A 70,525-nucleotide genomic window follows, 5' to 3' on the forward strand; every position below is an offset into this window, starting at 1 on the left:
TTGATGCTTTACAACAACAGGGCATCCGAATACAGTACTCCAGTACTCTGCCCCTTTTGAGGAGGGGTCTTAAAATTTGTCTCTTGGAACCTTTGAACAAGCAACCCTATTGGAGGACAGGCTATTTCCCACATTTTAGGCTTTCACCTCCACGGTCTGGTTCATTTAGCAACAGGTTCATTCCCCAGCAAACGTATCCTGCAAAGCCAGAACCAGGCCTGCCTCAAATTAAGCTTGTGACCTTCGACAACGAAAAGGTGCTTTGCCTTGCTGAGTGATGGAAGGCCGGCCGGCTTTTGCTTGGAAGCTGGAGGCCCGCGTGGGAAGGCAGTGGTGAAGGTTGTCATCGCTTTGCAGTACCCACAGAGAGGAATAAAGAGACTCATTCATTCTCATTTAGGTTGGATGACGCTAGGTGGGCGTCTCTGAATGCAACGGCTACAGCTGTACCATTCATCACTTTGCATTGCCCATGACAGCTGCAGACAGAAAAGCATCAGCCCCGACACGAGCCACGCTCACCTGTAGCCCAACTGTAGACCTGCTGGCGGCACACACTCACACCCCACGTCCTTGGCAGGACAAGGGCTTGGCCCAGGAGGCATTGGAAAAGATGCTCAGCCCTTAATTCCTGGTCTTAGATAACTCATCTGCTCCGGATGTTTTTCACTCTGGCTTCAAGCTGGACTATGGAAGAGGAAAAGCCCTGGTAGATTTAGTTGACAATTCCTATCTGGATATAGACAAAGGTCATGTCTTTTTGTCGCTCCTACAGGATTTATCTGCAGCCTTTGAAACTATGGATGATGCGATTTTGCTGAGGCAGAAGTCGGTATTGGGGTTCTTGGTAATGGCTCAAATTATGCTTCACGGGACAGATTTGGAGACCAGCTATCACTAGGGGATCTGCAGCATTCCACAGGATACAGTTTTACCCCCATGCTTTTCAATCCCTATGCAAAGCCTCTTAGGACAAATAATTGGTATTTTGGAGCTTGGCTGTCATCAATATGCTGATAATACCCAGCTCTATATATCTTTACCCCAAAACCTCTGGCGATGCAGTCGAGGCCCTGAATTGCTGTCTGTCTGCTGTGATTAAATGGCTAAGAGCAAACTGAAGCTGAGTCCCCACAAGACAGAGGCAACGCTGGTTAGCAAGGCAGAGATTTCGATGGACGCTGCGCCACCCACCTTCGATGGGGTTCAGCAGGCCATTCCAGACAGGGGTTTATATTAGATCCAACATTACCACTGGAGAAGCAAGTTAGTGCAGCTGCAAAACTGCTTTCTTCCCGCTCTGAAAGACAGACCCCCCCTTACCATCAATCGGGCCACCTGGATCCATGCTACGGGAACGTGGAGACTGCATTACTGCAATACCGTCTAACAGAGGTTTCCCCTCAAAGGCAACTCAGAGACTCCAGTTGGCCCCACACCCCACAGCTTGGCTCTCATCCCTCCATTGGATACCCATCAGTTGCCAGGTTCAGGTCATGGTACTGATTCTCACATACAAAGTCCTTCCTGGCCTTGGCCCCTGCTCGCATCTCCGGACTGCCTCACCCTCTGTGCTGTACCAAAGAAACTTCTGTCACCTTGAATGAATGGAAATGGACTGCGGACTATACTACTTTCTCTTGCTGCGCGTATTATCCTACCATCTAATTTCTGCATCGTTTATCATGTCATGTTTATGCTCACAGTTTGTTTCCAATAGCTGCAATTCTAATCCTATCGCATTGCTTAATGAATGTTCCTCCCTGCTGACAGCAGTGACTAGCATTGTGTCATCTGCCCTGGAGTCTGAGAAAAGTGGACTATAAATAACATAAAGGCGTGGCTAGGTGTTAACTTCCCAATTCGGATTCATAAAGCAAACCACCTCCATGCAGGTCAACAACAAATAAGTTATCTACATTAAAAGGTAGGCACCAGTTTTTCAGTGATGTTATCTTTAATGCCAGAATGCATGTTGCTGTGAAAGATTCCTTCTAATTTTAGGCTCCAGCCTCTTTGATGAAAGACTAGCATAACCCAGGAAAAACAGTATCCAGAATAAGTACCAAATCTAAAGCAAAGTTCTCAAATGCCATTTGGACGTCCTACAGTGGACACTACAGTAGACATTGCCTTGACTTTTGCTGAGGAAGTCCTACTGAACGGTGAAATCCAACATAGCTTCATAGATCTTGTGTGGAAAGAATGTCCCTGCAGTTTTCCATGTGGTTTTTCAAGTTAGAGACATAAAGGCATTCTGCCATTGCAGATGAACCACGCCCTCATAACTAGAGACCTAGGAAAGCCAGCACTCTTTCCAGAAATGCATCTTAAGAAGCCCTTTTCAGTGCGAGGGCGTTGCAGGAACAGGATTAAGCAGCAAGGGCAGAGTTGGTACTTGAGAACGCACTCTAATTTGGTTTGCAAAGAAAACCAAACTTGTGCATCTAAGAAAGTGTTGCCAACATACACATCAGTCTAAAAGACTCTTCACAACAGTTCCAGTAGCGTGCATCAAGCCCACCATATAAGCGTGCATCAAGCCCAGAGGCACTTAAATACAGACCTCTAACAAATACAGAGAGATGGTTGCTCCTCTTTAGGGCTAAGACAGCTTCTGGTCTTGGGCACAAGTGGCGTTCCTTTTGGCAAATACCACCTCAATTTTTTTCGGAATAAGATAATTTTTTTTATTTGTCTCTTTTAAAAAATAACACTTTCAGACAACAGAAATCAAGGACCGAGACCATCATAAAGGCGAAAACCTCTCGACTTCTGCCAGTGGGGACTGTGTGGAGATGGGGGTAAAGTGCTGGAGGGTAAAGAGAAACATGAAGTGAGAACACAGAATTAAATGGTTCAAATACACATCTAAAGAGAGGCTGGCCCACAACAGACTGAAGTACCACAACAAGAGTAAAACCAATGCTCTGGCCCTCTCGTTTTCACTCACTGCTGTTTCACCCAAGCCACGGACTACAGTCCTCAAAGCCCCACCCTCAGACCCCCTTCCCTTTTCAATTGCCCCACCATGTCAACAGCCACTCGGTTAACCTGCAACAGCCACTATAACGCTAACTAGTTCATGGTGGCATAAGGTAATCGAGGTAAGTTTTTGCGGTCAAAAGGGTAGTTTCAAACACAATTTTACCATGCTAAAAAGATGTGTAGTTTGAGTGTGCACATTAGCAAAAATAAAAGAGGCTTACTGGCACGTGTCCAGATGTGCAGTCCATGAACACGCACACAAAAACCACGGGCTTCTGGCACGAAAGGGGAGTGTTCAAAGCTGTTGCCCCTCCCCATTAATAAAAAGAAATTTGAAACTCACCGCAAGGCTAAAGAAAGAGTCTAATTCTCGTCTGCTAGTGGAGTTCCACACCACCTCCTACCCCAGTTTACAGAAAGGCAAGGCACACCATGTACTGCTATTTTCATTGCAGGATATACACATAGTGTTTTCCAGTGAGAGAACATTTTTATCTTCCAGGACATTCTATTGTCGATCTAAGGGTGGCCATTCGTCTACCAAGAAGTTTCAAAGGGAGATCATAACAATGTGAGATAGAATCCATTAACAAATTCAGGGCAATGGACACTCCATCCGGCTGAATACAGACACGGGATTCCTTTCTCATGACACACTGATTTTCTGCATTCCCCACATCTGTGCTCATCTCCTAGCTCTAATCAAGCTGATTTTCTTTTGCATTGTCTCCCTGCCTCCTGTCTTCACCTGGCCCTTCTCCGTAACACCCCAACCCACCTACCAAACACGAAGGGCTAATGGATCGTCCTATTTGTACCTCGTGATGCAAGCACTGGCTTGGGAAAGGTTGCATCCTGCAAACATCTTGCCTGTCTTTAAGGAGCTACTGGACTCAAATTCTGTTTGACTACGGCAGACTATCGTGACTGCCCACCTGAAATGATATTTCCACCTGTAACTTTTCCAGTGAAAGGAAGAAACTGACAAGTCCCCGCAACAAACATGCAACTGCATTAGGGCTCTTAAATCTAGCCTAGTACACCAGGTGTCCATACCCTAGTTTTCTTTCCACACTTCCCGTTGCTCTGAGTGAACACAGAGGACCCCATTTATCAAGTGGCCAGGATTACCCAGTCGTGCCGACTTTGATAAGCCACTCAAAACAGCTCAGATGGCCCATCACAAGCAGCTGCTGTTTGGAAGCTGATGGCTGGCATCCCACCTTTTCCCCTCCGCAGGTTGGAGCAGCACAGCCCCGTTGTTGCACAGGACTGGAGCCCATCAAGACGCTTCCAGCTTACCGTGGTATCTTCAGCATCCAGCGCTTTTGCTACAGGCTCTTTACAACGTGGCACTGGAGACTGAGCGAAGGTGGGGACGCGGGATGTATAGAAGGCACACTCATCATCCAGGAGGCCCTCATAGAAATGCCGACGTGCGTCTATAAAAGCTGCCACGCGTTGCTGGATATGGGCCACGGACGAAGAGGTGGCTGAAACTCCTAGAGGTAGAAGAAGGCAACACATGCGCTCCGTGCGATGCAGAGCCAAGCCACACCAATGCCCGTGGCACAAACACTCTGCCCCAAGTGCGCCCCACCCATCCTTGGCAGTCCTTACTAGAGATGTGATGACCTAGGGAAAGGCCTCCTCACCCCCAGAACTTGCTCCACCTAACAGGAAAAAATTGACCACAGGAACTGTGAGAACCCATGGCATCTGATCTTTCAGCCACATGAGATCTGCACGACAGTTTGTAGCTACAGGGGATCACTCCCAAACTGGGAGAATAAGTTTCAGACGACTCAGTGAATTACTGAAGATCAACCCTTCTGTAATGGATCTCATTGCAGTAGAGCCTCTCAGCCACCGGAACCAGGCAGAGAGAATTCTACTATCATTTTCTTCATCTAAGGTCCCCTCATTGCTCCACAGGCAAAAAATGAACTTGAGCCTAAAAGGGGTTTTTTCTGCACAGGTATTTAAAAACACTATAATACGGATTCTATACCCTTAGAGGACTTGTGTTAAAATGCCAATAAACAGTGACAATTGTGAGGATCAGAATATCTCCATTTCCTCACATGTGGACTTGATAAGCCGGAAGGAACCTGTGGAAATTCCGAGGTCAGATCCTCAACTCTCGGACTCTAAAAGGGCCTATGCAGAACAAAATCCTATTAGCCCAATGCATAATCATCTAGAAAACCCTGTAGAGACTGAACTTTTGCGCTCCATTTTGGAGAACACTGGGGAAAAAAACACCCACCTGTGAAATCCACTCTTCTGGAATTAGTGAAATGCATACTCAAAGGGCTAAGAACGATGATGAAGAATTTTATGGAAGACAAGCTACCCTATTAGATAACAGTAGCTCCTACAGATACTGTACAACCATATGAGGATACATTTAGTTTATTCCCACTGTGACAAAGGCATACATGGTGTATGACAACAGTTGGAGGTTGGTCTTTTCATTGTTTCCAGAGTTTTGTGGATACCATGGACAGACAAAAAGACAAATGAGTGGGTACTAGATCTAATCCAGCCTGAAGTCTCCCTAGGAGCTACATTGACAAAACTGAGGCTATCGTACTTTGGTCACATCATGAGAAGACAAGACTCTCTGGAAAAGTCAATAATGCTAGGAAAAGTGGAAGGCAGCAGGAAAAGAGGAAGAAGACCTAAAACGAGATGGCTGGACTCAGTCAAAGAAGCCACGCCCTCCAGTTTGCAGGATCCGAGCAAGTCTGTTAATGATAGGATGTTTTGGAGGTCTTTCATTCATAGGGTCACCATAGGTCAGAGGTGACTTGACAGCACATCACACACACACACACACACACACACACACACACACACAATCTTCAGTATCCAATCCTTTATGCTGTGACCAAATAATCTACTGTTTGCTACAAAGCTTCTGCTTTCAACGTTTATTCTTCCTTGCTTCTCAGAGGGCAAAAACGACGATACACATATGCTGAGGCACCTTCGGGCGTAGCCGTTTGCAGCTCATGCTCTTTCTCACCAGCCCTGGAAATACTTGCAGGTTTTAAATAAAACGAGGGCTTCTAAATTTCATGAATATGCCAACAGGGCAGTGTTATATGTCGCGTTGCAAATGGTGCATTTTAAGTTCAATAAATGGCACACTTATTGGATGCTATTGATGGATATTGTTTCAGCCGGCATAGGAGTTAACTGCTTGCTTAGGTCAACCACTCAGTGAACGTCATGATGGAACGGAATCCTAATCTAGTACCTCCTAGATTGAAGGTGAACGCCACATAAGGTGGGGAAGTCACCTCATGCCCTCCAAGATTGTGGATCATTTGTATCCCTGGAGTCGTGCTCGTGCGTGTCGAATACTGGCCTGCGAGTAAGGCCCAGTGCTCCTACTGAAGCCTTATGGAGGAAGTCTTGCAATACGTGCAGCCCCTTTCTCTACCATCGTGAAGAAAGACCAGCAAAGATTCTGGGGCAGAAAAGTCCTGGGCTACCTTGCACACACAGTTTGTGAGCAGAATATTCTAGCCTCCCTTACACCCTACTGTGACCTCCTCCAGGACACAGGGAAGCCAAGCAGCACGACCGGTCTTACCTCTACTGTCTGCACCGGATGGAGAAGGCCCAAGAGAGGGCAAGGAGGGAGCAGAACAGACAGGCTGCGAGTCGGTCGTGTTGGGCGTGGTGCTGGGTACGGGTGCCACGGAGGCAGCAGGGACAACGGGTTGCTCGCCAAGCTGCCGTGTAGGATCCTGTAGAGGCGTGGTGATGACGAGATCGGGTTCGGGGGCCTCCGATGCAGGTGAGCAGCGAACAGACAACAGTTTGTGTAGTTCTTCCAGCGAGGGGGCAACTTCATCAACGCTGCTGTTGATTTCCTGCTGCAGGAGCCGAGCAAGGAACTCGACACGCTGGAAGCGAGACGACAAAGGGCGCGGCTGTTAACGCTGACCCCAGTCCTTTTTTAGGCTTACAAGGCATCTTGCAATTGAGTGTCGCCTGTATACCACAACCCCCAAGCCTTTACAAAGTCTTTCGGAGCATCCCAAAAATCTCTCCACATTCCTGTAACTAGGAATATTCACTTGATTTATTCCTATTTCCTATCGTTTACGGATTGGGAAGCTTTTAGCAAGGAGGAGGCAAGTCCCAGGAGGGAACAGAACCCAAAGGAGAGGATACTGCGAAGTTTTCCCTCTGCAACCCAGAAGGCTAAATAATAATAATAACAACAACATTCAATTTATATACCGCCCTTCAGGACAACTTAACGCCCTCTCAGAGTGGTTTACAAAGTATGTTGTTATTATCCTCACAACAATAATCACCCTGTGAGGTGGGTGGGGCTGAGAGAGCTCTGAGAGAGCTGAGACTGACCCAGGGTCACCCAGCTGGCTTCAAGTGGAGGAGTGGGGAATCAAACCTGGTTTCTCCAGATCAGAGTCCCGTCACTCTTAACCACTACACCAAACGGGCTCTTGCTTGCTTAAATAAGTTCTCTCTTCTACAGCAGAATTTAATCCCTTAAGACATGGGACAGCCATATGGTCTCTCTCAAAGTTACTTCTGGGCCCCCAGAACAGATTTAGCCAAATCAAATTTTACAATTCAGGTTCAAGGTATTTTCACTCTATGCAATATGGCCTGTGTTACCATTCACAGTTGGGCTAGTTTGCCATGCTGAAATGATAAGAGTCTTCCATACCATCTTGTCTGACCTGCTTATCTTCCTTATTCATTACTTGTGACAAGCAGTTGCCTTGGTGGGAAGGTTTAGTCATTGTTCTTTATGATGCCCACTGGTCACAGGGGACTAGGAAGTGTGAACAGCCGAAGCACAAGCCAAGCAGAGTGACCCCTGGACTGCCTGCCCGCCAGCACATTGCAGGCTATTCAGGTCATACCTGGACAGCAGCGCCCACAACGGGCAATGGGTCACCAAGTGCCTCCGGCGGCACTGAAGAAGGCAGCAGTGGGTGAACGGACACCCAGCGTTATCACGGCTGAACGGCTTGAGCCAAGCCACTCCCCGCAATGCTCTCAGGTCGTTCCTGGCCGAAGCCCTGAAGGAGCTTTCCCGGTGAGCGTAAATGGCTGGTTCATCCTGGCCTGGCTGTTCGCTCCCATTCTTAAGGGGCAGAGGAGAAACGGAAGTTCTCGCACGTCTTAAAACACCCCATTCTTAAAAGAGTTGGTTAGAAACGAATGTCTTCCTCAGCGTCTGAAGGGCAAAGAAAAATGGCTCCGAAGAACTGCCATTTTTACCGGTGTGTGTGTGTTAACAAATGTCACTCAGTTCAGCAACCTAACCTCCGGCGTTATATAAAACCTGTGTAGACTTTATGAACTGTGAAGAGTCACAACTGTTCTAAATCAACAATTTTGGGGTGTTCTACTTTCTTCCCCGCAGCAAGATTAAGAAAACACCCTGTAAAGTTACTTTGCCAGGAGTTCCATTATGGCCAAAGGATAGTACAGAAAAAAAAGAGTTAAAAGCAGAAGAGATGGGGCTGTTTTCTGACAAACTACATGCAGACAAATCACGTGGTCTGGTGCCATCCACTGTCCAGCTGGGGGGCTTGCTTTACAGCCAGCCGTTCTCCTCCAGTAACTTCATCCCACCACAAGTCTCTCCGCTTCGCTGTCTAGACCCATCTTTCTGCTCCCGCCTCCATTCAGAATCAAGAACTTTCACCAGCCCAAGTCACTTGCCCCTGCCTAGCAGAGGTTCCTTCATATGGGGATTTAGGCTATCCAAGAAAGTTTGCAGGGGGAGGGGGAGGGGGAGGGGGAGGGGGAGAGGGAGAGGGTATCTCACACCTTTCAGCGGGCAAAGTTCAGCAGTCACCACTCTCACACAGATTGTGCCCCACGCTGCTACTTCGTTTTTGTGCTGGAGGCCACTGACAGACCAGGAGCAAGCAATTATTCCCTGCTACCCACTCAAGCCTTCGTTTCATACCTGGAGTTTTCCCATGTCCGAGGGGATGACACGACCTGCAGGCACCCTCTTGGCCGATGCTTCTAGACCGTCGTTAAAGAGCCGCACTGCAATCTTCCCCTGTTGCGGGGAGGAAAGAAGTCAGATGGGGTGCCCTGGTGGTACCCCACCCCATTAAGCTGTCCTCACGAACAGGACCCGAACAAGGAAAAGGGGGGGGGGTGAAAGCAACAAACGCCACCCGTGGAGGCCGCAAGGGGCGAAAGCAGATCCTTGGCTAGGAACGGCTTGCTGAGCGCACCAAGGCTCAGGACGGACAGTACACACTTTGGGAGGGCTAATTAGACAGCCAGAGTGAGATACGGGGGTTGGTTCAGTTTGGGATCACAGCTGAGAGCAGCGGAGAAAGATCTTCAGCCTTCGACCACCAACTCTGCACCGCTTTCCTAACCCAAGAGGACTCTGGGGAGGCTGGTGTGGGTCCTCCTGGGGAGAGCGGCACGTGTACTGATGAGCTGCACATGCACACACACACACCCCTGCCATGGGGCCACTAATCCGTGCACCGGGGCCACTTGGGGGTCAGGAGAACATCCCGGCGCAGGCTGAAACCCCTTCCTCCTGCCCACACGGAAGTCCCCGTTGGCGTTTGGCTGTCACCGACATGTTGCAACTGCTCTTCTCCCCCTCCCAAGCACAAACCAAAGATGGTGGGTGTGCCACAGGGACCCTCCTGGCTTCACTAGTCAGCAAACAATCCCTCATAGAGCATCTGTTGCTGGGAGTGACGGCAAGGTGGGCTCTGGAAACCCCCGACTCCTTGAGACCTGCAAGTTGAGAAAGAGGGGAAATCCTAGCAAGCAGCAGTTCCCCTTTGACCCCAGGGCAGCCCCGTACAGCTCCGAGCGACAAGCCCGCCCACCGAAATTCACACGGCAAATCCTCTCTCAGCTGTACCTTTAAGGCCCTTGGTGGAACGGCAGGACACCCGGCCAAACTTGGGTGTTGCAGGAGAAACATTTTCAGCCTAGAAAAGGAGGGGAAACAGATCAGTGCCCCAGCAAGTTCCCCCAAAGGCTTCCCAAAGCAGGTTTCTGGGGCTACGTTCATGAAAAGCACCGTTATTTCCTTTCTGCTGTTCTGTCTTATTCATTCTCATGCTTTATGAAGTAACATCTTATGAGCCAGTCTGGTGTAGCGGTTAAGAGCAGTGAGACTCTAATCCAGAGAACCGCGTTTGATTCCCCACCCCTCCACTGGAAGCCAGCTGGGTGACCTTGGGCCAGTCACAGCTCTCTCAGAGCTCTCTCAGCCCCACCCACCTCACAGGGTGATTGTTGTGGGGATAATAACACACTTTGTAAACTCATATGAATGGGTGTTAAGTTGTCCTGAAGGGTGGTATATAAATCGAAAGGTATTAGTATATAAATCAAATGTTATTATCTGCTCTGAGAAGTGTTGCATTACGGCTTTTCAGTAAGCAGCAGTTGCTTAGGGAGCAGTGAAGAGAGGGTGACATGCACAAAAAACAAGTGTTGGGGTCTGTGCGCTCGTGTGCATCAAGCACAGCAGCCACATCTGCCCCCGTGCCACATCATGAAAGCAGCAAGACTCGGGAGCCCAGAGGCAAGAAAGGGGGTTCCTGCATATTTAGGGTGGGGCTCCCCCAGTCAGCAAGGAAAACAAGCTGAAGTTAAAAAAGCCAAACTACCTCCCGATAAAGACTGAGCAGGAAATACGAAAGTCATTTAAAGGAAGATGAGGGGGAAGATAGAGAAAATGACCTGCATAAACATATATCATACTGAGGAGGGCAATTTGGGTGCGCGGAGAGGGTCCTGACTGTTGTCTCCTCGCCCCCCACCCCAGTGATTCTCACGGGCTCCAATATTCACCGAAGATGTTTCTAGAGACTCCTAAAGGTTTACCATGGATGCTCCTAAAGCAAAGCAGCTGTCTTTGTGAGCTGGCTACGGGAAAACACCTGGGGATTTTCTAGACAAGATTTCTTAATCCTCCATACGCTAACAACAGTGCAATCCTAAAAAGAGTTACTCCAGTCTAAGCTCATTGAATTTGATGGGCGTAAACTGGAGTAACTCCTCTTAGGATTGCTCTGTAAAAGCTCCATTTCACTGTCGTGTATCAAGTGCTACAGCCGCTAAGGGAAAAACCACGCTCCGTTTCTGTGCTCCCAGTTCCAACGGCGAGGGCGTTTTAGGAGTGCTCCAGCCCAGAAAGCTAGCAAGTCGCTTGGCTCGTGTCAGGCTAGCCACCACCCACAAGCCGTTTCCTGTTCCCAGCTGCCATGGACCATAAAGCTTATAGCTGCCCCGGTTGCCAACCTACTCAGTAGTCCATCGGCCCCCTAGGAAGCAGGCAAGGGATATAAGTGTGGGAAATCTAAGACAGGTCCTGCACTCGTTCATCCGATCATCCCCTTGTTATGGCGACCACCAGAAAACACCCAAGAGTGAGAGAATGTACAGATATCCAGACCTCCGCCATGGAGTTCCGCTCACCATGACGCTGCCAGGTGGCTTCCGAACGTCTCTCACCGGCACCCGCCTGGCCAGACTCATCTTGCCGCCAGGCCCGAGGGCTGAATGGCTCACTCCTACGTTCGACAGGATGCTGGCTTTGGCCGCTGGATCGGGAACAAACTCTTCTTCTGGAACACCAAGGGCTGAAGTTAGCAAGGCGGCCTAATTAATCAAGCTGCTCACTCTGGGCTAAGGAGGATTAAGAGTTACATCCCAAAGCAGCATTTGAACGACTGCTGAACGTTATTCCCTTGGACTGCTTTCATTCTAAAGCGGGGGGGCTCAAGATTTTTCTAAAATAGCAATTAGATCAGAATTAATTTAATTTATTAGATTTGTATCCTGCCCTCCCCACGCCAGCAGGCTCAGGGCGGATCACAATTTGCAAGAATATCTTGGGAGAAGCTTCATCATCTCCATGAAATGCACACAAGCGCCACTTACCCATTTGGGGAATGTTTTTCTAATAGATACGAGCCAGCTGATACCGGCTAGGCAGTCTTTGTGCCAAGAGTCTGTATCCAGCAAATACGATGAGACGTGAATCTAGTCAGCAGAGAAAAGCGTTGCCACTCACCTGTCCATGAGGCTCCTGTCGTTCCCTTACTGCCAGATGGGGTGCTATTTAGGAGCAGAAAGCAACACACAATTACAAAACAGGTTGGGGGCGGAAGAGAAAGAAGTGTGGGTCTCTTTCCCATGATGCAGCAAGAACTAGCCTGCAGTATGCATTTATGCTGCAAGACACTATCGGAAGCAGAGGCAAGCTCTGGAGGCACTTTGGAATGCAATGAAGTCACGCTCTGCAGGTAGAAATCGGTACATCTGGAAATGCTCCACTCGACTGTCGCCAGTCATTAACCATCCTAAGTGTGCCGGCTGAGGCTGACCAAGCTTGTGCAAAATAGGAAAGCAAGGAAAAAAGCAGGCCAGAAATCAGATGGGGGTCCCCTCCCCCCAAAAGAGTTTGGAAGTCCAGCATAACAGACCTTAATAGGAATCTGACCTCAACAGAAGCTGCAAGCCCTTGCTCCTAAACGATGTCTGGTTCATTAGTCAGGTTTTCTTCTTACCTTTGCTTTGCATTACCAGCCTCGGTGACGCTGTTCAAACGTTCCGTCTTGGGTCTGGCCGATGAATCTTTACAGTTGCCTGCTTCCAGGCTCTCAGTTGGTTGGCTGTGCTTCGCCTCCACCTAATGCAGGTGTCAGAAAGTCAGGGAGGCGAGGCACTGCAGTGACAAGCATTATTCTAGGGGGAAAGAGGCCCCATCCGAGGCGGGTCATTGCAAAGCAGCCCCAGAGAGGTGCATGACGCACAGGGGGACCAAACGGACTTGGGGCCATCCGTATAGGTGGGGCCATCAGCACAGGCACAGCTGCCCCCCAAATTTCAAGAAATGGTGGTGGTGGGGGGCGGGGGAATCTTTACAGAAAGCTCACATTTTGGGAAAGACTGAAAGGTACACAGTGCCTCCTTAACAAACCTAAATTTAATTTACTGCTTTAACAGCATAAAAACATGCTCTATAACCTTGATATCATGTAAAATGTTTTTAGCACATTTAGCAGTATAGATGCGCCTTGGTTTTCTACAAGCCAAATTGAAAATACTCCCAAGAGTAAAGAGATCTACATACTGCTTATACCGTATGCTGTCTTAGGACATCTATCTTAGTTTCCGCCAATGGCGAGAAAAGGATTTTATAAGAAAAGTGCTTATTTGGACAGGAACTTTTATACTACTGAATAATTCGGTAGTTCACTGCTATCCTCCACAGCCAGAGGGTTAAAGCAAAAAGAGACTGCAGCGTTTATTCACCTGCCCCTCCAGAACATGGGGCGTAGCGGAGTAAAGTAGTAGCATGGATGCAGAACCACCACAGAGTTCTATCTTGGAGTCATAATCCACATACACACACCCCTTCCTAACAGCAAGAATGGGAGAAACTGTACCGTAACGTGCAAACACTTTTATTACACTGAAAAAGGCCAGTATCTGCTCTGCAGAGGCACTGCTACAGGCAAGGAAGTTTGGACCACAATTCTAAGGACAGAGCAGCAGCCCCAAGGGAAATGTTTTCAAAAGGCATGCATCTCTCATTCCGCCCCTGCATTTCTCTTCAACGTGGCCACCTGCTGGGTGGCAAACTCACCCCGGGCCCAAGGTCCCCAAGCCTCGTAGAAAGTGCCTTCAGTTGCTGGGCGTTCAGGGCCAGAATACAAGATCGTGGCTGCTCCATATCTGTTGCAAGGAGGGGGAGATGGAGGGAGAGAAGATGAAGCATCCGTTAGTTCAATTGCCGCACCCCTCAAAAACATAACAACATTCGATTTATATACCACCCTTCAGGACGACCTAATGCCCACTCAGAGCGGTTTGCAAAGTATGTTATTATTATCCCCACAACAAAACACCCTGTGAGGTGGGTGGGGCTGAGAGAGCTCTGAGAGAGCTGTGATTAGCCCAAGGCCACCCAGCTGGCTTCAAGCGGAGGAGAGGGGCATCAAACCCGGCTCTCCAGATTAGAGTCCCGCACTCTTAACCGCTACACCAAACTGGCAAACATAAGGGGAGTTCTACCAAGTTGCAACACGAAAGCTGCAGGAGTCCTAGGGCACTCTTGAACCCAACCGAGCCACCAGACACCATTGAGAAATCCCGGGTTGAGTACCTTTTGAGGCTGGTCTGGAGAGATGGGACATGCGGGCGGCAGCTCCTCCACAGCGGGAGCCTTGGCCAGTCTGCAGGGGAATTGAGAGGTGTTAAATGCAATCCCTGTCTCTCGAAAAGAGCCCCCTCCAGCCTCTTTGCTCCTAGCTACCAAGAGCAAAAGAGAGAATCAATTCCTATGAAGACACGGTTTCAGACCTCCTTTACTACCCCTCCTCTGTGAGCTACCACCCAGTCGTGCGCAGGGTGCTCCAGCCAAGGTTAGCACGCTGGCCATTCTTACCATGGTGTGAAACGAGGCAACTGTTTGTAGTTTCTTATACTATGGGAGACAACCTTGGCTCAAGGGGAGCAGAAGCTAGGTACAAGAACAGCATCACCCGCCCATCTCACACCTACATTCCTTAAGGCAATAGAGAATCACGGAAGACGGAAGACGCCAGTAATCTCCAACATTTCCAGTCCCCGGACCCCAGCCTGCCCAGGAGCTACTGAGCTGCAAGCATGTGACAGGAAGTCAGGTGACATCAGAGCCATGTGACTAGGAGTCAGAACTATGACTTCATCGGGGTCAAAGCCAGAACCATGGGTGGTAGGGCCAAGAGGGCTGGGGACAGGAGACACTCCAAAAAGAGGTACTGTAGTAAGAGGCAAGTCAAAAAGCCATGGAGGAATCCGCTCTTCCTCGCTGCTTCTTTCAGCAACAGCCAAAAAGAGACAGTATCGCAGTGATGATTAGCCAGCAACCAAGTTTACCCCGCAAAATCTTACTAAGTATCGTTTATAGTGTTCACAATAAATTACAGCATGGAAAAAGTTGAATCGGTGCCTTATGTTTTCTTGTAACAATAAAGTGTATACTTCTATATTAGCACATCTATTCGAATTCCACTATAAGGTTGATACTCGGTACCAACATGGAGAAAGACTCTTAAAGTGCTATGTACATAAATAAACCGTTCGTACAGAGGTATCATATACTCAAATAGTAAAGTGCTAGTGCTCCAATATTTGCTCCAATGAAAGGTCCTCAATTCATCTACAACATATCACATAAATGTCCATAAAGTCCAAATGCATAGAAAACCTCTATATAGTGCATGTTTCAAATAGTCAGAATATCATACAATTCATTCTCTATAAGGAGCCCCGTGGTGCAGAGTGGTAAGCGGCAGTACTGCAGCCCAAGCTCTGCTCAGGACCTGAGTTCGATCCTGGCGGAAGCCGGGTTCAGATAGCCGGCTCAAGGTTGACTCAGCCTTCCAAGGTTGGTAAAATGAGTACCCTGTTTCTTGGAGGTAAAGTGTAGATGAGGGGGAAGGCAATGGCAAAGCACCCTGTAACAAAAGTCTGCCAAGAAAACGTTGTGATGCGACGTCCCCCCATGGGTCAGTAATGACTCGGTGCTTGCACACCTTTACCTTTTTTTCCCATTCTCGATATGGACTAGCACTTTACTATAAACACTATAAACAATACTTAGTAAGATTTTGCGGAGTAAATTCGTCGCTGGCTTCTTTCAGCAAGGCAAGAGGTGTGGTACCCTTTGTCTCTAGACAGATACTAGCAGCAGGGCCTTCCCAAAAGCCACAACGAAAGAGCGGCTCTACAGGGGCTTGTAAGTCGCCTGAGGTCCCTAACCTATAGGCTGAAGACCCCTGTCTTCTCCAGGTCAGCTTCACACACAGGTGCATATCACACAAAATAAAAATAAATATTGTTTTATTCATGTGCAGTGGCGACTTACCCCAGTGCTGGCTGAGCATGCTCGGTTCCCCCTCAGCGGCACCCGTCGGGCCAGGCTGGGCTTCTGGTTCGCGCTCCCCGTGTGATTCGACAGGCCTGTGTTGGACAGGATGCTGGCAAGAGCTGCTGCATCGGGCACGAATTCCACTGCTCTGGCTTCTAGAAGAGAAATCAGGGCCTCACATTAACAGCACACGGAAGTACGGCTGTAAGAAAAAAACCAACAATGGGATCGCCTTAGATGCTGGCACCCAGGAATCTGGAATTTAATCCCAACCCTGCCTGGAGAGGACCTTAAACCCGGAAGGCGAGAAGGAACGGAAGCTCTCCCGCTCAGCACCCTGAAGCCAAACAGGAGCCTCTGAGACCCAACAAGCCCTAACAGGGCCCACAGAATGTTGAAGCCACGAGAAGAGGGGAAAACAAAATCTTGAGAGTTCGGGGAAATAAATGCACGCAATAATTTTTTTTGTTATCAAATCTCAGTTTGCTTTACTGCTTCAAATGCATAAAGTGATCAGTACCTTTGTCATTTGCATTTCCAACTTCCAGCATGTTCCTATGACCCGATACACTCAGCTGCACCGGCCCTAGGGGCTCCCTGGCAGAGCTCATGGAGAGTAACCCAGCTGTAGGTTCCGGGACTGGAACACCCACAGAAGACAACTTGGCTGTCTTGCACCCTTGGCTCTTCACAGCGGACGGCCCTGCCTGCAGGAGACAACAGAGGCACCTAACTCAGACCAGCTGCATCTTCCGAGAGGCCGTCCTCACTCCCTAAGCGGCAGCCAAGATACGGGAGGAGAAAAGTCTAAAACAGGCAAATGTCCAAGTTCCCAGACGGAGAGAACGCTGCTCTCAGCAAAATAGTAAAGAGTCCAGTAGCACCTTTAAGACTAACCAACCTTATTGTAGCATAAGCTTTCGAGAGCCACAGCTCTCTTCATCAGATGCACGTAATCTGAGCACAGCTGGTAGCCCCCCGTGTTCAAATTACACGGCAGAACAACCCAATTTGTGCACGTCCAACAAGGAACCAACTGCAAATGGGGCAAAGTTTAAGAGCTTAACTGCATGTTCAGCTTTCCACATGTCCCCTCCCCAGATCCAATGGGAGGATTTCAGCTAGGAAGTGAGTCCCAAAGAAAATGCTCCTCCCTGCCGGGCTCAGATGGGGACTGTAGCGCATGGGAGAAAAGGGCTTAATCCTCACCCCCCCAGACCATGTTCCTGACCTGACAAGGGTCCCAGAAGGCAGCCATTTGCCCCGCTGCAAGTTGCATGTGTGCGGATGGGGTGCACACAGGTTTCCCCGGGAGCATTTCGGATGGGGGATACAGCTCAGGGGAAAGATGAAACTTATCCACCCCCTGCAAGTCAGAACCCCAGTCTGGACTGGGCCCCCCAATACTTGGGAATCGAGATCCTAGGAGACATTTGCAGTCATTTGACTGACTGTCAGAGCGGGGAACTCAGACGCAACCCATGGCAGTACAGACGGCATAATTAGATTCTAGAAGACACAGATGCTAGTAGGCAGTCAAATTTTAAGCTTTTAACAGCCACCACGAAAGACAGAAAATCTTATTTTTAAAAATGTGAGGGACTCAGACACTGCAGCAATCAGCGTCCAACACAGGTGCCGCTGTACAACCGTGCCAAGATGGAACAGCCGAACCCGCCAGAAGTTCACCATCCCACTCACCTGCTGCTCTGCTGGGGGCCTGCTCTTCACTAGAACGGGGATCTTGCTGCCGGCGGTACTCTCTTTCTGCCCCAACTCCATCTTTTTCCCTCGAAGGGGCAAGCCCCCTTGCGCATTTTCCTTTCCAGACTGGGCCATTTAGAACAGCTGCTGTGACCTGGCCGTTAAATCTTCTGCTGATATCTGTACACAAGAGAAAAGTGGATTTTATGGCCAAACAATACATGCACATTTTTTAAAAAGAAGAGCTACTGGCAGTTCACAGTAAGCACGGATAGCACAACCTGTTCCTCACAAGGATTTGGTACCCTTTCATCAAAAGTACGTCGAATCATAAAGCAACGGGTTATCCTAATCACACAAACACACCACAGACTTCACCAATCAGTTTCTAGAGCAAATAAGCAGCTATTGTTCAGTCTGACAGCTCCAGCTCTGAAGCGAGCCTCCATTATATGGGGGGGGGGGAGTTAGCAGCGGGGGGGGGGGGGCAGGTCTCATTTTGCCTTTAAGGCACGGTAGGGGAAGCAAAGAAACATCAGTAACAGCCTCCCAGTTCTATTAGAGAGGTGGAAGAAATCCAAGGGGGAATGGAAACACTCAAAAGCATTTTTCTCTCCCCCCCGCCCCCCGAATTTCCCTCAATTTTTCCAATAGGAAATTCAGGACTAACAAAGGGGGAAAAGATCCAGAGGTGTTAGCCGTGTTAGTCTGTAGCTGCAAGAGTCCAGTAGCACCTTTAAGACTAACCAACTTTATAGTACCATAAGCTTTTGAGAACCACAGTTCTCTTCATCAGATGCATCTGACGAAGAGAGCTGTGGTTCTCGAAAGCTTATGCTACAATAAAGTTGGTTAGTCTTAAAGGTGCTACTGGACTCTTTACTACTTTGAGGAGGAAAATACTCCTGTGAAGTATTTTCTTTTTTAGAATGAGTGAAATGCTTTTAAGGCAAGGCTTTTTCATTCAGCATGTGTAGTATGAAAAAATCTGAGGATTGAGATATTTTGGGAACACTTAAAAAAACTGATCTCCACCCCACCTCACCCCACACACACACTGGAATCAACAGGATACTTTTAAAGGGAAAGTAGTACTGAAAATATGTAGTATGAAAATTTTAACGCAAGACATAATAATTTGTAAAAGAATATTACTATGCTTACTGTAAACCTTTACAATGTATTTTCAAATATAGTTATATTTGAATAATTTTGGCAACAATTAATGTGCTATAATGTATTTAATAATATATTAAAGAGTTCAGTGTTTTCAATGTTATAATGATTCTGACATGCACATGAACAGAGCAGCTCAATGTTCCTTTAGTATCTGGATTTGCATGACTATGCTAAGAAACTTAATGTTTTCGCTTTTGCCTTGTACAAGCTTTAAGAAACTTCATGCATGAGAGGCCCAATGCTGCCGCCTAGTGGCTATGGCTACGAATGATCAAAGCCCTGTATTGTAGTGCCCCAAACATACCTTGCTCCTTTCAATGCTCCTACATCCGAGAGCAAGGCGCTATTTTATTTCATTTAATTAGCTCGTTTTTAGAGGGCACTCTCAAGCTGAAGGCTTTCAAGGCGGATCACAAAAAAACCATTAAACACAATTTTAAAAATTACTAGCGCTAAAATAGAACGTCTAACAGCAACAGCATCTGTACAGATAAACGTGTAAGGGCAGACTCTTGCTGTTTTCTATCGGAAGAAGTGAGCTGTGTCTCACGAAAGCTCACACCCTACCGCGAATTTTGTTAGTCTTAGAGGTGCTCCTGGACTCTTGTTCTTTTCAACTGCTACAGACAGATTAAAACGGCTTACCCATCTTGACCTGATTAAAAATGGTGGCTGGGGGTGGACTAAGCGGCATTTATACCCAGCTGAAGTTCCCTGCTCCCCCAAAACCCCGCCTTCTGCGGACTCCTCCCCCAAATGCCCAGGAATGTCCCTGCCTGGAGCTGGCAACCGTAGCCTTCCACCCCAACCAGCCACTGTAAAGCCGGTGCAGCGTCATTTCCTTGCAACGCTTCCACACTTTCACCGCCCCACCCCTGAAAATCCCTATCGGGGACCGCCTGCAGACCTCCAAGGCCCCCTTCCCGCCCTACCTGCGCTCGCGCTTCGCCTCCCCAACGCCCCACAGCGAGGGACTGTCAGCCATCCAGCCGGCGCTGCCCTCCCGGTTCATAAAGCAGCGGGAGGCGCTGATTGGTCTGCTCGCTATCCCACGTGGCCCAGCGAGGGGGCGGGGCTGGAACGTTAGGAAGTGGTGGGCGGGCCAGTCCTGGTTCTTCCTCCCCCCCCCCCGCCCCCGGTTGCACAGCCAGCCTTGGAAAAACTTGCTATTTTGTGTCAATGACAACAAACCCAGAGCCAGAGGAGATTGCTGTTTTAGTCTGGAGCTGCAAAATACTGAGAGTCCAGCAGCACCCTGAAGACTAAACCACTTTAGTGTTGCCTAAGCTTTCGAGAGCCACAGCTCTCTTCGACTGATGCAAGGAGGGTATGAAAAAACTGCTTTGCATTTCCATGGCCCTGCACCCTCTCCCCCTCCCCTCCCCACCTATCTATCTCTGGCCATTTTCTACATACTTTTCCATGTATCTGAAGAAGAGAGCTGTGGTTCTCAAAAGCTTATGCTACAATAAACCCAGAGAGAGTGCTTTTTTGAAGCAAAAAGAGCCTTGTGGCGCTTGGAAGACTAGCAACATTCAGCAATAAGCTTTTATCTTCATCCCTTAGAATACTAATTGGGAGATGTGTTCTGGAATAGATGCGTTCCGGAGCTGGCATAAGACACTCCACTGACAAAACCCGTGTGCATGAATCGTAACTACTTAAAAGAAAAATCGAGGATGAAGTTGATTATGCTCAGCTACATAGTTGGTAAACCAGGCACAACATCTCCTTTCAGTCCACAAAAGTTGCCGCTTAAAAGACAACAAACCCCAAGCGGCCCTGCTCCCAGGCTTTTTAGCTGTGCAGAAATTAGGCAGGTGAAGTTTTCTTCTTCCATCATCTCCATTAAAGAAAGCTAAATGGGGAGGGGGGGTAAGTGGTGACTTCTTAGCATGTCACTTGACCAAACTATGTACTGTGTTGAATACAAGCTGGATGTAGGAAACAAACACACAAAAACCCACAGGAGGCCGATGATTCTTCAGTAAGGTGTTTATTGGCAGGTCGGAAGCAATAGGTGACCCATTCCACACAACGGCCAAGTGCCATCAAGGAACCGGCACTATTCAGGGGAGATCATGAAGCACCGGAAACTCTTCTCCTGCAACCACTGAGTCTCCGTGGGCCCTGATTCTTCATGAGTGTGTGGGGCAGACCAGTTTGTCACCTGGGCATATGACCTCGTAGTTCCCCAAGCAAAACATTAGCAAAGCTGTCCAAAGGAAGGACACAGTGGAAAACCAGCAGGTGTGCCTGTGTTGAGTGACACATGAACAGGGGGAATGGTGTAGGATTGGCGTAGTGGCAAAGATCTGGTCTTGGCATTAATGCCGAGAAACATCAGCACACAGAAATTAGCACCAAGAATTCTTATCAAGTACAACCGAATAGGGGAAATTGGCAACACGGCTACGAAAAGCAGGGGAAATCAGCACCAAAGCCCAGAAAGGGGATCTCCATTTCCCAAGACCTAGACTCAAAATGAGGTAAGAGGGATCTTGCGTCTCAGCTATGATCCACAGTGGTGCCCCTGTAAGTGAAAAGCAAAACTTTGGGACCGTCCCAATAGTGTGTGTGTGTGTGCAACACTTCTGCCTGCAACTCACAGGGACAGCACATCAAAGTGAAAAGGAACAGGGCGGGTCAGACCGGTGCAATTCTGCTCCCATAGCAGGAAGGACCAATGGCATGGAAGAGAGCCAGTGTGCTGTAGTGGACAGTGTTTGGCTGGGACAGAAGAGTGTCAGGCCTTGTTCCACCTAATACAGAGCAAAATTTTGGTTCAGGCTCCACGTCTTGCAAGAAATCTCACTAAGCCTGTTTACTGGGAAAGGCACAGGCTCCGTTAACTGGCTGCGCCTGGGCTGCTTTCGTCTCCTGGGAAGGCCAGTGCTTGGTGATGATCTCAGCTCCAGCTATACTCCTTAAACTTTCACAGGGCTGTGAAACCTAATTGAGAAACGAGCCCTGACCGGTTCCTTGAGTGGGCTGATGCCCTTGCAGATTTGAAGAAGCCTCTCTGTTTCTAGGCAAAATAGTCCAGTAGCGCCTTTAAGACTAACCCACTTTATTGTAGCATAAGCTTTCGAGAGCCACAGCTCTCTTCGTCAGATGCTAGCTTTTGAGAGCCAAAGCTCTCTTCGTCTGATGCCTGATGTGGTCCATGAGGCTTAAGCTGGAAGGCAGGCGCTGCTGCATCTTTCCCTGTTCCAGCAGCTTCCCAAGATGTGCCATGACTATGCCTGGAAAACGGTGGGTGCCACAGGTCCAGCCATCAACACCCAAAGGCTAGTGAAGGAGCCCAAACCAAGGCTGCATGAAACACAGTATGGAGAAGGAAAAGGAGACAGTCGGAGCGGCAAGAGCTAAAAGAACATCCAAGCACTTTGCTCAGTTGTGGTCAAGTCGGACACGAGAGTGTTGACCAACGGATAAGAATGTCTTTCATGCAGAGCCTTTGGCAACTATGAGAAGCCACTTCTTCATGGAGTAACTTTTGATGCAGTTCTGTTTACTGTTTCTATGGATAAATATTAACTACTCCCAACTGAATACTGTCAGGGAATCCAAACGGTTGTCTTATATATGTTCTCCTCTCTTTATAGTTATGAATGGCTTTAACAGCATTAACCCAATTATATAGCGTCCATGCATTTCCCTATCCAGAGATGCAGTTCATCTGCCTTCCCTTGTGCCCTGTGTGTGCGCCTTCCCAGAGGCCTGTATGCATTTCAGATGAAGGGTCCCATCTGGCGCAAATAACACACACCTAGAATGAAGTCCCAACAATCTAATAGGGCTTGCTTCTGAATGAACAGCTCTAGGACGGGGATGCAATGGTATAATTAAGAATGCATGGAACTGCACTGGAACCTTCTGGAGAAACGTCTTCCCAAATCAGACTCGTCAAGAGTCCAGTAGCACCTTTAAGACTAACCAACTTTATTGTAGCATAAGCTTTCGAGAGCCACAGCTGTCTTCGTCAGATGCGTTGTCAGCTTTCAAGAACAACAGCTCTCTTTGTCAGATGCATCTGAGGAGAGCTGTGGTTCTCAAAAGCTGACAATGCATCTGAAGAAGAGAGCTGTGGCTCTCAAAAGCTTATGCTACAATAAAGTTGGTTAGTCTTAAAGGTGCTACTGGACTCTCTACTATTTTGCTACTGCAGACTAATATGGCTAACTCCTCTCAACCAAATCAGATTTTAAAGTCTCATAACAAGAAAAGTTTTTAAAAAACTAAAAGTATTTAGTAATTTGTTTTGTAAGTGTTTATTTTGGGCACACTTGGGAAGATTTCAGCAATTATAATCTTCGATCCAGATTCTCACACTGAGAACTTCTGAGACTCCCTCTCTGGAATGGTTGTTCTTAATGGGTCCAGCAAATGGTTGGGGCAGTGAACACAGATTGTGATTTTCTTTGGTGTTTCTGTGTTGGTGTGTCTAACTAGACTTACCACGTATCAGAGTTGGCTCTGAAGGAGGGAAACTCTCTCCTTTGGCCGGAAGAGGGCCTTATGGGGCAAGATGAGGAGGAGGCAAGTGGAAGAAGAGGTAAGAGGTAGGAGGCAGAGGAAGAAGAGAGCAGAAGAAGAGATCTCCACTCCCCAGACCATGTGTGGTTATTGCTGGAATCACAACCAGACTACCCCTAGGGAAACCAGAGGCACACGTAAAGGGGGAGCTGGAAGCCTGGTAGACTGTGGGAAGGCTGTCGGAGGTAGGAGGTATTATCAGCAGTACAAGTAAGGCTAGTGTGACTTTGTGGGGAGGGGGTGGGGGTGGGGGTTTCTGCTGCTAGAACTTCTGCATGTTGGCTAACTTGAGTGCCCTTCTCTGTGGCAAGGGTAGGAGTCTGGTGCGGTTGACGTCACTTTTCTAGCTCCGATCTCTGCTCTTTCCTGGACTCGGTCACCACCTGTAGGGAGCAAACAAGACAAGCCACAGGGTTAGACTTAGACGTTTGGAAACGGAACGAGCAATGCTAACCAATTCACAAAATGGTAGTAAGACTATGTAATCCATGATTCTGTGAGAGTGCCACTCTGAATTTTGTAGCAGGGGCAAAACGCAACATCCCGAGATTCTTCCTTTTTTTAAAGAAAGAAGCAAGTTTCGTGTTCTGCAGACCGAAAGTGTTAATTTGATACATGTGGGTAATGCCACCTAATGGTTGGAGATACCGTTTCCCATTATTGGCAGAAGAAGAACAGATTGTGTAAAACAAGCTAATATATGCAAGTTCAATTAACTTACATAATTTGTGCAGGGTCTACAACTCAAGATTGCTGTTTCTTTAAAGCACAGAGTACATGCAGCCCTTATTTTAGGACTGGAATGGCCCCAAATACAACCCATTCCCAGCCTCACACTGCGAGATAGGAGAACTCCACCAATCTACCTCCCACAGGTAAAGTCACATAGTCTAGACCCAGAGGAGTTAGCCGAGTTAGTCTGTAGTGGCAAAATAGAAAAGAGTCCAGTAGCACCTTTTAGACTAACCAACTTTACTGACGAAGAGAGCTGTGGTTCTCGAAAGCTTACGCTACAATAAAGTTGGTCAGTCTTAAAGGTGCTACTGCACCCTTTTCTATAGTCTAGACCGCACAGCGGGAGCAGCAAAAAGCAGAAGGCAGGAGCTGAGGGAGAGAATTATGTCCCATTTGCCTTAGTAAAACCTGGCCTTGGTACGACCCTCTCTGTAGTGACTTTTGATCATGCCCTGACACCACTTGCCAAGCACCTGTCTCCCACCTGGGACAATTCACACACTCACCTCTCCATCGCGGGTCTCAATGGTTTTGATCAGAACCGTCTTCCTGGTATGAGTTTCTACCGTCGGCTCAGGCTCTGAAACTAGAGGGGTGGGAGGCCATCAGGAGAGCAGGCGCAGCAGGGTCCAAGCAACCCCCTCCTCCCATAACAGACCGACCGGGAGAGCTCAGAATGAATTGGAGAGGAGGTGGGTGGGATGCCTCCTTGCTTTCCCCCCCAAAGGAAAGCAGGCTAAGACTGGATTTTCTGTATTGGAGGGGAGGCTGGGATTCTCCTCAGCAGAGCTTAGCCATCACCCAATGTGCTCTCAGGTGAACAACAAATCAGCTCTGCCTTGGGGACTGGTCGACAGGAAGCAAGAAATGAGAATCCGGATAATATACACACAGAGGCTGACACAAACACAGTTTCCTCTTTGTGCCGGTGCCACCAAGCAGATCTCCTCACGGGCTCTTCCAGAAACTCACGTACATGAACACGTACGATACTAAATTCAAGACACACAACGACAAGCTTACCTGTTGTTTTGAAACTGAGGGTCGCCATGGATTGGACTGGCACCGCAATCCTGCAGGCAACAAAAAGAAGGAAGCAACAGAATTAGCTCCTGCGCCCGATGCCACGAATCCCCTCTCCTTTCAAATATTGCTCTTTTTGATCTGCTCTGCATTGGCAGACGGGATCGAACTATGCCAAAGCTGGAGGGAGTTCTTGGCCTGGAGGCCCCACCTGCTTTCCTCTCCCTCTAGCAGCTTTCGGTAGGTGGCAATCTCGATGTCGAGGGCCATCTTGACATTCAGTAGGTCCTGGTATTCTCGCAGGTGCCGAGCCATCTCTTCCTTCATGTGCTGGATCTCCTGTTCCAGCCGGGCCACGTTGTCCTGGTAGGAGTTCATCTCCACCCCATACTGGTCCTCCAGATCCCGCATCTGCCTCAGCAGGGCTTCATTCTGGGATGGCAAGTGACTTAAATGTGTCAAATGTAACAACAACAACATTCGATTTATACGCTGCCCTTCCAGACAACTTAATGCCCTCTCAGAGTGGTTTACAAAGTGTGTTATTATTATCCTCACAACCATCTCCCTGTGAGGTGGGTGGGGCTGAGAGAGCTCTGAGAGAGCTGTGACTGACCCAAGGTCACCCAGCTGGCTTCAAGCGGAGGGGTGGGGAATCAAACCCAGCTCTCCAGTGGGGAATCAAACCCGGCTCTCCAGATTAGAGTCCTGCCATTCTTAACCGCTACACCAAAATGGCTCGGGGCTTTTCCTTGAAAGTCATAGCTTCAGACCCCGAAATCCTGTTACTTGTTCCCAAAGGAGGAGGAAAAGGTGAGCCTACAGAACTTAACACTCGGGCCGGTTTCTGGAAAAGGGTTCAAGGATCAATGCAGGACTGTGGCCAGCCTTCCTTGCTGGCCGGGGCTGTCAAATTTCCGTGGTTTCCTGATAAGCAATAGAAACTTCTAGAACTCTGTCACCCCTCCTAAGCATTTTTGTATTTTATAGCATCTATTATTTATTAGTGTTCAAAACACAGACGTTGAACAAGAAGTATTTTAAAACTTTTATCTGATTATACTTAAACCTTCCGTAAAAATTTATTATAGTCCAGAAGAGAAGTTGGCATGGTATAGCAAAAAGATCTTAAGACAGGGCAAAAAGCACTCTGGGTGAAGCAGTGCTCACGCGGCAACATTCATAAGGGGTCAGTAATGACTCGGTGCTTGCACAGGGGACTGCCTTTACCTTCATCTCAACCACAAGTACTTTGACTGAGCGCTGGCACTGGGAACCAACCCATTGTTGAGCCCAGGCCTCCTACATGTGCTGAGAACACAGTTCCACTAAGGTTGCCAACTGACCAGGAGGAAAATACCCTGTCCCTTTGTGTTATGTGCCATCATGTTGCTTACAACTTATCGCAACCCTCTGAATTAATTTCCTCCAAAATGTTCTATCATTGACAGCCTTGTTCAGGATCTTGCAAACTAAAGGCTGTGGCTTCTTTTATTGAGTCAAGTCATGTTATGTTCGGTCTTCCCCATTTCCAACTGCCTTAAACTTTTCCTAGCATTATTGCCTTTTCCAGTGAATCTTCTCATGATGTATTGTAGGAAGGGGGGCTCAGATGCTTTGCTAATGAATTAGGGACCTTAGACTTCACCACTATGTTGCCTTGCATATTATCTGTTGCTTTAGATATGTGCTCCTATGAGCCACCTGTGCTCCATGTTGTCTAATGTCAGCCCTAGAATTGCTTATGTTCTGTTTCAGCATTTCTTCAACTCTGTATGGGATCCTTGCTAATGCTATGTCTTTGTAAACTTGTATTTATTTATCCTATGGCATTGTTTATGGAAATGTCCTTGACACTGTATGGAAAGGTCCTTGATACTGATTGTACTAATCTCACACTATGTAATCTGTCTTGAGTCTCCGTGAGAAAGGCAGAGTATAAATGACAAATAAATAAATAATGTGACCAAAGTATGATAAGCCTTAGTTTAGCCACTTCCCAGACTTGATTCGATTCGATCTAGATCCCACGTATTTGTCTTTTTGGCCACCCATGGTATCCCGTAAAACTCTCCTCCAGCACCACATTTCAAATGAATCCGTTTTCTTCCTGTCAGCTTTCTTCATTGCCCAACCTTCACATCCACGCATGGCACGTCCCTTGAATAGAGGTTCAATGTGCAGAAATCTTCAGTTGATGCTTTTCATGGCACAGAGCTAAGTAACATCACCTGATAACCGCTGCAGATCAAACTGATATTAAAGGAACGGGCAGAGGGACCTGCTTAAAAATTAGAAACCCTAATTTCACCCCATACATAAGCTTGAACGGGCTCCTATGGAGCACAGCTGGTACACCTGGGAATGCAAAGCCGAGAGCCCAGTACAGAAAGGGAGCGGCGTGGCTGCCCCGGGGAAGAGGGCAAGAGGCTCGGGCTAGTGTCTGAGGGCTACTCACTGTTCCCTTGAGCCCATCCACTTCACAGGTGAGGCTCTGGATTTGGCGCCGAGATTCGTTCATCTCCTGCTTGGCCTGGCGAAGCGCCTCGTGGTTCCGATTGGCTGCATCCGACAGATCGGCAAACTGCAAGAAACGGGAGGCAGGGGACCCCACTGAGGGCTATCCTAAGCAGAGTTAGGGAAGGATGATCGGCCAGCAGGAAGAACGGGGTAGGATCTCTGGGGAGCTGCAGCCGTGTCCCAACCCTGCAATACTGGAGCTGGAATGAAACTCCTCCCCATTTCTATTATCATCATCATCGTCATTATTATTTCTATTATCTATCACATTTGTATCCTCCCCTTCTTCCAAAGAGCTCAAGGAGATGTAGACGGGTGTCCCCCACCCTTGTTATTCTCTCAACAACCCTGCAAAGCCGATTTGCCTGAAAGACTCTGTGCCACCCAGTGAGTTCCAGAGTTCCACAAAGATTCAAACCCAGGGCTCTTTGGTCCAGATCCAAGCCTCTCCCCTACACGACACTGGCTCTCTGGGAAATACATGACCCGCGCCACCCTCCTGCCCCTCTCGCTGCACCTTGGATTTGTACCACTCTTCGGCCTCCTGCAGATTCTTGACAGCGATGCTCTCGTACTGGGTGCGGATATCTCGCAGGGCGGCTGTCAGGTCCGGCTTGGCCTGCTCCACCTCCACTTGCACCTGCTGCTGGCTGTGCATGCTCACTTGCATGTCGTTCAGCTCCTGTGCGCACGGAGACATCCGCCGATACAAGTCAGACACGTTCAAGAAGGCCCCCCCCCCCCGATTCCCACAAAGCAAAACAAGGATGTACAGAGTAGCAGTCCCATATGAGAGGCCATGCTGTATCACACCCCCACAAGAAGGTGCATGAAACATAAAGGCGCGTAGCCACAAGCGCATGTGTACCAGCTGTACGTACTGTCAAAACGTCATGCGCAGTGACCAGAGCCGCTGCCAGAGAGCAGGGTCAGGGGCCTTTCAAAGGGACCCGTGGCCCTGCCACAATCAGCACAGCATTGTTACACGCCCACCGTCAGGAGACGCATCAAGCAGAACAGAACAGACCAAGAAAAAGGGACGTGAGGGACAACCAGCTCCGTGCAAGGGTTTCGCAACCGGTTCAAGCCTGCAAACCTACAGTGATAATCTTGTATATATAAATCGCTCTGCTTGCACTTCTGAGGGTGGGGCTGGGATGCAACAACAGTGCTGTTACCCACCACTAGATGGGGCATAAGCAACACGGCTCCGGCCCACAGAAATTAAAGAGCGCTGGGTGGGCTCCAACCCCTCCAGACTCGATGAAATCATTTCTCCTAATACGTGACCCATTCCGCTGCCCCTTCCAGAACCTTCACCTTGTCTCCCACAGCTCCCCCTAGGAGCATGCTGCCACCATAGGTAGCCATTGGGGCTGGGTTGGGGGGGGGAGCATATTGTAACTGCTAAGTGCAACTGCTAATTGCTATTGTACCGGAGACAGCCCCCAGCCTCATACAATCGGGGCAGGCAGCAGTCACTAAGAGAAGCGTTGCAGCTGTCCAACGGGATGAGTCAACTTTAGACGGTTCTGTTCTGCTAGATTCTCAAAACTTTCTATGCAAACAAGGCAAAACGGGATCTTTACAGCCAGGAACGGGAGCGGGGAGGCGATCACCCACTCTCAGCCTGGAGTGTTCTCATTTCCTTACCTCTTCGTGCAGTTTCTTGAGGAATTCGATCTCATCCATGAGCGATTCAATCTTGCGCTCCAGCTCCAGGCGTGAGAGGGTGGCATCGTCCACATCCTAGCATGCCGTGCGAAGGGGAGAACCGGAACCAGAATCAGAGACGCAACAGGCAGGCCCTCCCTTTCCAACCAAATGCATCATGTGTAAGGCCCAGCAGGCAAAACGCCCACCCACACCACTTCAACATCCTGGCGGCCAGCAGGGGAAGCAGGGAGAGCTGGAGGCCTTTGTTCAGCACAACGGACAGCTCAGGCACTGCCCAAAATGGCACCGAAGACGTGTTGGCAACGAGCCTTTGGAGCAAGGTGGCACCAAAAAGCCAATCCAGGTAACCCTGTGAGAGGATGCAAACTGGAGGACGTTTGGGGAGCCTGCACATCCACGAGCACAAACGTGCAAGAGAGAACCAGAGAGCCGAGCGGTGCCACTCGCCTTGCTCTGTCCCACCTGTGGGCATGCTCACCTTGCGGAACAGGACCAGGTTGTTTTCAGCATCTTCGCGCTTGTGCAGCTCCTCCTCCAGCCTGCAGGAGGCAAAGAGCAGCGGAGGGTTAGAAATGGAGCAGATGGGACTTGCCGTCATTCTGACTGCGCTGACCCAGCTACAACCCCGTCTACGCATTATACGCCGGCCTATCCAGTGCCCCCTTCTCTGTGCCAGAGAAGGGTGATCGGTTTCCATCCCCCTCTGCTTGCAGGAACTACACAAGACGAAACAACCAATCAAACTGGCTGCATATATGCAAACTCCTACAAGCGCCTTTTCTCATGCTTACTTCATGCTTAATTCCTTGTGGATGATCACTAATTCAAATAAACGTATCCAGCTCCGTAACGTTTATTTACTGTGTGCTAATTACTGTACAAAGGAAGGAGATAGAAGCCCCTGCCCAGAGGAGTTGTTCACATTAGATGGCCGCACAAGACAGAATGGGTGGAAGTAAGTGACAGGCCAGTAAACAAAATGAACGGGGTTGGCCAGTCTGGGTCGGCAGAGAAAATGCCGTGAAATTCAGGTAATTTGGGCAAGGCTTTTCTGGAAGCGCCTTTGCGTTAAAAGCCTTTCGGTTGGGCTGGAAGGTTGATGTTCTTTATTATTTTCTCTTGGAGAAAAGAGAGGTTTTCAGGACAGTGTCTGGCCACACCTTTTTCCTTCTCCTGCACCCGTCCATCCTCCTACCCCGGCTGACTCAGGATGAGAAGAGGCAGTGCCGTCATTCTGCAGGCATAAAGGGACCACACCCATCTCTCTGCCATCCTTCACATCCTTACGCTTGCCTGTGCCCTTTCTCTCCCCCCACCCCCGTCTGCCATAGTATGTGCTATGCCAGGATGCGGAAAGCCCCACCCCAAAGAGCTTTGGGGAATGCAGTCTCTGTTGTTCTGCCCTATGATTTTGTTCCTTAAAAAAAAAAAAAGAATGGGGGTAGTAGCGATGTATGCACCACATTGGTCCCGTTATGACCCGTACACACTACTCAGTGAGACCGCTGCCCCATTACACCAGCATAGATACAACATCGACGCCCTGCCTGTCTTTGCCAACTCACACCCATTCCACCACACCACTGTACTGACATGCGGAGCTTCCATCGAAGGGGTTCTTGGCACGGCATTCTCCCTCGTTGCACCCTATTGCTCCTCTACGACCACATCCCACAAAGTCACCCCGTTCTCCCTGCCCCGCCCGAACATCCCACAGCCACAACAAAACTGAAGGAGGACGGGCCAAACTTTGCCAGAGACCATCCGTCTTGTCATTCCCTGCCATCTTCGGGTAGTTTGTTCCAGCCACTATTCCCCACTGCTCCACCCCATATAGTCAAAACCTCCTCCCTGTTCTTGGATACTCGAATCCCATGCCTTCCTACCCGTCTACATCCCAAGGGTGGATGTAGAACTCTGCTCCTATACATACACGTGTCTTACTGGTGGAGGTCTCTCCCCAATACAAGCTTTTTATCCCACTGCCCATCTCAAAGATTGATTAGCAAACATACTTTGCTAGGCATATCACCCCTCCGAGAATCCATAAAAGTCATCTTCTTTCATTGAGTATGCTATTAAAAGCTCCGCTCCTTGTTGTGTGACGCACGCGCTAGTTGCCCCGTTTCAGATATGAGACGCCCCTCACCAGACTTATCAGCAGAACTCCAATTCCCATTCACCGTTTCGTTCTGTCTGTCCACATTCTCCATCCAGAGCTGGAACTGAAATAAACTACTGGATTCCCCTCTGCTGTCTAGGGATGTATTGCAGGAATCCTGGCTCTCAACGGTCCTCACCTTGAGCCTCCAGCCTTCAATTCATGTTCCAGAATTTGGGATAAATGCCTGGAGTCTGAGACCCACACCGTCTTAAGCATTCTGCAGTTACAAACCCCTTTTCAGCGTTGGGGGTAGCGTTCAGGAGACCCAGATTCAGGGGCTATTGTGCTTGCAGCTATTCAACCCTTTCTGAAAACGGGGGCTAGACCCAGATGCCCTAACCCCGCCCACTGCAGCCCCATGCCTTCAAATCCCCACCACCCCTATTAAAGTTAAACCTAGAATGCAAAAGAAAATCTCTTCTGAACGTTAAGCCGCAATTCATTTTTCATATTGGTCCCCACTGGAATATTTGCTCTACATGCTCAGTGAAGAAGAGAAAGAATCACATAAATAAGAGATGGTTCTGGTTATTTAAAAATTAAGTTATATCATGTAGATAATTCCAGAGGAGTAGCCATGTTAGTCTGTGGCAGCAAAATTAAAAATAGACTAACCAATAGTCGATAGCTCCACATGACCCGTCATTTCCAGATGTTAACCAGTTCAGCTATTTCTTTGCAGAACTGACCTAATTGAATCTGGTTATCCCCGTCTCCCACTGTACCTTCTTTGATTAGATCTGATTGTCGTTTTTTCCGTACTCTGACAATCCATCAACAGTTGGGAGTGGTCCTTACCCGTTCTGGATGGACCAATTTCTCTTTGGCTGGTTTTTGTTCAGACGGCTCCCTTTCCCCACGCCTGCCTTCCTCTTGTTTGTAACTTTAAATATATCCGCCATGGATGTACACTCCATACATCTGATGAGGTTAGCAGCGAGTCACAAAAGCTTATGTTGAAATAAACGTTGTTAATCTTTAAGGTGCCACTGCACCTTTAATTTTATATTATGCAGAAATTACTATTATTATGTCACATATTATGGTAATCTTTTACACATCGTGTCTGCTTTGATTCTGGAGGAAACTGCAGATAAGGAAACAAAGATATTATAACTGGGAATGTGCCCTGACCGACTCTCCTCCTGTACCCAGTGCTTGAGCACTCCTTCTCCGCTCTGGACTACAGATACTCCTCCCATGGGCTCAGTGTGTTTTCTGCTGCAATCACTCAGTCGGCTATATGCATTCCTCATTGGGGTTCAACTCCCGGCTCTGGAGTCCCAGCACCCAAGTCTACTCTGCAGTAATCCACTGGATTCCACCCTCAGCCCAACTCAGGAGCTTTGATGCCCCATTGTGGTCAGTTGTATGTCATCTCCCCATGATCGAAATAGGCTGCATATAGTACCAGCCTATTTGGAAGTCCCTTACTCACCTGAAATTACCTGTTGATGCCGGGATGCGCTCTGCATATGTTCAGAAATACCCTCTTCCTGATTCTTTCACTTGTTCCCAGGAGATGGGAACTTTGGCACTTCCTTAAACAGCCAGCGGCTGAGCCTGCCTCGGGTGGGCTCAGTCCCACCGCCTCAGTCTGTGGCTGAAAATCTACAGCAGAAGCCAAAGTTTCCAACTCCTCCTGGGCTCAGAATCGGGCCCAGCTCTGGCCTCCAGGTCCCTAATTCCCCGCTGCCACCACCCCCCTACCGAGAACCCAGGTGCGCTGCTAGGGAGGGTTGCCAACCTCCGGGAGTTCCCCCTGAGTTCCGACTGCTCTCCGGGCGAGGGAGATCAGCTAGTCCCCCTGGAGGGGCGGGGGGGCTGCACGGCCTCCGGTCCCTCCCCAGCCCCCCCGCCGGGAGGTGGCCCCGGGCCGCCGCGCGCTCACCTCTGCTTGAGCGCGGCCACGTCCTCGGCCAGGTTGTCCTTGTCGACCTGCAGGCGGTCGCGCTCCTTGCCCAGCGCGTCCACCTGGCGGCGCAGCTCGCGCAGCTCCCCCTGGCAGAGGTCGGCGGCGCGCGCGGGCTCCCTGGCGCGCGCCTGGCCCAGCTCGGCGCGCAGGGCGGCGTTCTGCGTCTCCAGGTAGCGCACCTTCTCGATGAAGCTGGCGAAGCGGTCGTTGAGCTCCTGCAGCTCCTGCTTCTCGTTGCTGCGCGTGGCCAGGAACTCCTGGTTCAGCGCCTCCGCCACCGAGAAGTCCAGCCGCTCGCCCCCGTAGGCCGCCCGCGCCGCGCCGCCCGAGCGCAGCGCCAGCCCGCCCCCGAGGCCGCCGCTCCGGTAGGCGCGCAGCGGGGCCCCGGGCGACGGCGCGCTCAGCAGCAGCAGCCGCGCGGCCGAGGGCGACGGCGACGAGGCCCAGCGCGACGAGGCGTACGAGCCCGGCGAGAGCGCGGCGGGCGGCGGCCCGAAGGTGCGGCGGTACGAGGTGGTGGCGCGGACGCTCATGGCTGCGGCCAGCGGACCCGGGCAGGAGCGGCGGCGGGGCGGGCGGGCGGAGGAGACGCCGGCGCCGGGCGGAGGAGCCGGCTTTATAGGCGCCCCGCCGGGGCGGGCGGGAGGGAAGGGGTCGCAGGCTCCTCCTCCTCCTCCTCTGCTGGAGCCGCCCGCAGCCCCGCATTGCAGCCGGGCACCGCCCAGGCCCGAGAAGATGCTGCGCTCGGCAGGAGGGGAGAGGCCGGCCCGGCCCTTGGCCCGGGGACCCGCCAGCCAGCCTCCATTTTGCGGGACGGGGCGACGCGCAGCCCCCGCCCGGGAAGGAGGCGAGAGCCGGGGGCCGCGCTGCGCTTTGGGTCGTTGGGAGGGCAGAGCGGGGGCGCTGGGAGGGGGGTGGAAGCCGGGGGGGGGGGAGGCGCGCGCGGATTCCCTGGACTTTCTGCCGCTGCACCGAAAAAGAGGCTTGGGACACTTTAGGGCGAAGGGAGAAAAGTTCCTGAATGGGGTTTTTTAAAATGCGCTGGGAGGGGAGCTGTGCCGTGTGAGAGACTGAGCTCTGCTTTCCTTGCACGGGATCCGGCATAGCATCCCAGGCGAGGAAAGAAAGCGGGGCTGCAAAGACTGTCGGGGGGGACGGGGACGAGGGAAGAGCCCCGGAGGCCTGCCTCTCCGCTCGCTGCTCTCGCCACCCTCGTTTGCTTGCAGAGACCAGGGCTGCAGCAGCAACTGCCAGGGGAAAATCTTCCGGCGGAGGGCTCTACAGTGCCCCCCCCCCAAATCCTTTCAGTAAGCCACTCTACAGTGACTTTTTCCATTTGAGAAGGGGGGCCAAGGAGAGAGACCTTCACGTTGCATCCATCTGTATCACCTTTGGAAAGGTGTCTGCAAGTTCGTACATCCATACTGGCTCACACACAATACGCAAGTCACGGCAAGACCCCCGGTGGAACTCACTCCCAAACACCCCACAAAACAAATGTACATTTCTGACATGCTGCATCCCAGTGCAATATGCACAAGCATCCTTGGCGCCCGTCGTCCCACCCACCAGTCTTGCTAGCTACAGAACTGACGCAGAAACCCACGTTGCAGGGACGTGCCTCTTGGCACACGGTCCATCTTCTCTTACTGGGTGTGGGGAGAACAGGTAAACCTCTTTTCCTTATGTGTATATCTCATCAGGGTTGGAGCTACATTCCAGGCTCTAACTTAGTGTAACCACCACTCCTCACCCATTGAGATCAGCGCCGGCTACTTTTCCAAGCGGAAGAGCTGCATGCAGATGTTTTGGACTGGAGGGTAGCCGCCCTTACTGTTTCTCCCTCCAGCCGTTTCCTACCAGGCTCTGCTTCTCCCTTGCCAATATAGACCCACTCCTTCCTCTACAGAGTGCAGTGTGGTATACATAAGAATATAAGAGGGGCCCTGCTGGATAACATCAGTGGGCCCTGTAGCATCACAGAGTAGCCAACCAGCTGCCTGGGAGGGTCAACAGACAGGGCCTGGAGGCCAAGGCCTTCCCCTGATGTTTCTTCCCAGCACTGTGAATGGTTATCTCATTATCACAGGTAACTGATTTCCTTAACGGAAGCAAACTGATCTCCATATCAGAAGGAGCTGTTTGCATCTCCATATCAGAAGGAGCTGTTTGCATCTACTCCGCCCCCCCCCTCTCCTCCTCTATATCTGACCAGTTTCTTTCTGCCCTCCATGCATCTGACGAAGAGAACTGTGATTCTCGAAAGCTTATGCTACAATAAAATTGGTTAGTCTTAAAGGTGCTACTGGACTCTTTGATTTTCCCAGCACTGTTATTCAGAGTTTCTCTCCCTGTGAATAGAGATGTTCCCTTTAGTCCTCATGGCTAGTAGCCCTTGTTAGACTTCTCCCCCATGAATCTATCTCCCTTTGAAAGCCATCTCTGCTATTGGCCGTTGGTACATACACTAGCAGTGAATTCCGCAATTTAGTTCAATCACTTGCTGAGTGAAGAGGTACTTTCTGAATCTATTGTCCATCAACTTCATTGGGTATGTCCCACCCACCCCCCTTCAACCTCTGGTATTAAAGAAGAGGGAGATCACGTTTGCTCTATCCATTTTCCACATCCCACACGTCATTTTGTAAACCTCTGTCGTGTTCTCTCCTAGTCCTTACTCATCTTTCCTCTGCTGCTGTAGCGCAGTGGTGAAGTGGTTGGGTTGTGACTCAGCACTCCGCTGGTTCTAATCCCACTGCTGCCCTGAGCTCAGTAGGTGGCCTTGGGTGAGCCACTCCTCTCAGCCCAGCTGTATTGTGGGGCACTCACTCACTTGATCACCGCTCTGGGTGGGGCACTAATCTGTCTGGAAGAGCGATATATAAGTGCAGTTGTTGCTGCTGCTGCTATCTAAACCAAAAAGGCCCAGACTCTTAGGCTTCCCTTTCTCCTCATACGATTCCACCCCCTTCCGTTTATCTTCACAACAACCTTGTGAGGTAAGTTAGTCCATAAGAGCGTGACTGGCCCACACTGAGCTTCAGCGCTGAGCAGGACTTTGAATCGGCATCTGTCTGACTCCCAAGTCCAGCACCCAAACTGCTCTACCACGCTGTAGGAGAGCCAACATTTCCTCAGTCTTCTTCACCACTTCCAGCCTCCCCGTGGCTCTCTTCCTCCCCAGGTTCCCCTCATGATTCAATTGAACTTCTCTCAGTCGCACTTCTGCCAGCTCTCCTGCACGGCTTTGTTCTCCTCCTCCCAGCGTTCCTTCGTCAGAAGATGTGGGTGAGGGAGGGACAAGAGCAAATCTTGCTTTCTGGAACTCTTCAGGGCCGTATTATTCCTAAGGCTGACTAGGCCGAAGCCTCGGGGCCCCGCAGGGACGATGGGCCCGTCAATTTTTTTTGCTGAAGCACACCCCCACATAAATTACAATTAATTGATTCTCTTATATCACCTCTATTAATAAGATAATTAACTGCTTCTTCAGTGAAGGGAAACAAATTGTCTCTTATATAAAAACAATTATGCATAAATTACATATTTTAATAAATAATTTTAAAAAATATTCACTTCATAATGTTACAGTATTGAACAATTATACCCCCCAAAATTTGCTTACCTGAAGAGTTCTGCTCATGCAATAAAAATATTAAAAATTGTGAACAGAATTCTTCAGGAGACCCTCAAAATGGATATAGGGCTACATACTGCATTCTGGTACCGTACCAGAGTCAGGCTGTCAGCTGTAGTGGGGTGAAAGACTGAAGGGGTGGAGGGGGCCCAAAATACCTGAAAGCCTAGGGGGCCCAGCCATGGGTTAATACGGCCCTGCTTGGTCCCACCCGATATATACATCCTTAGGTCACAGTCTGCTCTGCTGTGCCTCTCTCTGCCTTGTCCTCATATTTGTCCTATCTGGCCATGGAGCACGGTTCCCTTCCACCCAAGTGTCAACCACTGTTGACCTGTATTAGAACAATGTGAAGAAGCAGACTTCTCTGTAGGAAAATGTGTGGCAAGGACCAAAATGTATGACAGTCTTGAATCCAAGCAATTTGTTGCAAATGCGCACATGATGGTTTACGTGCAGCTTTCTTGCACTTTTCCTATAGAGAAGTTTGTTCCATCTGGGAAGATGACAGTGTGTGGAGCTGAACGCAGACAGGAGGAGCGCTGGACGTGGCTTTAGCAGGCATCATACAAGTCTCTATCACAGCCCTTGTCGGTCTTCCCCAGAGATTCAGAGAGCCTTTTTCTCCACACAAGCGTACACGTCACTCGAGAGGTCATCGAGCAGTGGTTGGTCAGTGACTGACTCACAGCTGAACTTGTGAACTGCTTCTATTGAAAAGCATTGGGTGCGAGGGGGATGTGACAGCTCAGGCTTTGCATTTCAACTGTGGTGGCTCTTCTAAGCCTGGAAGCCATGAATCGATGCTGCAGCCTTTGGCTTGGATCCCATGGAGAATTTCTGCAATTCCCCCCCCTCGTGCTGTTCCTGGGGGTCTTCAGTGCCATGGGAGCAGCTTTTAGGGGTGCAGTTTGGGCTGCAGTAGGCAAGAGGAGACAAGAAGGTTGTGTTGGGCAAATGGAAATCCCTTCCATTTATTGTGGTGAATGCATGTGGACTCCCTCACAGAGAATTATTCTAGGTCCAGTGAGTAATGAGCAACTTTGGGGCATGAAACAACCCTGAGAGATGCACACCTTACCTATATCTGTGTTGAACTTCTTTGCTAGTAAACAGCCTCCCGGCAAAGCAGATCCTAGTATAGTCCTACAATCCATCCGGCTGCCAAGGGGGCTCTCTCAGCAGAGAGATGACTGCCCGAGGCAGGAGGTTATCCAGTTCTTTGCCACCTACTGAGAGTGCCAATATCTAGGCTAATTAATGCCAGGGACAGTTAATAGGCTTGGAAAACAGATGCCTGATTTCACAAGGTCTCGCAGGCTCAGAGCGGAACAGCGCAAGCCGAACTTTTGAGCATTACATATTTTGTATGATCCAGAGGAGTTAGCCATGTTAATCTGTAGCTGCAAAATAGTAAAGAGTCCAGTAGCACCTTTAAGACTACCCATTCCCTGCATCTGATGAAGAGAGCTGTAGTTCTCGAAAGCTTATGCTACGATAAAGTTGGTTAGTCTTAAAGGTGCTACTGGACTCTTTAGTATTTCATATGAGGCAGGTGTGGCAGAGGGGGCCGTGTCTTCGCACAGAGCTCAAATCGCTGTTCATCTGCAGGCACACTGCGCTAAGGAACATCAAACTTCTGTGCCAGGAAAACTGAGCACTGAGAGCTGTATAAATTGAAATGTTAAGCAAATTTGCCTATATTTGCTTGCCTTGCTTAATTTAATCTCTTTATGCTTGTCTTGGAGTCGGGAGTCTGCAGGACACTGAAGATGCAGCCTCAGACCGCTGGAGAACCTCCCTACACTGTCTCTCCTTTGGCTTCTGACATTTTACCAAGTATTTGCCTGCACTCCTACGGTGACATCCTAAGCAAAGTGTTACCCTTCTAACTCAGCTGAAGTCAATGGGCCTCGAAGGGTGTAACTCTGTTCGGGATGGCACTGTTGGAAACTCATCTTCACAGCCACCAAGGCTTAAGAACTATTAAATCCTTTATCCAGTACCAGATGCTGTACTGGCGTTGAATTATAGCACATACACACTATTAGTCATAAGCACAACTCTAGGGCAAGTTTCTGTCTTTTCATCCTAATTCATCTTACTTGTGAGGAGAAGCAAATTAAGAACGGTAAAGAACTTGGTACATTGAGGAGGGGTAGGTATGATTTATTTGGACTTTCAGACCTTGCAAAGACAAAAGGGCCTTTTACTGTTTCTAAAATATGCTCAAGTAAGGACTTTGCCAAACCTCCAGGTGGAAAAGTATTCCTTCAGTGCGGATGAGGAACTGAAAATACCTCTCCCTGCAATTTTAAATAGAGGTGGGGGCTCTAAGCTAATGACCAAGAGACACTGAAACTCGATTTCCCGGAATAGACACCGCAGTAATAATAATTTCAGTGTCTGAAATTATTCACCACTTCCTATTCAATTATTTATTGATGGTTCACTCTTCCCCCCTCCCTCTGCTATTAGTGACTGATATGTGGAATATGGATGGCCCATTTAACAAGAATTTGTGAGGATTGTTGCGACACAGCATTGTAAAGCCCTAAAAGTGCTATAGAAATTATAATGTCCTCTGACAGGGCTGATGGTGGGAATAGATAGCACAGAAGATGGATAATCAGATTGGCCACCCCTTTCTGCAAACCCTTATGGCGCTTGACGACTAATGGAGCTTACAAAAAAATATCAACCCTGAGAGACCTGATCTATCAGCAGCAGAAAGTGCTGAAGCCAGAGAGCCGGCCGGTTTCAGATTAAGAGATGAGCAAAAAAGTAAAAATGTCCCTGTTGTTATAGCTCTTATTCCCAGGCTGTTTGAGCTGGAACAAGGGGGACCTCGGGAGCAGTTTGTCCAATCAGATGACGGGAATTCCCTTGGACTTGTGATAAACCTGTTGCTTGGGAAGATGGTCCTCTCAGTTGTGGCAGCTGCTCTCATCACATGGCAGGATTTTAGAGTGGGCTACCATGTGGCTGGGGGTGGTTCTTTCCTTGCCAGTGCAAATTCTGCTCTTAAGATGTTTGCAGTATCAGGAAGGAACCCTGTCCTGACCATATGGTGAATTATTCCATAGGAATGGCTTGGTGTGCCATGCCAGGAGCCACCGAGCGGAGCAATTTAAAGGGGCTCCACGTGGCAGCTGTAACATGTAACTAGCCCTGAGATAATATCTGTGATGCCAGCCTTGCACACCAGAACTACCATGGAGGCATCAGAGGCGGTGGGAATTGGCCTCTGTATGCTAGATCGTATTTCTAGATTCTGGATTACCACCGTTTCCCCATTTTTCTTCTGTGCCCATTGCCTCAGAAAGGATTCACGTGTTACAACTCATTGTGGAGACAGATCCAAATTATGGCTGACATTTATACTTTTCAACAGAGCATAACAACTCATTTACACCTGACAGAACTGCACCCTTTTATTCCGCTGAAGTCAGTAGGTTAAGAAGAGTGGAATTCTGTTTAGGATTGTATTGACGGTCTGTAGAATTGATCTCTATACATTCTCCCTTTTCACCTTCAATCCAAGAGGAAGTAAAGTTTTGGCGAAAGTTTGCTCACTTGCATGTGATATTTTAATAGATCTGAATAAAGATCTATTCTTAAGCTGGATATTTCTGTAGGCCGACTCACCCACCTAAAATTTCTGGATTCTGTTGATAGGTTTTTGGTCCCAGGATGCAGTGGGTATAATAAGGTTGTCTGGAAAATGTGAGCAGAAGGAAGCTGGAGAAAGTTCATGAGATGGGCACAAACTGAAGGGGAAAAAAATTGTGCGGTTCGTGGTTTGTAGCATTTCACGAACCACGAACCGGTTTGTTTGGTTCGTGAAAACGTCACATCCTGGTCAGCAAATCGTTGCTTCCGGGTCAGCAGAAGGTCTGCAGGAAGTCCATCCCCTGTTGCCTAGGAAACTGATTGATCGGTGCCAGGCTGTCTGCAGTGACCAACCAAAAAAATGAACCAGCCTAAAGTTCATGGCGGATCATCAGAAATGGGCTCTGACGAACCACTTGGTTCGCGAACCATGAACTGGCCGGGTTTGTCACAAATTTGGTTCATATTTCAGTTCGTGCCCATCTCTATTCATGAGTGTCGAAGCAACTGGGAGATTTGGGTTTGATGCCTCTGCTGAAGCAGCGACTGTTTGGCACATGCGTTGTGTAAGCAGCTCTCATTTTCTTTCTCACCTTCAGTCCCTCATCTCTAAAATAGACAATATGAATGACCTATTAGTGTGAAGATCAGCCAGGCAATTACTGTAGAGTGCTTGGCACCTTGGAAAGTGCTATAAAGATGATAAATAAAAGGCACTGGCTACAGCGCCAGCAAAGGGTACTAAGGATAAGCTGGGGGAGGCGGGAGTGGGTCAGAGCTTTAAAGGCTCGTCTTGTTCTACCTATCCACACACACACACCCGCCCAAAAAAAGTGTTTTGAGACTTTGGCCTAGTTCTGCCTAGGAAAACTATGGCAAATGATTATCTCTACAGCACTATCAATGTATAACAGTACTTTACATAGTAAGATAAGTAAATGCAGCTCCTTGCCCCGAGGAGCTTACAGTCAGGAGGAGGTAGAAGAAGAGGGCAGAAAGGGAAGAAAGAGAAGTAATGGCAACAAGTGATAAGTATGGACAGCTCTCTTCGTCAGGTGCATCTGACGAAGAGAGCTGTGGTTCTCAAAAGCTTATGCAACAATACAGTTGGTTAGACTTTAAAGGTGCTACTGGACTCTCTAGTTTCTTTCCAAAATGTTTTTACAGGGGTTCTTATTTAAAAAAAAGCAGAAATGCTGGGAAGGGGGGGGGTACCTGTTCCCATTTTCCCATTTAAAAATGCTGCCACCGCACCCAGCCCCTTTGATCCCCATCGAGTAAGAAACGTGGGTACTTCTCCCCCCCCCAGCTCAAAACAGCACAAGTGACTGCACTTGGAAATAAAAGAGCAGCTTTTAAATAATTATGGAGTTATATATAGCGTGGAGATCCATTTTCAATCTTGTTTAGTTGCTTCAGAAAAACAAATTTCCACTTAGATGCTCTGGGCAGGGTCTCTGGGGCCGAGAAGGAGGGAAGCAAGGAGCCAGCGTCTCTGCCCCACATTCCAAACAGCCAACAATACAGCCCTCCTAATTCTGGGGGCAGAGTGGTACTCCGATCTGTTCCGGCTGAGCCTGTCCGGTGAGGTCAGCCTCAGAGATAACAATGACAAATCATGCCTAGAATCAAGGCTCCAGGAGGGAGGACAGAAATTCAATGACACGCATTTCTCAGCCATTCTCTAAGAGTTCCCCCTCCCCTCCCCATGTCCCTCCCCCCCCTCGCTGTCTGAGAATCGTGCCAGCTACTTACGGGAAAGCCAGGCCCTGGAGTATATTTGCCGAGGGACTTGAAAGATGCCCAAAGCACAGTTAACGTGGAGGTGGGGCAGATAGAGAAAAATGGAGCAATTGAAACATCAGTCAAATGCCAACTGTATTGGATTTTCAGCCTTAATGGATCATCCGCAGCCAGGCCAGCCTCGGGAAGGGCCTTTGCTAAAGGCCGGATGCTGAATCAAATGAAATCCTCTTTCTAAAAAAAAATATTGCCATTGGAGCAGCAGAAAGGGAAACATTTGTGTGCCCCAGCAATTTCCAAGGAGGCTATATAATGAAAAATCCAGGAAGGGAGGAAAGTGTTTGTTCTATGAAATTTAAGAAGAAGAAGAAGAAGAAGATTTATATACCGCCCTTCAGGACAACTTAATGCCCACTCAGAGCAGTTTACAAAGTGTGTCATTATTATCCCCACCACAATCCCCCTGTGAGGTGGGTGGGACTGAGAGAGCTCTGAGAGAGCTGTGACTAGCCCAAGGTCACCCAGCTGGCTTCAAGCAGAGGAGTGGGGAATCAAACCTGGCTCTCCCGATTAGAGTCCTGCGCTTTTAACCACTGTGCCTCACCTTTCTCCTCAAGGGGACCCAAAGCGACTTAACCTCATTCTCCTTCATTTTATCCTCACAGCAACCCGGTGAGGTAGGTTAAACTGAGTATGTATGACTGGCCCAAAGACACCCTGCAAACTTCCATTGCAAAGTGGGAACTCCGACTTGCGTCTCCCAGAGACTAATCCAGCATGCTGACCATTGTACAACACTCTCTCCCCATGGGAAAACTTTGCAGGCAGCAGCATACCAGCCTTCCAAAATTGCTTCCGGAGGCAATTTTGTAAATCGTAAAACTAGCAAGTAATCTAGGATAGTGGCCAATGGACAAGAGAAAGGCGAAACCTTCCTTGATTCCGACCAGATTGTAAATCTAGGCCATTTCCGGTTGTAAGACAGTCTGGTTGCTATTCTTCTAGCATTCAGAGGTCCTGGCCTGCCAACCCCATTTCATGTATCCACAACTGAGGCTGGATTTAGGGCCCTGTGACTCCCCAAAACTGAGGCACAGTTTGAAGAAGGAGGCAAGAACCAAGAACCAGGCCCTCTCGCCAGCTTTGTCCTCAGCTCCGGCAGGCCTGGTTGCCAGGGCAACCCCCTGACCTAAGGGTTGCCAAGATCTCTTCCCCCATGGAGCCTTCTCTTCAAGGCTCCATTGTTGGGGAAAGGATGTCAAAAGCCCAGTCAGGCTTGAAAATCCCAACAACAAGCTGGGTAACAGGCCTCCGGAGAGAAAAGCCCTTTCCTTGCCTCATCCCAGCACATCGAGCATTAAAAGAAAGGCTAGAGGGGGGCGGGGACTGGAATAAATCCTTCCACAGCCCAGACTGGTGCCACTTCTCCGGCCTCCTCCGTGGTTCCCATCCTTTTCAATCCCTTTTTCTACATGTGGGGGAAGGAACTTTTAAATCACCTTTAAAAGTGATGTGAGAGAAGAAACGTTTTTTCTACATAGGTTGCAAACCTTAAGCATACTTGCTGAGGAGAAAGTCCCTTCAAACACAGTCGTTATAGCATGTATAGAAGGCGTGCATGTGTTACGTGCTGTCAAGTCGCCTCCGACCTATGGCGACCCTATAAAGGAAAGACCTCCAAAATGTCCTCTCATTAACAGACTTACTCAGATGCTGCAAACTGAAGGACGGGGCTTCTTTGATTGAGTCAAGCCATCTCGTTTTGGGTCTTCCTCTTTTCCCGGCATTATTGACTTTTCCAGAGAATCTTGTCTTCTCATGATGTGGCCAAAGTACAAATAGCCTCAGTTTTGTCATTTTAGCCTCTAGGGAAGATTCAGGCTTGATTTGATCTAGGACCCACTTATTTGTCTTTTTGGCTGTCCACAAAACTCTCCTCCAGCAACACATTTCAAACGAATCAATTTTCTTGCTGTCAGCTTTTTCCATTGTCCAGCTTTCACACCCATACATAGTAATGGGGAATACCATTGTTTGGATCTATAGTAAGTATAGCATGTATAAGGTAGTGCTGAAAACAATCAACAGACATGGGGAAATCATCTAGAAGAGGGATCTTGATCACCTCATGTTCAGCGCAACAGGATCTCTCCCCACCCCCAGGCAAGGGACTTTGGGATCTGTCCTTTGCATGTATTTAACCTCAGACGTGTTGAACCTGTCATGCCAACATTACATCTTTGGACTGAATTGAACTTGCTGCCCAAAACTCTGTGATGAACGGTATAGTTTTAAAGAAGAGGCACCACTTCCTATGGAAAACTGACAGCAGCTTATCAAGAGTGAGAAATGTTGTGTCCTTGACTCATTTCTCTCCTGGCCAAAGGCAGAGAAGACCCCTAGGATGGATTCAGGGGAAGGTAACCCAACTCTACCAGGGGTGCTAGAGGTGGAACATTTGCCACAGGGTATTAACTCAGCTATCCACTCCATCGCGGAAACAACACCAGTATGGCAAGTATTGCATTTTTTAAAATTTATGTCATTTATAGTCCGCCTTTCTCACTGAGACTCAAGGCGGATTACGCTGTATGAAGTTAATACAATGAGTATCAAGTAAGTACATTTCAATACAATACCATAAGGTAAACATATACAAGTTTAAAGACATCGCATTAGCAAGGATCCAAGACATAGTAGAGATACTGAAGCAAAACAATTCTAGGACTAACATTAGACAGCATGGAGCACTGGTGGTACATAGGAGTACATATTTAAAGCAGCAGATAATATATAAGGCAAAAATAGTGATGAAGTCTATGGTCCCTAACTCATTAGCGAAGCATCTTCCCTACAATACAGCCCTCCCATTTGAGTAAAACCCCTTTTTGAATAGTTCGGTTTTGCATCATATATGGCGTGGGGGCTCTCCTGATCTCCTCAGGCAGGTCATTCCACAGGATAGGGGCCACCACAGAGAAAGCCCATGCACGGGCTGCTGCTGACTTCGCCCGTGTGCAGCCTGGCACCTGCAGGAAACCTTGTTCAGATGAGCGAAGCTGCCGTGGAGGAACGTAGGGAGGGAGGCGGTCCCGTAGGCATGCCGGACTACAGCATTGCCATACTTTTTCACAGGAAAATGTACCATTGCGGTGCCCATTCAGAAAGCAGTACTATAAAAATAACTGGACATCTTGAGATTAGAAAAATAAAAACAGAGTCCGGCAGCACTGTAAAAGTTAACAAAAATTTAAGATGCCAGGACTCCTATTTTATTCTGTTGCCACAGACTAATATGGCTACCCATCTAGCTTAGTATGTAACAAACATATTAATGCAATGTTAATTTCCTTTCTTATATGTTGGGAACCAGGGTGAGACTAGGATCTGGGGGACGCGGGATTGAATTTCCTCATGAAAGCTCACAGGGTGACTTTGGCCTACTCTCTCTGGCAGCCAAACCTACAGTTGTTGCAGTGAGGATAGAGAGCATGGCCTTTGAGGAGAAAAGCAGGGATTAAGTATCTAAATAAATACAAATGACAGAAATTAGTCTGTTTATCAAAGTCATGTGTTACCAGTGCAATTAAAAATCAGGTATTTCACTGGATGAAACGGAATTTATTGTACAAAGGAAGAAAAATATTATACTGTGATATTAAGGGGCTGAAATGGATCTTGTTTCTCTGTTGGTAAAATTAAATTTTGCAGGAAAATCAAGGTAAATTTCTCTTACTTGAAATAAAATTAAGTTAGAAAGCAGGTGACCTTGCTTGCATGTAAAAATGCTGTTTGGTATCTTTCTGAAACAACTGGACATAATGAGTTTTGAGGCAAGAAAATTCTATACTACATGAAATTTTTAAGCGCCAAGGGCACTGCAGCTTTGATTGCCACAGGCTTCCTGGCCCCTCAGTTCCTCGAATTTCGCCTCACTTGACCCAGCTTATTTTCAGCATTTTGTGCCCTGTGATCTTTTCGCTCCTGTTGTCTAGCAGCTGCAGGACCCTGGCCAAGCTTTAAAAACCAGTCTTGCACCTGGAATAAAGAAGCAATAAAGTGCCTCTGAGCATGTGCAGAATATATTCACTATAATCCGCCTTTCCTATGATGACGTTTTTCTGGAACGGTGCGTCCCACCCGGACTTCAAAGCTAGCCCCTTTTCTGTTCTTCATTTCCAAAGCCTCTCTGCGCCGCAGCTGCCTCTTCGTTCCCGGGCTCGCCGGGCCCCGAGGCGGCCTTTTACGCGGGTAAAACGTTGCAGTTTAGCAACGCGCTGAACCCGCCCACCGCTTTCCGGCCGCAGAAAGCGCCGCAACGCCCCGCCTCGCTCCCAACCTGGGCAGCCTGGCGCCAGCCGCCGACCCACAAACTCCCCCCCCCTCCTTTTACCGCCCCTGATCGATAGGCGCTGGCTGCAAATTCTGCAGCGAGGCTCTCCGGGGGGTTCAGGGGGGAGAGAGAACCGAGAAGGGTGGGGGGCTCCGAATATGAGGGGGGGTCCACGCCACGCCCCTCACCCTGGAGAAGAACGCTCCTAAGCACTTTCGAAGTCCCATGCACGCTTCCTTGGAATATGGTGGGACTTTCTTCCGAGTAGGCACGGTTGATATCCCCGGGAGGCTGCAAGGAACGGAAGCGCCAGGTCCGGCGCCGTGGCCGCGTCCAGACGGACACTGGAGGGCGCTGTTGGCTGGAGCGGAGCGCTGATGTGGCCGCAACCAGGTCAAGAGAGACTCGGGGAAGGGGCGGGGGGTTGTTCGCCTCGCCCACCCTCCCGCGCCTCCTCTGTCTTTCCAGCTTCGTTGAATTTCTGTTGGACTGAGAGACGTGCTATCATAGACCGAGTCAGAAGATTTTGCAAGCATCACAACGATAGAGTTGAACATTTGCCACTCACTCCCCACAAAGAGAGGGTTGAAGTCAAACTCGCAAGCCAGGGTGGGCCCATCATCTCTTTAACTCTGAGAAATCAATTAATTTTTTGCAGCGGAGACGAAGCGTCCTGATGCCTCATGTAGTAACATACTTCTCAGCCTTCTGATAACTATTTATTTCCAAGAGCAATCTTCGGGGTTAGCCTAGTCCTTGGCTGCTCTTTGCATATTCTGCGAGAGGTGTTTGGAAAATATTTTTCTGTCTCGTTTCTCTAAATTTCCTCTTGGTGTTTTTCAGAGCACAAAAGGCGACCTGCTCAACGCAGTTAAGTTCGGTCTTGCAAAGGCTCCGTTCCTACATTTCACACTCTTCTCCAGATCAAACCTCGGTGGTAGCTAGTTCCCTTTATGCTAGAAGAACGGCTTTGACCAGCCCCAAATTCTTTCTCCATTTTGGGTGGCTGTACCATGCAAAGTGACAGTTGTTTAAACCTCCCACCTCCTCTTGCCTTTACCAAGGAGAAGGAGGAGCTTACTCTGCAGGCCCTGGTCTACTCGAGGAGGACCCTCCTCCTCTCTGCTTATCCCCTCATCTTCACACACCACCCTATTCTCTCTAGTAACACCACCATCCTGATAAAAATGGACTCACAGGCTGGCAACTGGAAGCCAAGAGTTTTTTGAGCATCAGAATCTTCTCTCCCAGTCCGCAAGGAAGGAAGGCGCAAAAACTTGGGAATGTCGCTTGTTAGAGATATTTCCAGCTATGCAAGCTGCCCTTTACCTTAAAAGCATGAGTCAAGGCATGAGGCTTTTCATAGGAGCAGAAACCAAATGATTCAAATTTCAGAAAAAAATAAGGAATTTTAGCTTTAAATGCATACGAATCCCGTGGATACAGAACTGAAGAAAAAGTACCATTGAACAGCAAAATACTACAGCATCTGTAGGAAGGAAGAAATCCAATAGGTGTAGACCACTCCCTAGATCTGCAACTTATCTCTGTGCAGTTAAAGTGAGAGGCAAAAATAAAAATAAAGCAAGTCTGTCAGAGTGTCTTCTCCATATTGAGCATGTCTGCATCTTTAGAATGGATTAGGATTGTAGACCGGTGCAATTATTATTGTCGGTATTATCGTGATCCCACACCAGGGCTCTCACTCTCCGTCCTCTTGCTTCCAGTTGTTTGGGACAACTGTGGTCAGGCGTGATTCAGACCTAGGCGTGCTCTTAAGAAGCCCTACGTGTCTAGTTAGCTTTCCTGTATCAGGTCATGTAATTCCTGGCAAGAAGTACACCTCAGCGATGTCCTAAGTTTAGTTCCTGGGCATCGTACCCAAGTAAATACTATTACAGAATCTGTGCTCCCATTCTAAGCCTTTATTCAAACCTGATAATTTAGCAATCTTAATACTATTTGAATCAATAGAAAATCATTCCATTATAACTACATAGATCATTAAATTACAGGAGTCCAAGAAAGTACCTTACCCCAAAGATAAGCATGTCTCAGGCAAGGAGACCCTTCTAAAAAGAAACTCCCAGTCAATTCAGTGTTGCATATTTATAGGATTTCAGCATCATCCCCTAACAATTCCGAAGTGTCCCACTTGATAAGAGCGCACATTCTTGGCTAACTACCTTATAACTTCAAACAGCCAGGAATCATTCACGGGGATGTGTGAAAAGACAGGGGGGGAGGGGGGGGCTGCTGTCATCTACAGGCAAGCAAACAGACGGGCAGTTTGCTGTTTTTCAACACATATTTTAATAAACCGGAAAAGGTTGCCAATGTCCCTTGGCTGGAAAGGAAGCAAAGGCAGTTTGCGTTAGGCTTCCTTGTAAGTAACTTAAGAAATGTGTCAGCCATATGAACCTATTTTAATCCCCTCATATAAAGGAATATGGATGGATAAAAAACTGATGATACAATTTAAAACAGCTTGTTTCTTTTTAAACAATTTGGGTAATAACGAAATCTTGAATTAAAGCAATCAAATAATCTCACACAACAATGTGTTATCTTTGTTAAGAAAATATTTTGTGAAAAGTATCTTATCATAAAGCGCTATGTACTTATATTAAGGCTGCATAACTGGGGGTGGGTCACCACAGGTATTGCCCATCTGGGTCCAATTCTCTCCTAATCTGTCTTATAACTACAAGCAGTATCTGCTTCTGGTTGTGTAGCTGTTGTGAGGTGGGGCACAGGGCCGTTCTATGAAAAATGAAAAGGGGCAAACGAAAGCCAAAAGGAATATTGGCAAGAACCTTGTAGTGTGGATTCCAACCATCGCTTGTTTACAAAAACCTGTCTTGGCTGAAGGCTGTAAGAGGCAATCTTGGGGTCATGCTGTTAGTAAAGATACACTGCTTATCTTTTACATATCACTTTTTAAAATAGCAATAACAGGGAGTTAAATTTACAGTGTATTTTCTGAAGCTGTATAAAGACTATTTGGATTCAATCCACATGCTATTAAGCCTTTGCAAAGTCTTTCTTCGTCTGTTTTCACGGCAGTTAAGAAACTGTCAGTTCAATAGAAAAGAGCAAGAGTCCAGTAGCACCTCTAAGACTAACAACATTTGTGGTGGGCTATGAGCTTTTGTGAGCCACGTATAAGGAAAACGAAAACTGAAAAATACTGTATGACCCAAGTCTGACCAGAACAAGTTTTTACTGCCACCTGCTGAGCATTGCAGAACATAATACTGCCTCTTGTACATGGAGGGCTGCCTTACAGCTACACAACCATGGTGCATCTCTTAATTAGACGTTGAGTGTAACTGTGAAAGTAGCCCAGACTTCCTGTACAGTTTGAGAGTTATGCAGCAATTCCTTTGCCAACGTTTGACGGAAGTTGGATCCCGTTTTAGCTGAAATCCTGGCCAACTGCCTTTTAATCAGTAAGCATAAAACCAACGAAGGATAAAGTGACCAGGCCATTATAAATCCAAGCTAAACTGCCTTCACACAGCAACTAAGTGCCCTCTAAGCGCTGTGTTTTTGTTCATGCAGGCAGACATGGCAATGGCATAGCTGAAAGCAGGGCGCTCATTAAGGCAGCCTCCATCTTCCCCTTAATTCTGCTGCTTTGGCAGCAGAGCCCGTTTCTGCATGCACCACACGTGTATTGCGAAGTTGCAGACATAGCACTGCACACCCACTCATTTACTCCTGTCTTCCTTAGACTTGCATAGTAAGAGGAGTTTTGAGGCAAGCATGAAGTACATATAGGCTGAAAAACAAGGAGACCCCCCTCCACCCCTCAACCAACAGCTGTTGTAGAGATTGTAGTACAGTATAAGAATTTTTAACTGGTAGCAATTCACCCCAAATGCTCAGAAGCCAATAGAATGGCAGAAACATTGTTCTGAAATTTCCATTTTGAATATCAATACAATCGCAGCAAACCTGCTAAGGAGAGAACAAAGACATTGAGGGAGTAAATGACACACAGGTTCAACAGTGGTGGACAGAGATACTCTGGTAATTAAAGGGTTATATATTTCGGATTTATACTTGCATTATTGTGTGTTTTGTGGGGTGGTGCACATGGAACACATCGCGAGGTTTGTGGTTGATTGCAATTAGGAATGTAGCTCTTTATGAGCCGCAGAGTGAGTACCATGGTTATAAGCAATAAAAGGGAGGGGGGGAGGCGACTTATACCATCCAAATCTATTAATAAGCAACTTTTCTGGTTTTTCAGTTCAGCAGTTCCCAACATGGCATTTGGCTCTGACCCAGATTGCCTTCATTCCAATACAATTTAGCTATAGACACGTCTCATCTCAGCACCGACACTTGTTTATCTCTTACAACCACCGTAGAGGGACAGTTAGGAGTTACACTATCAAGGTCTCTTCTCCCTCTACTCCCCCTAAATTAAAACTGGATCTAGCCCAACACGTCACGATTATAGCTAGCTTTGCTTTAAGTACAGCTTGAAGTTAACTTGGGTCTATGTGACACATATTGCTGCCCCTAACAGGCAAAGAGACGGCAACAGTGCTCATGTTACAGCACTCCGTTGTGGTTACAACACTCTAACAATCAGCAGTCTGCAGCTAAAACTCAACTCCTTGAAGCTTGCAGCGTTGGCAATAACGATCCATGATCTACGCCAACCATATGATCGGACATCAGTTCCCTCCAGGGAATTACAAATACGGAACGCTCCCAGCTTCATTCCGGGGAAACTTGAGTCTTTACGAGATTAATCAGAGCAAATACAAGGCTCCTGGACAGCAGCTGTGTACGTCCATTATTTTATAGCAGTTCAAGCCTTGGAGCAGCAGAACGTGGACTCAACATACGGTCTTCCACCATCCAGTTCATCCTACATTATCCTCACTCTCCCTCATTTCCCGTTTCAGTAGATCTTCTAGATCAAGCACTGTGTACCCTCTTTGGCATGCAGATCCTTACTGGGAAATAAACTGATGAGATGGAAGAGGGAAAAGAGGCTGCCAACCTCACCATCCACAGCTGAGAATGGCTTCCATTGGCTTCTAGCTACCCTTTCCTACCTGAGTAACACAGACATGGCCAGTTATGGCCCAAAAGTTACTTATAGTTTCTGTGAGCTTGAACACGGTCAAGGTTTATAATTCCACAAAGACATCGAAAGTTTGGGCAAAGGTTTACCTGTCAGGACACATGGGATCGTCGTTATTCAGAGGTTTTAAAAGAGATTTTTAATTCCCTTCAAACAGGTGCATCTTCCTCAAAAGAATCTTTCAGGGTTTATAAAATGTAATCCTGAAATATTTCCAGAACTTTTCCCAGTGGCTTAATTTAAAGAACCTAAGCAACACAAGTAAGAATCGCCTGGAAGGACAATGGGGCACCCCTCTGGAGCTCCAAACTTCCAGGCCGCTGCTCCCGCAGGCATCAGTGGGCCGCAAGGACTCATTTTTGCCTGCCACAAAGTCATTCAGGCCTTGCCAAGTCAAGAGCCAAGGCAGTTCCACTCAGCCATTCCAAACCATGTTCCCAGCCAGCCCCAGACCACGGCACAGCCCTGACAGGCTCAGTAGCACAGGACAGAGTCTGTTCTATACAAAAAGGAGCAACAAGAATGCTTTTAACAAGAATGCTTTTAATGTTCATTGGTACATTTTACAGTGACAGCCATCACAAGAGAGGCAAGAGCAAAGCAATTTAATATTCCTCTCCCTCATCCTCCCCATCGGCACTATCGGCCCCAACCTCCTCGTAATCCTTCTCCAGGGCAGCCATGTCCTCCCGAGCCTCCGAGAACTCTCCTTCCTCCATCCCCTCCCCTACGTACCAGTGGACAAAGGCACGCTTGGCATACATCAGGTCAAACTTGTGGTCCAGGCGAGCCCAGGCCTCAGCAATGGCCGTGGTGTTGCTCAACATGCACACGGCACGCTGCACTTTGGCCAGGTCTCCCCCAGGGACCACGGTGGGGGGCTGGTAGTTGATACCAACCTTGAAACCCGTGGGGCACCAGTCCACAAACTGGATGCTACGTTTGGTCTTGATGGTGGCAATAGCAGCATTGACATCTTTGGGAACAACGTCACCTCGGTACAACAGGCAGCAGGCCATGTATTTACCGTGGCGAGGGTCACATTTCACCATCTGGTTGGCCGGCTCAAAGCAAGCGTTGGTGATCTCTGCTACAGTCAGCTGCTCATGATAAGCTTTCTCAGCAGAGATGACCGGGGCATAGGTGGCCAGAGGGAAATGGATGCGGGGATAGGGCACCAAATTTGTCTGGAATTCAGTCAGGTCTACATTCAGGGCACCATCAAATCGCAGGGAGGCGGTGATGGAGGACACGATTTGGCTAATGAGGCGGTTGAGGTTGGTGTAGGTGGGGCGTTCGATGTCAAGGTTCCTGCGGCAGATGTCATAGATGGCCTCGTTGTCCACCATGAAGGCACAGTCCGAATGCTCCAAGGTCGTGTGGGTGGTCAGGATGGAGTTGTAGGGCTCGACGACAGCGGTGGAGACCTGAGGAGCTGGGTAGATGGAGAACTCCAGCTTGGACTTCTTGCCATAGTCGACCGACAGACGCTCCATCAGCAAGGAAGTGAAACCAGAGCCGGTGCCGCCACCAAAGCTGTGAAAGACCAGGAAGCCCTGGAGACCTGTGCATTGGTCAGCCTGTGGGAGGGAGTGGAATGCAAGAGATGGCTTAAGATAGGACATTGCATGTTTTAACTAGAATACAATAAACTACACCGACATGCTTTTTCCAAGACCCACCACATCCATGAATCTTTGGTGTAATTCCTTTACATTCCTCCTCCATTGAAGGGCGGCCCAAGCAGATGTAAAAGAAATGAGGGCACACTCTTTCCACTTCCTGCCCTGTCATTTCCCGTTAAGTAAAATTATAGATAGCAAGTTCTTTGGGGTGAGGACCATCTTCTATCCTGCAAAGCACCCAAATAGTTGTTCTCCAAACTTCACAATATAAGTTTCCTAAAATTTATGTGCACAAGATCTAGCCATACTACTTGTCCAACTGCACCGAACCCACATCACTGAATCAAGCAGAATGCAGCAGATACGAACCCAAGCCCGAGACTGAGCAGCTTTCCGCTCATGGTGTCACTGGTCAAAGTTGTGCACAGAGTATTTGCGCATCTTGGCAGAATGACTCTTCCACTACTCACATTATTAACAGAAGGAAATCTGCAATCTTTTGAAGAACTTTTCCAGAACTAAGCAGTTAAAGGTGGCTGTAATTTCTTTCAATCTGTGATTAATGCTACAAATTATACTTGAGAGTTTAGAAGAGTTAGACGCCCTTAACATCATGCTTGCTGCTTTGGTTACACTCCAGCTAGGCGCAGACTGGCTTGAGCTTCACAAGGAAGTTTGCTAGTCAAAGAGTTCAAGCCCATTCCAATATTGCATAGTGGTTAAGTATCCCCTACCACCAAATGCTACACATTAAGTGACTCCTCCTCCTGTATGCCTTTGGGAGAAGCTACATGCCTGGAACCAATCAGATTTAGGAGTATAATGCTGCTCTTCACAGCCAGTTTGGTGTAGTGGTTGAGTGCCGGGTCAATAATCTGGAGAACCGGGTTTGATTCCCCACTCCTCCACCTGAAGCCAGCTAGGTGAACTTGGGTCAGTCACAGCTTCTCAGAGCTCTCTCAGCCCCGCCCACCTCACAGGGTGATTGCTGTGTGGATAATAACACACTTTCTAAACCGCTCTGAGCGGATGTTAAGTTGTCCTGAAGGGCAGTGTATAAATCGAATGTTGTTATTATTATTAACATGCCAAAAATGTTGTAAGGGCACCTAGAGGGCCTTTTCTAGTCTAGAAAGTCTCCACTATCAGTTGGCAGGAAGCTCAAGTTAGTCTCTACTACCCAAATCCTTTCTCAAGTTGTGCAAGCCAGAAAATGCAGTTCTTGGGCTTCTCTCTCTGGCCTAAATTAGAGGTTGATATGCCAGAAAACAGGGAAGGGGAAAAGGGTACGATTAGCCTGGTTGCCAAAAAGCGAGGAAGAGACGAGTCCCAAAAAACGTGGGGTCTGAGTCATACTAAGAGGCCAATCACCAGCTTTCTAGGAGTTGTGTTGGAAAAATCTGCTGGGCCCTAGAGTGCTTCTAAGGGATTGTTTCCCAATTTTTATGGTAATAGGACCTGTGAAAGGGGCTCCTGGCTTTCTGTGGGATGACTGATTGGTGCATGCACTGTTTTTTAAATGGGTCCCCAAACTAAGTCCATTTGGACTCGTGGGTCACCATACCCAAAAGGCTGGGAACTCCTGTTATAAAGGATGGGGGAGTCATTTGATCAAGAAGTTATTTTCCCTCTCTCACTTGAACTGAAGGACCAGGGAGTGAACAGGGCTTCATCTACCTTCCTCCCACACTTCTTCCCTCTACCACTTCCCATCTTAAATAAGCACAGCTCAAGCTATTCAAGACCCAACCTGAAAACTGGTTCTGGGGCTGCTGGCAAACCAAGTGATATTGATCCAACAAAGACACAAAGGTGTCAGATGATGATCTGCAAGCAAGTAAAGTTAGCCAATAACTGCAGAAGTTAACACGGCATAGTCACACCACTCTTGCCTTCAGCAGAGAAGCAGACCAGATTGCAACCCCTAGTACGGAGAGACAGAATCTTCTCTCAGCTTGTAAATGGTGCTTTTTGGCTGGCTGTGGCCCTTGGAGGCCAGACACAACTTCCACAGCAGAGCAGGGTTTCAAACCTCGGCCTTGGAAATCCGAGTCTGACACTCAGGGCCAAACTACAAGTGACGAATGACACAGGTTGGACACTTGTCAGCTTCCCTCAAGTTTTGGCGGGAAATGTAGGCAGCTTGGCGGAATGTTGGACAAGTGACAGTTGAAAAGTCCGTTGGACAGCCGTTGGAGAGCCAAGCTTCAAGACCAAGATGCCGACATTTCCCATCAAAATTTGAGGGAAGCTGACAAGTGTCCAACCTGTGTCAGGCGTCACTTGTAGCTTGGCCCTCAGACCACTGGAAGCTAGGGACTTGTCTTACTGCCCTCAGTTGGAGGCCACTCACCAGCTTCCGGATCCTGTCCAGAACCAAGTCAATGATCTCCTTGCCGATGGTGTAATGGCCCCGGGCATAGTTGTTGGCAGCATCTTCCTTGCCCGTGATGAGCTGCTCCGGGTGGAAGAGCTGGCGGTAGGTCCCCGTGCGCACTTCATCTGTGCAGAGAAACAGGACAAGAATCCTTCAGACTGTTTTTGAGCCCGTGCACGAAACACCATGTTCTGTGACAATGACATAGTTACACAAAACTGAAAGGTTTAAAGCAGTCTGAACTTTAGGAAGCATTTTGGGGGGGGGGGCAGGGAAGAACGGCAGTGGGAGGGGCACAGAGCTTAAGACAGGGCAGGGTTCTGGAAACTGTACACTGAAGTTTTGCCCTCTTTTCACCACTCCAAGCTTTCAGATATGGCCCTGACTTTGCTGCCCTTAAGGAGAAACTAGCTTCTGAGGACTGAGCAAAGCCCCCCTCCCCACAGCAGATGCAAGATACACCCATTAGATTCCTCACATGCATAGCGAGCATTGGGGCACATGAAGTTAGCCATTCATGGCAGCACAAGTCTATTCCAGCACCTCTCCTGATAAGCACCATAATATCAGCAGCTTGGACACTTTCTCAGATTCTCCAGCTGACAATTCTAGATACTGAAGCAGGTCTTTCTGGAGAGAAAGCATGAACCATAGCGATTATGACCCTGGCATTATGCTCACCAATGACTGTTGGTTCCAAATCTATGAACACCGCCCTGGGGACATGCTTGCCAGCGCCCGTCTCGCTGAAGAACGTGTTGAAGGAGTCGTCCCCTCCCCCGATGGTCTTGTCGCTGGGCATCTGCCCGTCGGGCTGAATGCCGTGTTCAAGGCAGTAGAGCTCCCAGCAGGCATTGCCGATCTGGACACCGGCCTGGCCGACGTGGATGGAGATGCACTCACGCTGTAGGGAGAAAGCGCATAAATGTCAGCTCGGAAATACAAAGCCACCTCTCATACCTAGGCACATCATGGGTCTAATTTTCTCAGGACTGTCTACTCTGACCGGCAGTAGCTTTGCAGGGTCTTGGAGAGGGGTCTTTCAGGTCACATGCTAACTGGCCCTTTTAACTAGACAAGTCAGGGATTTTCCGCCTGCAAACCAGGCACTCTAACACTCAGCCATGGCCCACAGCTTCCGGGGTAGCTTCAGATAACTGAAACTAACAAAAGACCACTTTCTTGAGACAATTCCACACCCGTAAATGTTGATTTATATGCTTGGCCAAGCACAGCATGCATACAAATGAGTAGCTGTCAAGGGCACAGCCGTGCCAAGCACTATGTCACTCCCCCTTCCCCAAGATAAGATAACCTGGCCCAATAGTTTGAACTCTTGCTGCAAGTGAACTAACTACTTAGCCACTAACTCATCCACTGGCCTTGGGTCAGTAATTATACGAAACTCCATTCTTTGCCCAGGTTTATTACTCTTTCCCAGAACAGCAAAGAATGACATCAGCTTTCTTAAGTAGTTTGAACACATAAAACTAGCCCTGATAGGAGCTATGCTATGCTACTCAAAAGCCTACTAGTAACTTTAGAGTAGCTACGTCTTCCACCACTTTCCACTCCTGGGCATGCATAATCCTTGAAACAATCAACATATGATCTATAAAAGTATGTACCACCCATCTGACTTCACACTTTTAGGGTCCCAAGAGGCGTTTCTAAAAGTAAGACTGTTAAATCTGTCTAAGTATGGTTGGGAAGCCAGAAGGCAAGCATACCAAACAGTAATTTTTGGTTCAGATTTGGAAGAGCAATCACGAAGCTGCCAATATGTAAGGTTCTGTTCAAAAAAAGTCAAGTAGGATTTAAATGCTTCATATCAATAGTGTCACCAGCAAAATATAATATACTGGCAAAGGTAATCTTTTGAAGTCGAAACGCTTGTCTAAAGAACTATTTTAAGAACTCACGGATATTCCACTTTGATCTTCTGAACAAATGGAAACTAACTGGATGCCTGGATTTCCCCCCTAAAAAACAGCAAGTCATTTTCCGTGTCCAGGAGGAATCCTAATAGAACTGAGAAATGTTTGTGGAAACTGCCCCCTTTGTGTGCCCAAACAGCAGCCTACTAATTGCGTAACCTTCGCTGAGCTCATTCTGCTCCGCTTTAATCCTAAAGCCTTGTTCTCTCTCTCCCCCACTCCTGCAAACCCGCTGAAACCAGCTAGCTCCCACCATCTGACTCACAGCACAAAATGCTAGATAAACAGCAGAGAGCTGCAATTTGAAGGCTTGTGGTCAGCTGCCATTACCCCTTTCAACGGGGCCTGCCGAGCGGGAGTTTCTCTTAATGATCGCAGAAACCAGGCAGCTCGCTTTGGGACTGTTGGGTAACTATTCTCAGAACAGCCCTTTAGACTCCCAGAAAGTCTAAGGAAACCCCGACCTAGACGGCTCATGCTAGCTCGATCTCAGGTCTTGGAACCTAAGAGGGGGTCAGCCCAATTGATGGGAGACCACCAAGGAAATCCAGGGTCACCCACACAGTGGCAGGAAATGGCAAATTATCTCTGTTTGTCCCTTGCCTTGAAAACAGCATAGGGCTGCCCTTAGTCAGCTGCAACTTGACCACACTTTACACACACATAATCAACCACTCCTTTCCCTGCGTGATCCACCCAGCAGCACACATCTAGCGCTAGAAGCCTTAAATGCAACCATTTACTCAGCGGAGTAGTTTGAGTTACTGTCTTTGCAACAAAGGGAACAGTGATGATTAATCACCATATGGCCTTTTGTACTGTTCCACCGAGGCCTCTGGTCACTGCATGATCAAAGGAAAGGAAAGGAAGTCTTCCTTAGTGATGGCAAACACCCTCTTCAGTGGGTCTGATTGAGCAGCCCACCAAGACTTGGCTGGACTGGCCTCCTTGGCTCAAGGCAAGATGTGTGCATGTATAAGAAGGACACCACTGAGTCCAGAAGAATGCACACACCTAGAGGAGACAAGGGTTCCCTCTTTCTGGGGATCTGATGTGGGGCAGCAGATCTGTTGCCGGGTAGGAAAGCCTCCACATGTATATTTGAAAAGAAACCAAATACTGCCAAATAGTAAAGAGTCCAGTAGCACCTTTAAGACTAACCCACTTTATTGCAGCATAAGCTTTTGAGAACCACAGCTCTCTTCGTCAGACGCATCTGATGAAGAGAGCTGTGGTTCTCGCAAGCTTATGCTACAATAAAATGGGTTAGTCTTAAAGGTGCTACTGGACTCTTTACTATTTTGCAAATACAGACTAACACGGCTAACGCCTGTGGATCAAATACTGCCAAGACAGCAAAAGCCTCCAGTGCTGTCCCCTCACTTCCCCAGACCTTCTCACTGCTTGGAGCACAGGGGCTGAAAAGGGGCCACGGCTCAGCCTCTGCTTCACACGTACAACAGGCGCCAGGTTCAATTCCCAACATCTCCTGCTAAAAGGATCAGGGATAAGGTGATGTGATTGCTGAGACTGGGGAGATGGTGCCCATCAGAGCAGACTATACCAACTCCAGCCAGACCCATGGACTGATTTGTGTAGCTTCTTGTGCTCAAGAGGTTGCACAAAGCAGTTGTTTGCCTCCGAGCCCGCTCTTCACATACGTAGCAGCTCTGAAATACAATTAGTTCTTGAGCTATTTGAAGTTGTTAAAAAAAAACAGCCTGACATCAGGGAGCACGAGCAACCACCGCCCCCAGGCCTTTGGATTTATTGCTACAAAGTCATGGAACGCTGCAAAGATTTTAACCAAGGCTGCAGTTCTGGAATGTTGACTGCTGGTGAAAAACGTCCACATAGGATATGAGTCAGACCTGAAAGGCTCAGATAGGAGGGCTGTCTTGGAGGGAGGGAATCTCAGATGATCCGCTAATGCGTTAGGAACCAGAGACCTCACCACTATGTTGCACTGGATTCCTGCTTTGTGAACTTGTATCTATTTACCCTATGGCATTGCTTATGGAAATGTTCCTGATATTGACTGTACTACTCTCACACTGTGAAATCCACCTTGACTCTCAGTGAGAAAGGTGGACTATAAATGACGTAAGTAAATAAAAATGTAAAACTACTGCTATTAGGCAGTATCTCCAAATCTTCTGCGCTTCAGGGCCAGGAAAGAATTTTCCTCCAGGCCAGATGGGCTAAGGATCCTACAGGTTTTCTGCCTTCCTCCAGGCGTGCAGCAAGAGTCAACGGGGGAATTGGGGGGGGGGGGCTGTGGATTTACTGCCTTGTGCAGGGGGTTGGGCTAGATGACTTCCGTCTCCGTTTCTGAAAACTAAATGTTTGTGGGACTCAGTAAACCAACAGGTAGAGAGAAAAATGCTGCCCTTTGGTAGCTTCAAGTCAAAACATAAAAACTGCAAGATTCTGGCATACAGGATTTATTTCCTCATATGCAGGCTTGTCTTTTTACGCCAACCAGAAGGACTTCCTTTTCACTCATCCGGCAGTGCATAAATAAGCCTAATTCTGCGCTGTCTATACTAAGGAAGGGCCACAGTTGCAAACCATTTAGCATAACAATCTGCATCGAGAGAGGTGTCCTGTAACACCAGGGCATGTTGCTGGATCCAATCCAGTCCCCTAACAAATGAATCATAGACTCTCCCTGATCTCCTTCCCCCCCCCCTTTCTCCTCCCCCCTCAGGACCCATTTCCAAGCTCAGGGTCATTGGACCCACACAACCATGTGGCTCAGGGGGCTGCAGTGAACCGAGGAAAAAACAGGGGGCAGAAAGAGGAGTCCCCTTTCCCCTTCCTCCCTACAGCCCACCACCCCATGTGGCTGTTGTCCCACTCGGGTCTGTGAACCAATTTTCCCAGGATTTGAAAGGGCTGCAGAGATGGGGCGGGGAGAGGGAGAGACGTGCAACCGTCGGCCCTCTTTGCAGGCAGACCAATCCATCCCATTGTGCTCCAAGTTCTTTTATCCTCATAGAAGAGGTTTGAAAGTCACTGCGTTTCCAAGACAGGGTTGCGCCATCTGTAGCAGCTGCTTCCTCACACGAACCCATCTACATTCTAGTGAATAGATGGTTGGTCCAAATCCAGCTACAACAAAGTCCCAGCAGGATTAAGCTTGTTGTAACTAGCTAAGGCACAGTGCGAGAAACATACAGCAATAAGTATACAGAAGATATTGCTTTTGTGTAGCCCTAAACACTCTAAGGGCTTAAATTAGTAACATAAAGCAGGAAACAGCCTCTCCCCCTCATAGGGCTTAATAAATGGGACGGGGAGGGGCGAGAGAGAGAAAGTCACTTGAGGGAGCTAAATTAACCTGGAGTTCAGTTTTAGAACCTGCGTCCAGAGAAGCACATGAGGCAAAACCCTTTGTCCTGTCAGCTAAGCATACAGCAAAGGTAATTTCTCTGCAGTTTTCATGGTGCATTGGTTTTATTGCAATTACCTGAAATGGGCCTCAGTTTCCCAAGAGAAACGTGGGCCTATAAAGGTTTAATAGAAGCAAAGAAGCACATGCTCCCATTGCAAAATGCTGTATAGTAGGTAAGGCGGCTTGGAACGAAGCCGCAACAGTGACTTAAACATCGATTTGCACGAGTATCTGCTTAGAGGCCCGCCCCACCTTCCTTCAGCTTCGCCTCCTGAAACGCCCTATAAAGCCCCCGGCCCGCGTGGCTCGGAGCACGAAGCCCGGCCAGGGCGCGTTCAGACTTGGCCGCTTTCGCTTTCCAGCGCCAAAGGCCGCCGCCGGCAGATTCAAGGTGCTTCGGGAGGCTTTCAAGAGCGACCTGAAGCGGGCTGCGTCGCAACCGGGCGGGGAAGGGCCGCGTCTAAGCGCGCGCTTATGATCCTGCCCGGCCTGGGCGCCCCGACTGCGAAGCCCGCCCCGCCACACTTCCTGCCCACCGGGCGCTGCGACTCAGCACTTGCTCAGCCAGCCGCCGACTCCTCTTCCGGCCCGCTTCCCGGCTAGAACCCTCCACCCCACCCCGAGAAGTGACTCAGCAGGCGGGCAGGGCAGCGCAGGGCGGGCGAGGGGGCGCCGAGGCTCGAGGGGCGCCGGCTACCTCCCCGCCGCGAAAGCCTCCGCCTGTCCCGCGCCACTGAAGGCGCCGCCGGGCACTTCCCCGCCCGCCCCCTGCCGGCCGCCCCCCCCCCCCGCGCATCCAGGCTGCCGCCGCCACAGCACCGCCCGGAGCCTGCGGGCGCGGCGCGCGCTCGGAGCCACATGGCAGGGGAGGCACGCGCGGGGAGGCGCCGAGGGCCAGCCGGCAGGCCGCTCCGCTCCCGGCCCCTTCCCCGCGCACCTCTGCCCGCGCAGAACGAACGGGGCAGACCCCAGCCCTGCAGAAGCGCGGGGGAGAGGGGGTCCGAGAGGACGACGGAGGGAGCGGGAGGAGCGGGGGGGGCGCCCCCCCTCTCTCTCTCCGCACCCGAGCGCGGCCCCCGGGGCTCCCTGCCTGGCGGCGGCGCCTCAGGCGGCTGAGCTCCGGAGCCTCCCCGCGGCACCTCCTTCGGAAGGCGCCCGAGCCCAGGCTGCCCCCTTGCCCCGCAGCCGCCCGGCCCGGCCCCGCTTCCAGACGCCGGCTCCGGAAGGAAGCGCGCGCAGAGACGCCCCCCGGAGCCGCTTACCATGATGGCCGGACCGCGAGGCGTCAGGCAAAGTTTCCCTCACGAGCGGAGCCGCCTATGAAGCCGCCGGTGAGCAAAAACCCCCTTCTGAGGCGCTCCGGCCCCTGCGCAGCGCCCTATATACGGCTCGGGGCGGGCGCCGGGGGACGGGCGGGACCGAGCCGGGGGGCGGGGGCTGAGGCGGGCTCTCCCTGGGCCTCGCCCGGCCGGGTTCTCGTTGGCCGCTTCGAATTTCCCGGCGGCGAGAAGAGAGTTCGCGAGGAGGCCGAAGGCCGGAGAGCCGGGAGGGGGCCGGGGGAGGGGGCGGCCCCCGCCCGTGGTTCTCATGGGGCTTTCCTCGGCCCGGGCTGCGGAACGCGGAATGGGGACATTTGGAAACGCAGGGAAGCGCGAGGGGCCTGCATGTGCCTGATGCGCCCTCCGGTCGCCTCCGACCTCTGGCCCCCCTAGCCAGGAGAGGCCTCCCACACGTCCTCTCGGGACCAGACGGGCTCAGATCCTGCAAACGGGAGGACGGGGCTTCTTCGGCTGAGTGCGGCCATCTCGTTTTGGGTCTTCCCCTTTTCCTCCTGCCTTCCACTTTTCCCGGCATTATTGACTTTTCCCAGAGAATCTTGTCTTCTCCTGATGTGACCAAAGTACGATAGCCTTAGTCTTGTCATTTTAGCTTTTAGGGAGAATTCAGGCTTGATTGGATCTAGGACCCACTTACTGGTCTTTTTGGCCATCCATGGTATCCACAAAACTCTCCTCCAGCACCACTTTTCAAATGAATCCATTTTCTTCCTGTCAGCTTTCTTTACCGTCCATCTTTCACATCCATACATGGCAATGGGGAATACCACAGTTTGGATTATCTTGATCTTGGTTCCCAGAGAGACATCTTTAAAGGTCTTCTCTAGCTCCCTCACATCTGCTCTTCCCAGTCTCAATCTTCTTCTGATTTCCTCACTGCAGTCTCCCTTTGGGTTGATGATTGAGTCAAGGAATAGAAAATCTTGAACAATTTCAATCCTCATTGCCAACTTTAAAATGGCATAATTCCTCGGTAGTCATGACTTTTGTCTTCTTGATGTTCAGCTGCAATCCTGCTTTGGCACTTTCTCCTTTAACCTTCATCACTAGTCGTTTCAAGTCTTCATTATTTTCTGTGAGTAACGTGGTGTCATCTGCATATCTCAAATTGTTGATGTTCCTTCCAACAATTTTCATGCCACCTCCTTCTAGATCTAATCCAGTTTATGACATGCTCTGCATAGAGGTTGAACAGGTAGGGAGATAATGTGCATCCTTGTCAGACACCTTTGCCAACTGGAAACCGTTCTGTTTCCCCATATTCTGTCCTGACTAGGTGCCTAAAGAAATGAAAAATAAAGCAGGTACTGCCCGCAGTAACCCTAACCCACCTTAGACCTTTATTTGCAGAACCTTCTTGCGTTATCTTAAACGTTTACTTCAGGAGAGGCCAGGTCACAATTCACACTCCTTCCCCACCCCACAGGTGTCCTCTACTTTTTATCTCAAGAACACTTTCCCTTGGGAGGTTGAATCCCACCCATAACACCGTCTGTGGCATTTTGCCCCCCCCCTGTTTGTGACATACAGTATATTGGTGGCTTCAAAACAGTGTTCACTGCCAGCAAAGCCTTTTCCCTTAGATCTCTTCTGCTTAAGTAGTATTGCAGGAAGCCTTATTTATAGATGGTAGTATGATGGCCATCTCACAGCGGTGCTGATCCTGTGAACCTGGGCAGATCATGAGAGGGAGGGCAGGAAGGGTCACATCAGTGCTTAGTTCTCTCAGCCCGTTCCTACATGCCCAGGGTAAGGCCGATTGCCACCTTGGGATCAGGGAACAATTTTCCCCAGGGCAGTTTGGCTAGGGATCCTGATGGGAGTTTTGCCATCTTCCGGGCATGGAGTAAGGGTCACTGGGTGTGTGTGCGCGAGGAGGGGGATATTTGTGAATTTCCTGCATTGTGCAGGGGGTTGGACTAGATGACCGTAGAGGTCCCTTCCAACCCTATGATTCTGTGACAGGATGGCCAGTATGTGGGGTTGCTATGAGGTTAAAAAAGGGATCCTTTCTTTGCCTAACCAAAACTAGAATTTATTTATTAGCACATATGTGTGACGGCTGCAAAGTACTGTTCAGTGAAATAGTTTCAGAACAGGTTCATAAGCAAAGTGGTTTCTAGATAGTTAATATATTCTTCAAGAACCCACAAACCCAGTCACAAAGACTAATTTTCCACACAGGTCTTCACTAACAGAATAAAACCACCTCTCATCCACACAGACATAGATTCACTCAGGCTTTTCCACACAGCTTGTCTGACCTAGACAGAATAACCTCTTCTGAGATACACGCAGACTGGGGCTCATACGCAGTTTGCCAAAAAATTTTCAGAACTCCACCATTTCCCTGACTTAGCCAGAATTAACACTTTTCTTTCAGCACTCAGACTAAAAAGTGCACTTTATTCTGCCCCCTAGAATACAGCTATTATACAAACACAGCACACGCCATTTCCCCATCTAGCCCCCTCCTCCTTAATTCAGAGGCCTGCATCAAAAACCCACAGTAACCAATATTAAAAACCCCCACCTTAATACACACAAACATAATTACATGCAAAACATTACACTGGAGTTGGCAACCTGATATGCTGACAAGGGTGCTTTTTCTTTATAGTGGGGCTCAACCCCCCCCCCCCCCATTGGCATTTGAGAGAATTTTGGGTGGACTTGAGGTGGTCTCTGTATTTATGTGACAGAACAGAGAATGGATGGCAGGAACTGAATTCAGCTTCCCTGAAAATTTGCTGTACGGCGACTCCATGACAGAACAAAGTGAACTGCCTGTTTGCAACCGTCAAACCATGCATGCAAGATCAGACCTTTACACCATGGCCTGAAGAATCTTTCCTTCCTTCGTACGAAATATAAAAAAGAGCGAGCCTGAGAAAGCTGTGCGAACATGCCCTGAGCAAATGTTTCTGTAGAAATTTCCCAGATAAAACAGACCCATTGCCCTGGGAACAAGGGTTATTTATTTATGAAGAATGCATGACATTAAAAAAAATGACAACGGCAATGTAAGGAAAGGGAACAGGCATCCTCCAGGCAGGGCTGTCCAATAATACAGTCAGGGAAAACCACAGGCAGATGATCAAGCAGGAATTTAATCTCAACCATGCTAATTATGCCATCGGTGAAGTAACAGTTACCCATATTAAATCAGCCTACAGCAGGGCTGGAAGAATTGAAAAACAAGTAATTCATTGTCAAGGTTTCTCAAGAGATCATTGGGACAGGAGCTGAGGCAAGGCCAGAACTACATTTAAAAAAAAATTAACTTCATTTATACCCCACCTTTCTCCCCAATAGGGACCCAAAGCAGCATACAACACTCCTCCATTTTTTCCTCAGAAAAACCCTGCAAGGTGGGCTAAGCTGGCAACATGTGACTGGCCCAAGGGGAATCAAGCCTGGGTTGCCCAGACTGAAGTCTGCCACTCTAGTCAACACACTGGTCAAGGTCACAGGTGTCCCTGGAGAACTTTAAGCATCGGCGGCACCCGCCGCATGCCCTCCGTCGCCCTCCCGAGTCTCAGGGCCGGGGCCAAAGAGGCATCCTTGTGCCAGCTGCAGAGCTGGGAAGAGGGATGCTGACTAACTCTTCCTTCCACAACAAGGCCAGTGAGGCAGGCCTTGCCAGTCTGTGCGTGGAGGCAGGTTGCCCTGCAGTTCTGTTGGCCCTGTGAGCAGAGAGGACTCCTGTGGTGACGCTACCACTTGGCAGCTACTTGCCTAGACAAAGAGCAGGTGGTTGCCCAAATCTATCTTTGCATTTCTTTGCTCTTCACAGAATTCTCCCCACCCACCCCCCTCCATTGCTGCATCAGCGCTCAGCAGTTAGCAAGTTGTGGCTGTGGGCAGGATGTTCTCCAGAAGCAACAAAGTTCCCAGTGAAGCATGGGCCCCTGCCGTTCTGCCCCCTCTCTTCGCTCCCAAGGGCTTGCTTTCGCGTGGGAAGAGTTAGGATGTCAGCAGGAGGGTGGCCAACTTGCCAAACACCAAAGCCGCCCCCCCCCCCAAATCCTGGCTCTTCAAGTTAGGGCTTTAACAGAGGCTCGATGGGCTGCTATTTACCAGGCGACACTGTTTACCTCCAAGCCATTTCCATCTATTAACATTTTAAAGAGCAGGCTATTTTTTTTTGTCCTGGTTGCTGGCAACCGTAGTCAGTAGGGTTACGGCGGGTTATTACCAGAAAAGCAAACAATGACCTCTTCTTACTCCCTGTTCTCTAATCTGACTTATTACTTGCTGTTCTCCAGCTGTGTCCTCAAAGTCTGAAGGATCTGAAATGGCTTTTAGTTTGGGTAACAATATCCAGAATGATAAGATTAGTTCTAACCATAATCTCCCAGTCTGTTCTGATACTGGGAATCACTTACTAGCAAAACAGAGTTCCTCTTGTTTAAGCTCATTGATTTCAACGGGGTAACTCTGCATGGGGGTGAACTGGAAGTGGGCAGAGAACAGTGAAGGAAGGGGCTGCTCCCTGCTTCCCTATGATTCAAAGCTCACTCCTCAGCAGCCACTACAACCACGGCCAAATCACTCATTCTTCCCCCTAACCAACTTTATTGTAGCATAAGCTTTCGAGAGCCACAGCTCTCTTCGTCAGATGCAGAGCTGTGGCTCTCAAAAGCTTATCCTACAATAAAGTTAGTTAGTCTGAAAGGTGCTACTGGACTCTGCTATTTTTCTACTGCAGACTAACACAGCTAATTCCTCTGATTCTTCCCACTATAGACAAGGAGTCCGTGCCAAAGGAACAAATCCCTTTGCCAAAGAGGCAGAGCGGTGGCTACCTGACCAGTTATAATAACATTGCTATAGTTATTGTTTTAAAAGTATCTACAGCCAGTTATTATTATTATCTCCATAGGGCCAGTGGGAGGCTCAGAGGGAGTGGTTGACTGAAGGTTCCTCGTTAGGTTGTGGCAGGGAGGAGATTAGAATTGGGAGCGTTCTGGATGCCAGCTCAATTTCTTAGCCACCAGGGAGGACGGCCTTTCATCTCCATCCCATTCCCTGGTAGGGAGGAGCCCCCCCCCCCCCCGCTGCAAGGGGTCTTTTTAAAATTTAATTTTTATTTAACAAAAGAGGGTACAGAAAAAAAGAGGTAAAAAGGGAAGGAAAGTCAAGACGACTATATGACTATGTGCTACAAAGATTACTAAAATACAGAGTTCAAAAACCAAAACCTTTACTGATATTAAAATAGAGATTAATATAATTATTTATTAATTATTAAGCTTAACTAATATATATTTTCCATCCATACTACACAAACACAATTCAAGCCTGTCTTGCAAGGGGACTTTTAACCGCCTTCCCCAAGGGTGGGGAAGGCTTCCGTGGCAGCCCCCCCTCGGTGAGCTGGGTCATGCTGGTGGCCACCGCTCTTCTGTACAGGGGACTGTTTTTCATCTCTCTTCTGTCTCTGGCCACCGTTTCTGGAGCCCCCTATCTGTCTACAGCTCTGTAGGGATCGGTGTTCTGCCCAGAGTTCTTTCAGTTCAATTCAATTCATTTGCACTTCCTTTAAACCCCACCTTTCTCCCCAAAAGGGACCCAATGTGACTCACATTATTCTTTTCTCCTCCATTTTATCCTCACAACAGCCCTGTGAGGTAGGTTAGGCTGAGAGTCACTCAGGAAGCCTCCATGGCAGAGCAGGGAATGGAAACTTGACGGCCCAGATCCTGATTCGAGATTCTGACCACCACTATACCACACCAGGAATTCTGCATTTGCTTCTGCAAAATGCGTGAAATGGCCATGAAATACCGTCTGTCATTCAGCAATGCTATATATTTATACATTCTTTTAAAATGAAAAAGTTTTGATTGAGATCTCCTGCGTCTGGGATAGGCTCAGTGTTAACTGATGTGAGATTCTTACGTTTTACATTGGGGAGGAGGAGGAAAATAAGGCTCCACTTCAAAGTCTTGAAAAGTAGGTGAAGTATAGAAGTAGGTCCTACTACAAATAGTTGGAAAACCCTTGCCTTTGAGAACACATTTCCAGTCTTTATCAACCAGGAAATCTACCATTAAGGGTGTGTGTTGATTTGATACACTTGGAGGTGGTGGGGTGGCTTTCTTCATTGTATTATCCAGTTCTAACTGAGAGTTCCCTGCCTTTTCAAGAGATAATCCTGCACTGCAGCAACTTTATAGATGGGGAAATCCACTCTGCATAGCAGGAATTTAGGAACAAAAACAAATGCTGGAGCAAAACAGGAATTGTACCTAACAAACATAGGCTGGGAAAGAGAAAGTCCCAGGGTGGGACGTGAGTAATGGAGAGCAATAATGTTCATTTCCCAGGTATTTCTCACCAAAATCCTGCAGTGTGGATCTGTTGTTCCATTCTGAATGAAGCCATCGACGGGAACATCTAAAAATAGGCAAGTTATGTTAACATTCTCTCCGTGCATATGTGAGCCTGCATATTTTATGTTGTGGGTTTAAAGGCATTTTCCAGCCAGCTAAATAAAAGATAATACTGAATAAATATGTGTGAATAACCCCATGGTGTTTTTCCCAAACCCCTTGGTAAGATAAAGTGAGATATAGGGTAACCAGAAATCTAATGCTGTGCCTATAGCATGGAACTCAGGCAATTATCCAATTCTGTTTTCCGAAGCCCTGTAGATTTATGGTGTAGATTTGGGCCAAGAATACCAGCATAAAAACTATGAAGCCTCATGGACAATTTTTCAATCTTTCCTAACTTGGCTCGCTCACAGTTTCCCTGGGATGCAGGAGGAATTTTCGGAGCCAGATTCTCTGCACACTTGACTCTGGATGGCAGAGGGCACCGCTTTGCTGTGGGAAAGACCGGGAGGAAAGCTTTACTGTTTACTAGACAGACACACGCCATAGCGGACTGGGTTTATATTCAGCCCCAAACCTCAAGGATTGTTTCTGGTTGTGCTCTAAGCAGAAAAAGTTTTATCAGTCTATATTTATCTTAATTTAATGTGGCCCTTCATTGAATAAAGCTAGAGCAAATATCCAGTGACACAGGAGAAAGTTCATTTTAAAATGTACTTTATGGCAGTCATGGCAGCTAAGAAACAATACTTTAACAACAACAACAACATTCAATTTATATATCGCCCTTCAGGACAACTTAATGTGCACTCAGAGCAGTTTACAAAGTGTGTCATTATTTATTGATTGATTGATTGATTTATGTCATTTATAGTCCACCTTTCTCACTGAGACTCAAGGCGGATTACACAGCATGAGACTAGTACCATCAGTATCAAGGACATTTCCATACAGTGTCAAGGACATTTCCATACACAATGCCATAGGGTAGATGAATACAAATTTAGAAGACCTAGTATTAGCAAGAATCCAATACAGAGTAGGAAAAATACTGAAGCAGAACAAAATCAATTCTAGGACTGACATTAGACAACATGGAGCACAGGCGGTACATAGGCATACATATTTAAAGCAACAGATAATATGTAAGGCAATATAGTGATGAAGTCTCTGGTCCCTAACTCATTAGCGAAGCATCCGAGACCCCCTCCCTACAATACAGCCCTCCCATTTGAGTAAAAAGCCTATCCCCACAACAATCCCCCTGTGAGGTGGGTGGGGTTGAGAGAGCTCTAAGAGAGCTGTGACTGATCCAAGGCCACCCAGCTGGCTTTAGGTGAAGGAGTGGGGAATCAAACCTGGTTCTCCAGATTAGAGTCCCCCCGCTCTTACACCAAACTGACTTTTCCACCACTATTGCACCTACACAGTGTAGGCCAGCGGAGCTGATTTGGGTGATCAAAAGCCTGCTTGGATCTGGGCCGCGGGATGAGGTGGACTGTTTGGTGGCCTCTTGTGACTGTTTAGCTCAGAGCTTTGCAGATAAAATCTCTCACGCCCATTCCAACTGAGAGTCTACATTAGCAGGAACCGCGTCAGAGGATGCCAGGGTGCTGCTGACCTGTCCAGTTGTTTGAGACCTTTCAGTTTATTCAGTCAGTGGAGGCGGACAAGATATTTTGGAAGGCTGAGGCCTACCACCTGCTCATATGACCT

General features: G+C 48.6%; 3 protein-coding genes across 3 annotated transcripts; all 3 read right to left on the reverse strand.

The window, feature by feature from the left end:
* Positions 1-2,728: 2,728 nt before the first annotated feature.
* Positions 2,729-19,779, reverse strand: TROAP (trophinin associated protein). The gene is made up of 15 exons (XM_055003829.1): positions 19,723-19,779; positions 17,609-17,791; positions 16,428-16,614; positions 15,905-16,062; positions 14,159-14,228; positions 13,640-13,728; positions 12,558-12,679; positions 12,062-12,105; positions 11,464-11,612; positions 9,896-9,965; positions 9,641-9,765; positions 8,960-9,058; positions 6,593-6,908; positions 4,291-4,490; positions 2,729-2,812 (listed from the first exon to the last, which is right to left on the reverse strand). Exons 2-15 carry the CDS (start codon positions 17,744-17,746, stop codon positions 2,750-2,752), a joined length of 1,830 nt encoding a protein of 609 aa, XP_054859804.1. The 5' UTR covers positions 17,747-17,791; positions 19,723-19,779; the 3' UTR covers positions 2,729-2,749.
* A 3,243-nt stretch (positions 19,780-23,022) lies between these two features.
* On the reverse strand, positions 23,023-35,003 carry PRPH (peripherin). Its single transcript, XM_055003762.1, has 10 exons — positions 34,970-35,003; positions 33,340-34,234; positions 29,763-29,823; positions 29,261-29,356; positions 28,125-28,289; positions 27,546-27,671; positions 25,299-25,519; positions 25,088-25,137; positions 24,571-24,650; positions 23,023-23,712 (listed from the first exon to the last, which is right to left on the reverse strand). Exons 1-10 carry the CDS (start codon positions 35,001-35,003, stop codon positions 23,665-23,667), a joined length of 1,776 nt encoding a protein of 591 aa, XP_054859737.1. The 3' UTR covers positions 23,023-23,664.
* A 17,318-nt stretch (positions 35,004-52,321) lies between these two features.
* Positions 52,322-62,517, reverse strand: LOC129345995 (tubulin alpha-1C chain). The gene is made up of 4 exons (XM_055003246.1): positions 62,394-62,517; positions 56,479-56,701; positions 55,774-55,922; positions 52,322-53,375 (listed from the first exon to the last, which is right to left on the reverse strand). The coding sequence occupies exons 1-4, from the start codon at positions 62,394-62,396 to the stop codon at positions 52,401-52,403; spliced, it is 1,350 nt and encodes a 449-aa protein (XP_054859221.1). The 5' UTR covers positions 62,397-62,517; the 3' UTR covers positions 52,322-52,400.
* Positions 62,518-70,525: the final 8,008 nt, after the last annotated feature.

Source organism: Eublepharis macularius, chromosome 19, assembly GCF_028583425.1.
Source record: "Eublepharis macularius isolate TG4126 chromosome 19, MPM_Emac_v1.0, whole genome shotgun sequence".
NCBI classification, from domain to species: domain Eukaryota; kingdom Metazoa; phylum Chordata; class Lepidosauria; order Squamata; family Eublepharidae; genus Eublepharis; species Eublepharis macularius.

Coding starts and splice junctions, on each gene's coding strand:
- PRPH (XM_055003762.1), bottom strand. CDS start 35,003: ATGGACCGTGTGCCAAGAGGCACGTCCCTGCAAC. Junction 29,824..33,339: donor GTGGCCGCGCTCAAGCAGAG/GTGAGCGCGCGG, acceptor TGCCTCCTGCAG/GCTGGAGGAGGAGCTGCACA. Junction 29,357..29,762: donor ACCTGGTCCTGTTCCGCAAG/GTGAGCATGCCC, acceptor ACGGCATGCTAG/GATGTGGACGATGCCACCCT.
- TROAP (XM_055003829.1), bottom strand. CDS start 17,746: ATGGCCCAGTCTGGAAAGGAAAATGCGCAAGGGGGCTTGCCCCTTCGA. Junction 9,766..9,895: donor TTCCACCAAGGGCCTTAAAG/GTACAGCTGAGA, acceptor CTCAACTTGCAG/GTCTCAAGGAGTCGGGGGTT. Junction 2,813..4,290: donor TGGATGCTGAAGATACCACG/GTAAGCTGGAAG, acceptor TTTACCCTCCAG/CACTTTACCCCCATCTCCAC.
- LOC129345995 (XM_055003246.1), bottom strand. Junction 55,923..56,478: donor TTTGGAACCAACAGTCATTG/GTGAGCATAATG, acceptor TTCTCTGCACAG/ATGAAGTGCGCACGGGGACC. Junction 53,376..55,773: donor TGGACAGGATCCGGAAGCTG/GTGAGTGGCCTC, acceptor TCCCTCCCACAG/GCTGACCAATGCACAGGTCT.